The sequence below is a fragment of the Ictalurus furcatus genome, chromosome 1, assembly GCF_023375685.1.
Source record: "Ictalurus furcatus strain D&B chromosome 1, Billie_1.0, whole genome shotgun sequence".
Taxonomy (NCBI): domain Eukaryota; kingdom Metazoa; phylum Chordata; class Actinopteri; order Siluriformes; family Ictaluridae; genus Ictalurus; species Ictalurus furcatus.
Genome location: NC_071255.1, coordinates 19,729,847 through 19,800,914, shown reverse-complemented (window position 1 = coordinate 19,800,914; position 71,068 = coordinate 19,729,847). Strand labels below are relative to the sequence as shown.

At 38.8% G+C, this 71,068-nt stretch overlaps 6 protein-coding genes across 11 annotated transcripts in view; 3 read left to right on the top strand and 3 right to left on the bottom strand.

Moving 5' to 3' along the window:
- The window catches only part of bcl3 (BCL3 transcription coactivator), a 22,974-nt gene extending 19,890 nt beyond the window's left edge, over positions 1-3,084 (bottom strand). The window contains exons 1-2 of the mRNA XM_053631604.1: positions 1,676-3,084; positions 509-632 (exon numbers count right to left, since the gene is read on the bottom strand). Coding sequence (XP_053487579.1) covers positions 509-632; positions 1,676-2,204 — 653 coding nt within the window. The 5' untranslated portion in view covers positions 2,205-3,084. The remainder of the gene's footprint in view (positions 1-508; positions 633-1,675) is intronic.
- Positions 3,085-15,457: 12,373 nt separating this feature from the next.
- On the top strand, positions 15,458-30,326 carry cblc (Cbl proto-oncogene C, E3 ubiquitin protein ligase). Of its 2 annotated transcripts, none has more exons than XM_053631573.1 (12): positions 15,458-17,022; positions 22,208-22,354; positions 22,519-22,675; positions 23,717-23,838; positions 24,078-24,215; positions 24,297-24,384; positions 25,318-25,449; positions 25,984-26,184; positions 26,868-27,008; positions 28,363-28,427; positions 28,527-28,585; positions 29,836-30,326. In XM_053631573.1, exons 1-12 carry the CDS (start codon positions 16,643-16,645, stop codon positions 30,030-30,032), a joined length of 1,827 nt encoding a protein of 608 aa, XP_053487548.1. In that variant the 5' UTR covers positions 15,458-16,642; the 3' UTR covers positions 30,033-30,326. The 2 variants fall into 2 exon arrangements, with proteins under 2 accessions (XP_053487548.1, XP_053487555.1); XM_053631580.1 differs by having other exon boundaries at positions 28,531-28,585; positions 29,836-29,958.
- Positions 30,327-31,748: 1,422 nt separating this feature from the next.
- Positions 31,749-36,258, bottom strand: LOC128611796 (trypsin). Its single transcript, XM_053631591.1, has 6 exons — positions 36,187-36,258; positions 35,658-35,814; positions 34,597-34,695; positions 34,276-34,436; positions 32,319-32,455; positions 31,749-32,107 (listed from the first exon to the last, which is right to left on the bottom strand). The coding sequence occupies exons 1-6, from the start codon at positions 36,224-36,226 to the stop codon at positions 31,955-31,957; spliced, it is 747 nt and encodes a 248-aa protein (XP_053487566.1). The 5' UTR covers positions 36,227-36,258; the 3' UTR covers positions 31,749-31,954.
- A 935-nt stretch (positions 36,259-37,193) lies between these two features.
- Positions 37,194-39,262, top strand: LOC128611768 (trypsin-2). The gene is made up of 5 exons (XM_053631549.1): positions 37,194-37,318; positions 37,563-37,716; positions 37,851-38,110; positions 38,446-38,582; positions 38,987-39,262. Exons 1-5 carry the CDS (start codon positions 37,282-37,284, stop codon positions 39,134-39,136), a joined length of 738 nt encoding a protein of 245 aa, XP_053487524.1. The 5' UTR covers positions 37,194-37,281; the 3' UTR covers positions 39,137-39,262.
- A 3,263-nt stretch (positions 39,263-42,525) lies between these two features.
- LOC128611703 (uncharacterized) lies at positions 42,526-55,985 on the bottom strand. 3 transcript variants are annotated; one of them, XM_053631433.1, is made up of 16 exons: positions 55,928-55,985; positions 55,218-55,317; positions 54,090-54,156; positions 53,815-53,953; positions 53,595-53,666; positions 53,380-53,494; positions 53,156-53,252; positions 49,266-49,371; positions 49,033-49,173; positions 48,711-48,936; positions 48,323-48,417; positions 47,829-47,876; positions 47,230-47,608; positions 46,952-47,128; positions 46,744-46,856; positions 42,526-46,529 (listed from the first exon to the last, which is right to left on the bottom strand). In XM_053631433.1, exons 2-16 carry the CDS (start codon positions 55,294-55,296, stop codon positions 46,497-46,499), a joined length of 1,887 nt encoding a protein of 628 aa, XP_053487408.1. In that variant the 5' UTR covers positions 55,297-55,317; positions 55,928-55,985; the 3' UTR covers positions 42,526-46,496. The 3 variants fall into 3 exon arrangements, with proteins under 3 accessions (XP_053487408.1, XP_053487426.1, XP_053487417.1); XM_053631451.1 differs by having other exon boundaries at positions 49,266-49,368; XM_053631442.1 differs by having other exon boundaries at positions 55,902-55,934.
- A 6,512-nt stretch (positions 55,986-62,497) lies between these two features.
- irgq1 (immunity-related GTPase family, q1) lies at positions 62,498-68,413 on the top strand. 3 transcript variants are annotated; one of them, XM_053631462.1, is made up of 4 exons: positions 62,505-62,844; positions 62,964-62,998; positions 64,927-65,661; positions 65,817-68,413. In XM_053631462.1, the coding sequence occupies exons 2-4, from the start codon at positions 62,985-62,987 to the stop codon at positions 66,556-66,558; spliced, it is 1,491 nt and encodes a 496-aa protein (XP_053487437.1). In that variant the 5' UTR covers positions 62,505-62,844; positions 62,964-62,984; the 3' UTR covers positions 66,559-68,413. The 3 variants fall into 3 exon arrangements, 2 of the variants coding, with proteins under 2 accessions (XP_053487448.1, XP_053487437.1); XR_008386615.1 differs by having other exon boundaries at positions 62,506-62,998; positions 65,817-67,154; positions 68,010-68,413; XM_053631473.1 differs by lacking the exon at positions 65,817-68,413 and having other exon boundaries at positions 62,498-62,998; positions 64,927-65,683.
- The last annotated feature ends 2,655 nt before the right edge of the window (positions 68,414-71,068 follow it).

Below are 71,068 nucleotides of genomic sequence, written 5' to 3'. Positions count from 1 at the left end.
CTCTCTTGTCACTCAGAGTGACACTAACCAGTCAAGGGTGTATGTGAGCTCATGTATGCGGAAGAGGGCAGACAGCACTTTCCTCTGAGTTTGTTACACTGCCTTGTGATGCAACATGAGTAGCAGTTCAAAAAAAGATGCTGCATCTGTCTTCACCTGTCTCAGAGGATACATGTGAAAGCTCTTACCCTCCCCACCTGGTAGCCATCATATGACAGAGAAGAGCAGGCTAGTGGGTGGGAAGTGGCAGATGACCAAATTGGGGAGAAAATGTTTAATTCCTTACAGAGCTACCTGTGCTAGCTCACAGTGGCAGCAAGGTAAATGCAGTCAGCCACTAAATTAAACTAAATTAATGCAGTCAGCCACTAAATTTTATTGTAAAAGCGCCTGTCAGCCAGGTGCTATCTTGTTGACACGTTCATGAAATATATTATTATATTTTATCCCTGAACTTCAAGAAGGCAAAAATCATTAAAGGTATTGTCCTGAAGAATAAAACACTTACGTGTCCCCATCTTCATCCTGGTGTGTTGCCAAATCTACCTCATGCCGCAGGCGATCAGTATCCTCCAATACGTGAAGCGGAGTAAGTGTACTCGCATACAGGTGAGATGGATAGAATGTATAATCTATAATAATGAGTAAGCAAAAGAACCATTAAAATCCACAAATATGCCCTAAAGACTGCATAAGTTAACTAACATGACATCATCTAACTCACATTACAATAGAGAAACTGAGTTTTATAGCAACAGGACCTTCATAATAACAGCTTTCGAGTTGAACTCAGAAGAATAGCTGAATCAGTGCATTTATGGCATTTGGCAGACGCCCTTATCCAGAGCAACTTACATTTATCACATTTATACAACTGAGCAGTTGAGGGTTAAGGGTTCTGCTCAAGGGCACTACAGTGGCAGCTTGGCAGTGCTGGGATTTGAACTCACAACCTTCCAATCAGAAGACCAACGTCTTAACCAATGAGCATCCACTGTCCACATTGCATTGGGACTATAACAAGAATGTTCTGGATAGCAATCGGAAGTTGTTAAATGTAGCTCAAGGCAACATTTCCTGTGATTTTTCTGCTTAGACATAGGCTACAGCAGCACTGTAGACTAATCTGAAATGCTGACAGGGCTGTTTTCCCCCAGAGACATTTATGATCCCACTCACAATCAGCTGCTGACCCACTGACATGTTCTGCAAGGGGCTACTAAGCAAACCGAAACTCCCTGTTGATTTACAGAAAAGTTTCACAATGACAACATATACTTGTTGGACTGACCATGACTGCGCAATCTTCTTTTTGCGAAACACTCATACACTCACTCACTTACTCACCCACACACACACACACAAGCGTGGCATAGGCTAACTTTGAGTGTGGAACTTCAGAGTTCATAAGAATTATGAAAAATAATAGCATTACATGCTTTTATGTATGCTGTAGCATGTATCATAATGTATACTGTGTGCATAGACTATAAGACTTTTCCTGTATGCCTGTATGTGAACGGTGGGGAATAAACATCATTTGTGTCCAGATCTCTAATAGACTAGGTCGGGTGTCTGTCTTTCAAGAAAAACATCAATTTAATCAGTTTCTCAAGATTTTGTCTACAAATGCGTGAAACAGATAAAGATCCTATACATAAAAGTTCAGACTCACACGGAGTGGTTGGCACTAGCTGTAGATCGCTATGCGCTCCTCCGGGAACCGGGCTGGGAACAAACTGCTGCGTCTCCGCGTTCAGTCCACTGCGCACACTGCTGCACTTGGGCACTTTGGCAGGACTAGGACTTGAGTCTGTCTTCAAAACCTTGCCTGGTGGCTCTCCCACAGTGCTTTCTGATCGGTCCAGAGGTTTGTGGTCCGTACGGACAGGACGTTTTCTGATCGGAAGTTTTGAGGTAGAGGTCTCCGGCGACTTGCCATCGCTGTCGTTCAGCCTCTCACACTTCACTTCCGATGCTACAGTAGCTTGTCCATGACTATCCTTGCATTCTTTGCTGCCCGGTTTTATCGCAGGGGAAAGGGTAGGAGATCCTCTCGAAGAGCACTCCACCTCCTCGATCTTGGGTGTCCGATCTACTATTTTGGTTTGTCTTGTAGTCCGATCTGTGATGTCTCTTGTTGTGGTCCTCAGGTCGAGCGGCGCAGATGCTTCAGTGTGAACACCGCTCATGGTCATGGTCATGAATCGTAAATGAGCTCCCTTAAAGACGACCTTTCCTTTTTTTTGTCAGCCCGGTGGCATCTTAAATCATGCTACAGGTGCATAAAGCAAAGCCCCACAAAAAAACAAAATACAAAAACAAACGCTGGTCAAAATCATTCAATCTGGAGCTTCTGATTGGTAAATTAAAGACGCGCACTAATATCCACAGACAAGCCTATCTATACTAGCTTGTTAAAAACAAAACAAAACATAAAAAGCCTAACATTACAATCACGAGCGACTCATGTAACTATTGTTACTAAAACGTTGCTTCATTCTCATTAAATACCACCTGGAACTGGATTACTACAGGATGGCAGTTGTGCGTAATAACGCGCAACACGCAGCCTGCTATCCTCAAGGGTTAAAAACACTGCGCACTGTCGCGGAATGGATTCATCTCAAACTTAGTTTCTCTCTCTCTGTCTCTCTCTCTCTCACACACACACAAGCACGCGCGCGCGCGCACGCACGTAGAATGGGGCTTTTCCCTTTCACACGATTCTTCCTTTGGTCAAAAGCTTAAACCGAAAGCACCGCATTTTATTAGTCTAGCTGTACGATACAACAGGACACATATCCGCTCTAGACATGTCAAGACGCAGAAAGTCACTATGGTCACTTTACATGCCACTGTAGGCTAATTGTCTCTTACAGAGAAGTCAGATTGTATTGTAGATCATTGAATCTAGTCTACTGAGTCTGAAACGAACCTCTTTCTCGGCTTCGCTGCCAGTGAAACATCGCGTTTGTGTGGTGTATTTTAACTGTTAGGAGCGTTGTTTATGTCTGTAAAGTTCATTCTCACTAACTGTGAAACGCAAAGCATGACTGAATCGACGTATTTAGGCAGGACTGCTGTTCTGTTTCGTTAGCGGTAATCTTATCGCATGGATTCACCATTCGCCACAGAAGGAAGTGGGCAGCCCATGGGGATCTCCCTCCTCCGCCTCTTATCGGGAAGCCTTCTCCTCGCAACTTCCTTCTGTACAGTCCTCAGTGGGTCAGAGCGCTCTTATTAGGGTGACAATGACAGTTCAGTCTTGCAGAATGTCATGTTCTCAGTATTAATACTTGATGATGACGAAAGACGCATTTCCAATTCTCATTCAGCCTGTAGGTGAACACATCTGCCAGGGTTTTTGTCTTTCTAATAAGGATTCTTTCTTCGCATTCCAGTTTTTGTCAAGAAATTTAACCAGAAGGGTTGATGCAGAGGTGATATTTCGCTAAGACAGTGGTTTGTCCAGGCTAATTGAACACCTCCCTGGTCTCTCACCCCCCCCCCCCCAACCCCCCAATTTCCCTCTTAATGTCTTCACTAGCTGTGAGATTTCATTTACCTGGGCCCATTTGGGACTTTCCTGAACACTATGGGTGAGTAGACTGTCAAACGGAAAGGCTTAATGAGCCCTAAAGTCCCTAAAACACCATAAAGAAGTGCTGGTGTTTATCTTGGCCGTTTGTGACCTGTAATATCATCTTTGTGCCATGATAGCATACTGCTGAGAAACCCACACTCATGGGAATCCAGGCTGCAAACAGAAGTGAAAAGCTTCTCAGACCTTAGCAAGAATAATTTGCATAACTGCACAGAGAGAAGTAGGTAGTTTCCTAAAGGACCGGAGAAGTATGAGAGCAGGCAAAGGCCAGCAACAGCCCAAAGCAATACCCCTTAATGGAGAGTGTCCAGAGGTTTGAGCTTTACTCATGTTCTTTTAAAGGTCAGATTTAAATTCTGTATTAGACAGTAGAGGAACCATAACAACACACATACAATACAATACACAAAATCTACAACAATAAATAAAATCTAATATAGTAAATAAAATCTAATACATTGCGCTTTGGATTTGTAATAACAGATACACATACCAAAAGCACAAATTGCACACTTTAAATATCAATATCAAATATAATAGAGATTAAACTAAAGTTAATGGGACAATAAAGAGGGCCCTCTGCTGACCAGAGTCAGCAAAATATAAATATTGTTTTAGATACTTCACTGCATGCTATATTCAATTAAGAAAGCATGCTGCAAATGTTACTGTTGTTAAATCAGTGTTTCAGTGATATATTAAGATGTATATTTTGTAACCAGTTTTCAAAATCAACTTGAAAAGTATCAGTCAGGGTTTAGACCTCATCATAGCACAGAGACAGCATTAGTTAAAGTAGTAAATGACCTTCTACTGACCTACAATCAGGGTTGTGTCTCTCTGCTTGTGTTACTCGACCTTAGTGCAGCTTTTGATACTATAGATCACACTATTCTCCTTGATAGATTAGAAAATGTTGTTGGTATTAAGGGAACAGTCCTCTCCTGGCTCAGGTCTTATCTGACCGATCGTTATCAGTTCGTAGATGTAAATGGTGAATTCTCCATGCGTACTGAGGTTACTTTTGGAGTTCCACAGGGTTCTGTTTTAGGCCCACTGCTCTTTACTTTATATATGCTACCCCTAGGTCAAATTATTCGTAAACATGGAATTAGCTTCCACTGTTATGCTGATGATACACAGTTGTATGTTTCAGCGAAGCCAGAGCACAGACAGAAGCTTAGTAAAGCTGAGGATTGTGTAAAGGACATTAGACATTGGATGTTAACTAACTTCCTTCTACTTAATTCTGATAAAACAGAAATACTTTTATTAGGCCCACGTGTAGCTAGAAGTAATCTTTCTGATCACATGGTTACTCTGGATGGTCTTTCTGTTTCATCATGTGCAGCAGTTAAAGACCTTGGAGTGATTATTGACTCCAGCCTATCATTTGATGCTCATGTAGATAATATTACTAGGATAGCCTTCTTTCATCTCAGAAATATTTCTAAAATAAGAAACATATTGTCACTACATGATGCGGAAATACTAGTTCATGCATTCGTCACCTCTAGATTAGATTACTGTAATGCCTTACTGTCTGGATGTTCCAGTAGGAATATAAATAAGCTCCAGTTAGTCCAGAATGCAGCTGCTAGAGTCCTAACTAGAACTAGAAGGTACGACCATATCACACCGATATTATCAATACTGCATTGGCTCCCAGTAAAATCTCGCATTAAATATAAAATACTTTTATTAACCTATAAAGCACTAAATGGTCTCGCGCCACAATATCTAAGCGACCTTTTGGTTTTATATAATCCACCACGCCTACTTAGATCAAAAGATGCAGGCTATTTGACAGTACCTCGAATAGTGAAGGCTACAGCAGGGGGAAGAGCTTTCTCTTATAGAGCCCCACAGTTATGGAACAGTCTTCCTATTAGTGTTCGGGACTCAGACACAGTCTCAGTGTTTAAGTCTAGGCTTAAAACGTATTTGTTTACTCAAGCCTACCCTGACTAGATTCTGTTCTACTACTTCGCAGTCATAATAATCTTTTTTCTCCCTCTCTCCTTTCGCCGAGCCCCACATGAATTTATGGAGATACTAGAGATCCAGATCCTTTCTGCCTCTGGATGGAGCTCAAATCTTCTTTAATTCCAGACTGCTGGGACTACGGCTGCTCCTAAGGCCATACAGACTTCATATAAATCCATAATGAACTTTTTCACACTATCTGTTGTTACCCAGATGAGGATGGGTTCCCTTCTGAGTCGGGTTCCTCTCAAGGTTTCTTCCTCTTAAAACATCTTAGGGAGTTTTTCCTTGCCACCGTCGCCACTCAGTGGCTTGCTCAGTTGGGATAAATTCGCACCTTTAATATCTGTATACCATGTTGATATTTCTGTAAAGCTGCTTTGAGACAATGTCTATTGTAAAAAGCGCTATACAAATAAAATTGAATTGAATTGAATTGAAAAGTGTTCAGATTCGAACATTTGCTGCCTCTGTGATAGCTGCTACTGCAAAATGCATTTCATGAATTAGCTGCTGAAATGCACACTGGTGGCAAGTTGGTTAGTTTTAAACTATACTTTTGAACGACTCTTAATATAGGGAAAAAGGACTGTAGGAATCTCCACAAAATATAAAAATACATTGGAATATGATTGAGGGGCATGTGTATAATAAGACATACTAATAGCCTGCTATACTCATGGGTTTAAAACACTGTGCACTGTCATGGCTTGGTTTAATCTGATGATCTGAAGATATTTTCTCAGCTTGTGACCAGATATAAATGGTATAAGCAATAAATAAATAAATAAATAATAAAGCTCAGTTGACTATCATTATCATTTGTCAGACCTGTTTATGTATCAGGCAGGCATGGGTGCCTCTTGTGGTGTGAAAATAATCAAAATTGTATTTAACCTACTGTGACTAACATGGTAACTATTCTAGCTCTCTATCTGGAGCGGAAAACACAAAAACAAAAAAGCTGAACAGGAGAAGCAGATCAGACCCAAAACACATGTAAGAAAATTAATGCTAATTAATTGCATTTAGTCAACTTGTCTGCTTTCTTGCTTCCTCTTGTTGACGTAATTGAAATGGAAACGGTAATGTGGCTAGCTAGTAAGTAAAACCTGTTGAGTTGCTAGCTTGTTGCTCCTGGCCTGTTGATTAACCACTAACCTGCTGGAAAACAACAACAATACGAACCATCATAGAAATTCGAAGGGTTTCCACTACAAATACCATTAAAAATCATCATCAGCTAACCATTACTACCATTAGCATTATTGGTCCTTAATGGTATCCACTAGAGTGGATACCATTAAGGACCAATAATGGTAATTATTAATTTGTTGCCTATTGGTGGCATGTTACTGTATGTCTAGTGACTAGACATACAGTAACATGCCACCAATAGGCAACAAATTACCAGTAGAGGCCCACAGAGACCATTACAGTTTCCATTCAAACCAAATACATTTCCCATTATATCCATTAAAAAACGATTACACATTCTATGAGGGTTTTTACTAATTTCTTTTCAGCAGGGTGCTTTGGTGGTCGAAACATCAATCACTTACAGTTCTCTCTCTTCAGAACTTTAACAACTCACATGATCACATCCAGGGAAGATGTGATTTTCCTGAGTTCACCATGCTAAGTAGCCCAGTGGTCATTTTTTAGATGCTATAAGGACCCAGCCAACGATTCCATGCCAAAGTCATTTTAGGAGTTGCAGGACTCAGCTCAGAGTCATTGTCGCAGTCAAACACAGCTTTCTTTTGAAGCTAGCAATCAGCTTGAGAATGAATTTAGTCTGTGGTCCTGTGAAAACAATCCTAACATAATCATGGCCTACGTATGTTGAACTTTATCACCATGGCCTATAGGTAGTCGATGCCCAGCCCTACGATGACGTGCCACTCTACGTGAAAGGTCTCTTCCTCATGGGCATTAGTTAAATGGCATATGCCACTCCAGGAAGTTTGTGTTGCTGAGACATGGGAATGGCTGTGCACTTCCTCTAGGTTCAACAAGGTTAACAGCACCTGTTTCCAGTGGTGAATGCAGCAGTCAATACCTTTCCAGATGATGTGTCAAATCCTCATGAGAATGTGGCTTACATTATGAAGTGAAATAGAATCCTAATTACACATGTAACTGTGGTTATAAAACGGATAGTTCCGGTGTCCTGTCGATTTGTCCTACTTTGTCAGATTTTCCTATCGTAGCGCAAAATTATAGCTATATCTATCGATCCATCCGACCACATTGAAAAATCCTACTGCGAGTTTCTGCTTTGCGTCTGTGACTGCGTAAAATAATCGGTGTAACTTTGCAGAAGATTCTTATTAGGCAGTGGTAGGATGATTTTACAGTATAAAATACACTCTCAGATTGTCCTACCAATATAAAATAAACAGGTAGGATGATCCTACAGTGCAAAATACCTCATCAGATTCCAAGTCCATACGCTAATAATAAAAAAATTATGGGCGTTTTGCTCAGCGTGACAAAAATGACGCAATATTGATGTGCGCATGCGCAGTAAGACCTGGTTGGACAATCTGACAGGTAGGATGAAATGTCAGGACACCGGTCCTTGATTCTGATTGGCTGAGCCGCGTTCGAAGCCGTTGTAAATTACTCAATAAACACACACCTGCGACTTCATTACATCAGTGTTACTGCGCCAAATAAATTGTTTCAAATTGTCAGATTTTGTTAGTATTTGTTATGCTAATAATACCAGTTTCGGGGGGGGGGGGGTCAACTAAAAAACGTCTACTATTCAACAGCCGTGTTTCATTTTACATATATTACAGTTTGACAGCGCGGTAACATACAATAATAAACCAGACTACGGTGCTAATTGTTTTCTTTTCGCTAGCTCACTTTACCCATTCATATGATAAAGCTCTTCCTCTTTCAATAAAGGCGGTTGATATCAAGCTGAAAGGTGCATTATCGCCACCTACTGGACTGTAGTAAGAGTTTAAAGCAGAGGTGTCCAAACTGCGGCCCGCGGACCAACTGCGGCCCGTGGTCCATTTTTAATTGGCCCGCAGCAAATTCAAAAAATATAATGGCATACGGACCACTCATGAAATTTGCGCTTGACTGTATTGTACTTCTCAGTTTTAACACTAGGTGGAGCTACTGTCTGGCACAAGGCAGTTTATCCACAATACAAGGATAATAAAATAAAATTATGCCGGGATTGACCAAAAATGGTAGAACCAAAGAAAGATAGCAAGTGAGTGCAGAAAATGGGAAAATTAATATTTCTTCATAAAAGTCAAGGGGAAGTGTGTCTGTTTGATTTGCAATGAAACTGTTGAAGTGATGAAAGAGTATAATGTACGCCGACACTATGAAATCAAACATCAGACCTACTCATCCTACACTGGTGCCGAGCAACAAGAGCTTCAAACCCCTGGTTTAAAGCGTTTATAATTACAGTGTGTTGCTGCGTCTGTTCTGCTTGGCAACCATTCTGCTAAATGTTGCTTTAGAACTATATTGCTTGGAGGAAGAATGATTATTTGTTATCATTAAATTATTGATTTTTTTTGTTGCTGTGGGTTTATTTTATGAAACCTTGCCAGGTATATGTAGTAACCATTTTATAAATGCAATAAGCCCTGTGAAACCGTAGTTTACAGTGTTTTTAGAACAGCTAAGGGATGTTGTTAAGTGAGGTGTCGTGCCTAACAGTACCCCTTAACTGTTCTAAAAACACTGTTAACCACAGCCTCTTGGGGCTTATTGCTTTATTCTAGGAATGTAACCGGGTTCCAGTGCTGACGCAACAAGAACTCAGCAAGAAGGTTCCATGAAAGGGTACCTGTATGACAGTGGTATTTGAAAGAAATACTGCATCATTCGTTATATCATGTGCTCTTGGCATGTGTGTGCATATGCATAAGAAGGTATCCATGTAATTTTCACTGCTCTTCATGGATATCCAAGGTTCAGAGAACTATAGTTACATACGTAACTTGCTTCTAAATTATTATCCTTTTTTTATTCCAGCATTGTTGTTTTTTGAATAACTGTGTATTGGGGAGCACAGTGGCTCGGGGGATAGTCTTGCCACCTCACAGCTCCAGAGTCCCCAGTTTTATATTGAGCCTAGTTTATTGTCTATGCAGAGTTTTGTTTGCTCTCTCCATGTCCTCTAGGTTCTCTGGTTTCCTCCCACTTCCCAAAAACATGCTTTTAGGTGGATTGGCTAAATTGCCCCTAGATGTGAATGAATGTGTGAGCTAGTGTTGGGTCCGAGTCCGCCTTTGTCGAGTTTGAGTTGAGACCAAGTCCTTAACCAATTGAGTCCGAGTCCAAAAGGGGCAGAGTTGGACTCAAGTCCGAGTCCTTAATGACCGAGTCCGAGTCGAGTCGGGCGAAGTCCAGAAAGTAATTCAATTGAAAACTCAACACTGAGCTGTTAAATTAGTATTTTAACCTTCACAAACCAATAGAAACATAAATGTAAGAAAAAATACCACTATTATATCTTGCCATTGCTTTTTAATATTTTCATTTCATGTCATCAGCACCTCAACTAGTTTCTTATCAAAAATGGTTTAAAAGAAAAAAGGGGTTATAGAGGTATATGTAGAACTTTTATTATATTAGAAGTTTACGAAAATACAAATGAACCTGTTTTGTTATTGTATCACACTATATTGTGTCCTCCAGTTTGAGCTGACTTTTCAATTATTTGATGCCTCTCCCTCACAGTTGTATACGCTGAGAGAGAGAGTACGGAGTAGAGTTACATTTAGCAGTAGGATATAACAACAAGCTTCAGCATGCTTTATTACTGCTTTTAATCTGTCAATGAATGACAACAAACTAATTTCTTAATACAGCTCTGTTCTTGTAACTTTTTTCATTTTAATTCCTAAAATTAAAAAAATTCCTATCAGCAGGGTTTATGATATTTACTACATTAAGAAATACATTTAACATTTTACATGAAATTCAAGACTGGAATCACCAAATGCTAATGTTTATGGCTGGGCTATATGACTACGATTTCACGATAACGATACGAATCGAACCCTTAACCCTGTATGCATCATATCCATGTGAATTAAAAAAATAACACCAGCAAAATTATTGGGGAAAAATCAGCCGAAATACATAATGTCATGGCAAAATTACTGCACCAAAATAATTTTTACCTTCAGCCACACTTTGGTCCTGTCACAAAATAAACTTAATGGAAGTTAGGACGGATGCAAGTGCAGTAAAAGACATTTATTAGAGAGAGAGGCAGGCAGACAAATCCAAAACGGTAATCCAAAGCGTGGTCTAATAACAGGAAAAAGGTCAGGTGATATACAAACAGACATAAACTGGGCGAGGCTAGAATCGAAAACGAGAAACGAGAAACAAGGTCAATAAACATAAATCAAGACAAGAAGCAATGAGAAACTGCTTGGTAATGAGCTAAACTCAATACTACGCAATGTGCACAGAGACACGATGGGTTTATATAACAAACGTTATCATGGGTTAAACACGGGACAGCTGAAAACAATGATAACACACATTTGGAAAACAACCAATGACAAAACAGGGGTGGAGACAGAACAAAACCCTAACAAAATCACGTGTCCAACGTAAACAAAGTCAATGTCATGAAGACCGAAAAGCGTGCGTTCGCTAAGGGCTCACTCACTGGGCTCGTGCACGAGCTTGCGCTTTGGTTTCGCGAGCACGCTGCAATTCTGCAGCGCTGACTCAAGGGGAAATTGTGACAGGTCCCATGCCTATTTTTGAACTGCAAATTTCTAGTGTGTCTGAGTTTTTAAGATGGCAACTTTCAGACTTTGGTAATGATAATCTTTTGAAAACATGTTAGCTCTCAGATATTACGAGGCCTTGGGCGTATTAACATAAATACAAATTTCGATTAATTAGATTGTCTACCACTCATAGGTTTTTGCAAATGATCATTTCATTTGTAAATAAATTTAAAATAAATCCAACAATGAATGATCATCAGCTCAACTAATGTGATATGTGATTCACATGATTTGTGAATGCATGCGAATATCCAAATTGGTTCATTTTAAAACACATCTTAAATTGTTCTTACATTTGATGGGCATATGATATATTTGAATATATATATATATATACACACACACACACACACACACACACACACACACACACAAACGTATATATATATATATATATATATATATATATATATATATATATATATATATATATATATATATATATATAGTATCTCACAAAAGTGAGTGCACCCCTCACATTTTTGTAAATATTTGATTATATCTTTTCATGTGACAACACTGAAGAAATGACACTTTGGTACAATGTAAAGTAGTGAGTGTACAGCTTGTATAACAGTGTAAATTTGCTGTTCCCTCAAAATAACTCAACACACAGCCGTTAATGTCTAAACCGCTGGCAACAAAAGTGAGTACACCCTTAAGTGAAAATGTCCAAATTGGGCCCAAAGTGTCAATATTTTGTGTGGCCACCATTATTTTCCAGCACTACCTTAACCCTCTTGGGCATGGAGTTCACCAGAGCTTCACAGGTTGCCACTGGAGTCCTCTTCCACTCCTCCATGATGACATCATGGAGCTGATGGATGGCCTTTGTCAGGGTAGTTACCAAGAACCCAATGGCCACTCTAACAGAGCTTCATAAGTACTTCAGAAGAAGGACATACATGTCAGAAATACTTAATCAATCAGGCATTTATAGTAGAGAAAACCAGATCGATGGAAGCCACTCCTGAATAAAAGACATATGGCAGGAATTTCAAGGACTTAGAGACCAGGAAGAAAAATATTCTCTGATCTGATTTACACTTTGGGCTAAACACCAAAACCAGATACTGCTCATCGACTGGCTAATACCATCCCTATGCTGAAGCATGGTCGTGGCAGCCCGTCATTAGTGTTATGACAAGAAGGCCCCTCACTAATGTCATGAAAGGAAGAAGTGGCCTTTTTGTTTCACAGCCAACCACTAGCCCATTACATGATCTTAGACCTACAGTGGATATAAAAAGTCCAGACACTCCTGTTCAAATTGCAAGTTTTTTTAGATCTAAAAAATGACAAGGATTTCTACCTTTAATGTGATATAGCAATCAACAAAATTTATGTGGAAAAACAAATTGAAAAGTTTTAGGGACAGAAAAAGAAACTTACAATAACCTGGTTGCAAAATGTGCACAAGCTTTTAAAATGGGTAAAGTGACTGCTCAGAATTAAGCAATCACATTCAAATTCATGTTTAAAAGTAATTATCATACGCTTGTCATCAATGAAGTGATTTTGATTAACTTCAAATTTTTTTTGTCTTCTTGTTTTCATCTAACTGTTGAAGCCTTGATCCACAAAGAACTTATAAAGCATATACAGGATCTCACTGTTGAAACATATCAAATTCAAATTCAAATTTCATTGGTCACATAGACAACCAAACACAGTACCACGTGTAGTGAAATGCTTTTTATGACTGTCCATGACATAAAATAGAATTAGCATAGATAAGAATTAAATTATATACAGTTAGAAAAAGTATTTAAAGAAGTATGAAAATATAACATAGGATATTACAATGGGTGGCAGCAACAGTCTGATGATAGCTGGCATAAAGTGCAGATATGTGCAGTTATTTGTGCAATGTAATGCTGTGCAACATTAAGCTGATGTAGTTGTCTTGAAATTCTACATATATGTCCACATATATGATACACATATTTATAAATAAGAGATATATATATACAGGATAAAGTGGTTACTGAATATGATTGAATAGAAGATGTATTGAAGGAATATAGGTGGTGTGGGTGTTGTGTAGCAAATCCAAGCTCTAGTCCTTGGATTTGTCCTGGTTGAGGGCCCAAATGGCCTGTGGAAAGAAGCTCCTCCTCATTCTCTCTGTGTTGGCCAAGGTACCAAAAACTGTCTCTCCACGGGGGTCCCATTGATCTTAACAGGTCCCTTTGATCCTGCTTTATGCTGAAGTCCACTGTCAACTGCTTTGTCTTGCTGACTTTCAGGAGGAGGTTGTTCTCCTGGCACCAGTTCTTTTAATCTCCTTTCAGCAGAGTTGGAAGAGTTGGAAGTGGCCACACAGTCATAAGTGTACAGCAGGGGGCTCAGGACACAACCCTGGGGGTCTCCAGTGCTGAGGGTGAGGGAGGGCGAGACATATCTGCTCACCCATACTGCTTGTGGTCTGTCTGTCAGGAAGTAGGAGATCCACTGACACAGGGACAGGCTAAGGCCCGGGTCCTCCAACTTTGTGGTGAGTTTGGAGGGAATTATAGTGTTGAAAACTGAACTGTAGTCAACAAATAGCATTTTAACATAATTTCCCTTCCTGGTGTCCAGATGGCTCAGGGCTGTGTGTAGGAGGTGTGTGATGGTGTCCTCGGTAGAGCGATTGGGATAATTTGGACCAAACTGTAATTGGTCCAGTGTGTCAGGTAGTGAAGAGGTGATAATGTCTCTGACCAGCCTTTCAAAGCAATCGATATATCAATCAGGAGAGGGGTTACCAAAATTTTCCACATCATTAGATCAGGGGTGTCCAATCTTATACAGAAAGGGCAGGTGTGGGTGCAGGTTTTCATTCCAACTAAGCAGAAGCCACACCGGAGTCTATTGTTAAAACAGGTGGAATTAGGTGTGTCTCCTGCTTGATTGGAATGAAAACCTGCACCCACACTGGCCCTTTGCAGATAAGATTGGATACCCCTGCATTGTATGTATCATGAAACACCATAAAGACACCAAGTGGACATCCTTCCAAAATTGACAAAAGTACAAAAAAAAAGCCTTATCAGGAAGGCTACCAAGAGACTGACAGCAACATTTAAGGAGCTGCAGGAATATCTGGCAAGTACTGGTTACTCCATGCATGTGACACCAATCTCTCATGTTCTATACATTTCTGCGCTATGGAGTAGGGTGGCTAGACTAGTCTGTTCTCACAAAAAAAAAAACACCTAAAAAACCCTAAAGTCCCAAACCATGTGCCAGAATGTGTTAGAGTCTAATGAGACAAAGGTAGATCTTTAGAAGACCATAGTGAAACACGGTGTTGGTGGCATCATCCTATGAGGCTGCTTCTCTTCATCTGGGACTGACATTCTAGTCAAGATAGAGAGAATCATGGGTAGCTCCAAATACCAGTCTATTCTTGCACAAAACCTGCAGGCTTCTGTTAGACAGCTGCAGATGAAGAAAAAAATCACAAAGTTAGGTAGCTAGTTGTAACCTAGCTTTAGCCCCCAATGAGCTCTATAAACTGACTCATCTGACCCCTCAACCTTAACATTTATAAGAAAGGAATTCTTTGAGAAAGTTAACTTTAAGGAAATGTCTGTGCCCAACCCAAATATCACTGGACAAAAACTCCACTAGTGTACTGTTACCTTTTTTTTGGTGAAAAACCTCTGACTACCCATCTTTCCAGTCTGAATGTCCAGCACTCTCCACTTCTGTCACTCACACGCTGTTCTTTGAAAGTGAAGAAAGTTATAGCTCAAACGTCAGCTCTGGTGCCGAGTAGGAAGGCCCATAGGCGATTTTGTGTGAAAGTGGGGGAGCAAAGATGGGGTGGTGAGGAGAAGGGAATTTTTCATTTTACTCTTATTTTTCCATTTCAACTAAAAATACTTATTTTCCATTGAAGCAGAGTAATTAATTTGTAATTAAACTATATATATATATATATATATATATATATATATATATATATATATATATATATATATATATATATATATAATTGAAATGTAATTGAACATTTATATTTACATATTTAATTACATTTATCAAATAATGTGGGGGTTGGAATTTTAGGGGTTAATCAAGTTATTTAAAAATATCCATTCCAGTTTGCCTTTATTTCGAAGATCTACACATATTTAGTAGCCACAGCTTTTAATGCGAAATGGTTTATCACACACACACACACACACACACACACACACACACACACACACCCCTTTTGCCTGTTGATGCATATTCCTATTATGATACTACACTCCCTCTGTCTGCCCGCTTGAGGCTTTAAGTAAACCAACCTGTTTGTCAGGCTGTTTCCTACCCGGAAACTGATCAAAGAGAGAGAGAGTGTGTGCGTGCGTGCGTGTGTGTGTGTGTGTGTGCGTGAGAGGGAGTGAGAGAGCGAGAGAGAGAGAGAGGTCTAGATCTGAATGAGCTACTGTCCTGTGCAGCCATACACGGAACTTTTTTGCAACACTTTGTGAGATTTAAGACAGAATCAGAGAATGAGACCACCACATGGATGCCAAATATAAAGAGCACAACTGTGAGTAAATAATGGGGTAACAGTAAAGCAGGTGATTGGCACTCTCAGTACTTCTATGTAGGAATGTACTGTATGTTGTCTTCATAGTAGTTACAAGAAGAAGAAAACTTGACTTGATGTAGACATGCGTAGTTTTTCAGATAGTTGCTTTGGATCAAAATACTTTGAGAACTTTCAAGGATCTTTTAGCATTACTTTGCTTGTCAGCTTTCCTCCACACCAAGAATGTTTTTTGCACAGACTTGCCAGGTTATGACATGTGTGGAGTTAAGTTATGCAACATTGGCAAAAACACTGTGAAATGTATAATTGAAAAAAGAATTAGCGTGGTAAGACAACTATTCACTTATTGTGTATTGTGTAATGTACTGCATTTGTATGGTCACCAGTGGTTGAGACAGAAACATAAAAGGTGACTTAAAAGGAAGTGGCTAAAGGCAGTGCAAGAGACTTTTGGGGGGCTACTTGATGGTAGGATGAGTAGTAGATGGCTTCATCTCATTACTTTTATGGTAGGCACTGAATGACAGGGAACAGTCTTAAAGCTAGTGTGTAACGGAAGTAACTGATATCTAGAAGCATAGAGATCATTGCAGTTCTAGACACATTCTGAATCTTGACCAGATGGGGGCTGGCTTTTGCTCCATGTGCATCTTCATTTGTAAATCAAATTGGCCAACAAGCTCATAGAGCAAGACACCACGTCTATTCCTTTTGGCAATGGCTGGAAGTTTGATGGGATTCGTCCGAAGCCTCGAGACTGATTCATCTAGCTCTGAATCTCAGCCACCAACATGCGCAGACTATAAACTCCTTGACAAGGTTCTAAAAAGACTGCAGAAACTGCATAGGCTGTGCACTGATCCACGGTTATGTCTAAAGAATAGCCCACCTTACCTCCCTGAGCTAGTGAGGGAGACTGTAAACCTCATGAGGGATATATGGGCTCCTTATAGAGGCTCAGTCTCAGCCGTGCCACGAGGGGACGAGGGAGAGTACCTGAGGATCCATGTCCAACACTTGCTGGATAAGACAGACAGGGCCATCCTGCTGTTCAAGGAGGGCAAAGAGAAGATGTTTGAGGAAAAGTCGAACTACAGGTGAGGTCTTTATTTGTAAAGATAATTTTTTATAAAAACAATTATTTTATTATTATTTTATTTTTTTTATTTTTTTTTTTACAATTTTTTTTTCCTGTGAATATAAATTCAGATTCAGAAATGTACATACAAGACAAATATGAAGAACGTAAAGTAGTAATAATCATAAATGTTTACATAATGTATAACCACATTTATTTTAAAGATTAACACTAAAACATATTTCTAGTGACAGATAGGTGAACTACAAGATATTACACATTTGAAAGTGTTATGTATCCTGTGTAAGTGAGATATAGCGATTATTATTATTTCCCCACATTTATCCATATCGCATTACTTTCAAAGTGGCTGTAACAGTCTAGTTTCTATTTATTTTTAGGAATTAAATTTTAGTTTCAATTTAGCGATTGCCTACTTGAAAAATAACATGGATATTTTTGCCTTCAGCACTAAGAGGGGGCCAAGATGCTGATCTGTTCTGAATACTAATGGTCTGTGTGAATGAGTACTGCAAGTTAGAGGCCTTTATTATGCTAACAGGGAAACTTACATTTGCAGTTAAATACATGAATTTAGCTTAGAAATGTCAAATTTGCTGTGAACACTATAAGCTTGCTCAGAAAAAAATTAATAAATCAGGAAATAGCAAAAATTACAAACTTAATACAGCAAATGTTTATATATGTAATGCACATTTAGCATTCAAGAGGAAAAATCAACTAAAACACTAATAAATAAATAAATGTATAAATTGAATAGATATGCGATTAATGTTGTACAATAGACCATATGTAAAAAATTGCATAATTATAATTAAACAGGAACGTTATTAATATTACATAAAATATTAGAAATAAAGGGATAGAAGTATAATCTAAAGAATTAAACTGAAACAATAACTGTGATTTGAATCATAATAAAATATATTCATCCATTGCCTATGCATTTGTCAACTACCGAAAAGAAGTTTGTTCCTATTCTGTCTGTATTAAAATAACCAAATGTTTCCAGACACACAGTACACATAGGAGGAGAAAAGATGTAATTGTCCAGCAAAATTCAAACCTTAAAACTGCTTAGATGTAATACTGTTTAGCAGGGCTAGCAAGGCAGGTAAAAAATTGAACTCACTGGTTACGTCTACACTTCCACAAGCCCACACTTGTTGTTGTGGTGATATTATCAAGGGTACATCTTTTGTAACTTAAATTTTGTATCTTTCACCTGGAAACGTGAATTATTCTATACCTTTAAAAATTATTTAAGGTGTATAAATGGACCATAATATGTTTTTAGGCTAAAGTTTTAAACATACACTACATGCACCGATCTAGGTAAAAAATATATACTAAAGGTACGAAAGGTGTTTGCTTGAGTTTGGCATTTAGAAGTGAAGCATTATCTGTATGGACAAGTTTGAACTGTATCCGTCAGTGTCTCTGGGGTGGTACCTTCCAGCATAAGCCTTTTGTGCCCTTAGTAACCTGAGAAGGAGAAACACATAAGATAATAATTAAGGATATCTGTTGTACTTTTGAAGGTCATTTTACATTATTTGTACTTTGGGAACCAGAAATATGCCTGTACAACACCTTTGTTCTGATAGTTTAGCGTTTAGTAGTTTAGTATGGCGTCTGTATAAAAGGGACATCTTTCTTTACATTAACTGTGTAGCCGCATTCAATAGCAACAAAATTCATAGTCATTTCCACATATTACACCTCACCATAAAATCTCCCAGAAATGTTTATACTGTTCAGAAAAAATAATAGGCAAAAATATAATTGCTGAGCAAATATGTAAATAATCAATTGACTTATTTTTAGGATAGCAGTAAATTGCAAAATGTATTTATTAGTATTCTTATTTTAATGCTAACTTTTAGCTTGTATCACCACCAACAAAAAGACCCAAACTGCCTGAAAAATCTCACTTATTGGCACAGAAGTGGTTTTGACACACCAAAGTGTTTTGGCATTTATATATACTATGACTCCGACTTATACAGGAGTCGCACAAGAGTTATTTAATGGACAGTAAAAGTCCTGAGCTTTGACTTTTGACATGATCTGTACCTGAGTTGGGACATATAGCTAACGTTATATGAAGTAAGTAATTATTATTAGCTATCTATCTATATTATCAAGATTAAGAATAAGTGTTGTGACAACACACAGGAAAGTTGTCGCTTTTCAGTCTAGTCAGATAATGAATGTTGAGGAAACAAATATAGCATTTAAACACACTAAATGAAACTAAGGTGTTCAGTATAAAGTAAACTAGTAAATTAGTAAAGTAAATAAAGTAAAATTAGAGTTTCATAGAAAGTATTTCTTAAAATCAGTAAAGAACCCTTACTTTTTGAGAAATGCAAGGACTATAATTTAATAGTAATACACGATACATTGCAGAATGGAAATTCATCTTATACTTCAAAGTTGGAAGATTGCATGTCTTTTATGTATGTATATGTATATATATATATATATATATATATATATATATATATATATATATATATATATATATATTATAGGCACACACTGAGGTAACAATGACAATGGGATTTTATTTAGTTGTATTAAACATTAAATCTATGACTACAATGTTTGTTAACATAATCACATAACCAAAGCATTAACCACATTTCTTGTATGGACCACAACTTGTGTAAAGAGATGGAGTGGAAAGAAAAGATTAAAAGAGCAAACTGATAACAGTGACTAATGGAAAATTAAGCTTTTGAAAAAGTAGCCCAGAGATAGAGGTAAACATGTGCTCATCCTGTCAGAGTGGAAAAAAAAATCCTCAGGCCTCAGCAGTGCTGGTTTACTGTCTGACGTTTTTTAAGATCATCAAAACTTCTCTTGAAAAAAAAAACCCAACAATCTCTTTCCTGAAGCTTTACTGACCCATGAATGACTGTGAAAGGTCCATTTAATCCAACCAGCATAGAGCAAGAACCATGTGCATCACATATAAGTGGTTTCCATTAAATGAGTGGAAAAGATAATAAGGTTTAATTAAATAAGCTTTGGATAAAGTATTATTTCATTTTGGTGACAAAAATTACAGTTGTCAAATTAAATGTACATCTAATGTTCTTTTGCTGCTTCTGAAGTTTTAATAAATGCACAAACACAGACCTAAAGTCTGTTAATAACTGAATTGCACTGTTCTTGAGTTTACAGCAAAGTGAATAGGGTTGAGGGATTGTAACATATAGCAGATCGGTTTGTACGAGCAGTACAAACAGGTGCTGATATTGCCATTATAATTGTCTATGTATGGTCAGTTGCCACTGGAAAATTCCGTCAGTACACTACAAAGACTTAGGACAGGAAATGTGAAACTGTGACTTCCTGTTGGTAGTAGCTTGCATGCAGACATTTTTACAGTATGTGTCTACAAAGTGTCTGTCTGTCAAGGTGTTTGTCTAAATTGTAATTAAAGGTGTGTATGCAGTGCAATAACTTTTTAATGCTTTGCCTGAGAATTTATATTCATAAATACAGTGGCAAGAGAAGTATGTGAACCTCTTGGAATTTCATGGTTTTCTGTATAAATTTGTCATATAATGTGATCTGATCTTCATCTAAGTCAAGGGTATTGACAAATATGACGTGCCTAAAATAAAAACACAAAATAAATTCTGATCCCTCATGTCTTTATTGAACACACTCATTCAACATTCAAAATGGCAGTGGAAAAAGTAAGTGAACCCTTAGAATTAATAAATGGTTGACCCGAAACCCTCCCCACAGCCCGTTCTTCCTGGCAGAACTGCTTTAGCTCTGTCATTTTCTTTGGACGTCTCATGTGTATGGCTCTCTTCAAGTCAATCCATAGCATCTCTATTGGGTTGAGGTCTGGGCTCTGACTCTGGCCACTCCAAACAGCGGATTTTGTTTTTCTGAAACCATTCTATTGTGACTTGCTCCGGTGTTTTGGGTCGTTGTCCTGTTGCATCACCCAACTTCTACACAGTTTCAGCTGACGTACAGACATTCTCACATTATCCTGAAGAATTGTCTGATATACTTGGGAATTCATCTTCAGCTCAATGATTGCAAGCTGGCCAGGCCCTGTTGCAGCAAAGCAGGCCCAAATTATGATGTTTCCTCAACCATACTTGACGGTTGGGATGATGTTTTCATGATGATATGATATGCCCTTTCTACGCCAGATGTAGTGCTGTGTGGTTTTTCCAAACAGTTCAATCTTAGTTTCATAAGTCCACAAAACATTCTGCCAATACCGCTGTGGAGTGTCAGTGTGCTCTTTTGCAAACTTCAGGCATGCAGCAATGTTCTTTTTAGTAAGCAGTGGCTTCCTTTGGGGTGTCCTGCCGTAGATACCCTGCTTGTTCAATGTTTTACATATTGTACACTCATGAACAGAGATGTTATCCAGTTCCAATGATGCTTTCAAATCTTTGGCTGTCATTCGGGGTTGTTTCTTTACCTAATTGATGAGTCTTCGTTGTGCTCTTGGTGTCATTTTGACTGGGCACCCACTTCTTGGTAGAGTAGCAACAGTCCCAAAGTGTCTCCATTTGTAAAATGTTTGCCTAATTGTTTCTAAAGTCTTTGAAATCACTTTGTAACCCTTTCCAGCTTTATGTAAATCAACAATCCTTGATCGTAGATCTTCTGAAAGCTCTTTTTGGCGAGGCATGGCTCACATAAGCGTGTGCTTCTTGTGCAGAGCAAACTCCAAAAGTTTGATGGGTTTTTATCAGTCAAAGTAGTTGTAGTCCACACCTCCAAACTCATTTTCTTAACGAGACTCCAGGTGTGCTAAAACCTGACTCCAATTAGCTTTTTTCAGGTCATTAACTCAAGGATTCACATACTTTTTCCACAAGCACTATGAGGCTTTTTTGGTTGTTCTCAATAAAGACATGAAAGAATTTTTTTTGTGTTATTATTTTAGACACATTATATTTGTCAATACCCTTGACTTAGATGAAGATCAGATCACATTTTACGACACATTTATGCAGAAAACCGTGAAATTCCAAAAGGTTCACATACTTTTTCTTGCCACTGTATGTGGATAACAATTCTTTTCACTAGAGAACTTTCACATTTGCTTTATTTTATTTTGAATGAATAAAAAAGTAAAGTCAAATAATTAGTCGGTCCAACTAAGTTCATTATGTCATGTGCTGCTCTTTCAGGAGAAACTTGACAAAGCTGTCTTTGCTGTTCAGTCATATGCTGTGGGAACTACGGGCTATATTTCCAGGTGGCCAATTTCAGGGAGATACCTATAACCTGACCAAGACAGAGGCAAAAGAGTTCTGGAGGAAGATATTTGGACACAAGTGGGTGAATGTAGCCATAAATACTGTACAGATTTCATATATTCATAGACTGCTTTCAAAAGTATGGTTATTCAATAATTTTGTGTCTTTCATGCAGTTCATATGTTTGTGTGTTTTCCATATGCAAAAGATTAGATTTTCTCCTTGATCTGTTTCACATTCAGGTGCATAGTTAAGTGGAGTTTGTTTAAGCAGCATTTGAAAAATGCTCACAATTTTGAAGAGGGAATGGAGGCCATGGCTCTGAAATCAACAGTTGACCTCACTTGTAATGATCACGTTTCTATCTTTGAGTTTGACATCTTCACCAGACTGTTTCAGGTACTTGCACTGGATGAAACCATTTGAAAATGGAATTTCACTGTTGGATTTTCTCTGGGAAATACAGACAAAATACCTGGGAAGAGCCTTCATTATGAAAACCCTTCATAGGGTCAAATTGTAAATGTAAAAAATGTAAGATTATGACATTTTAAAGCCTGGCTACCACCAATTGCAAAAAATGTTGTATTCCATTTTCAGTGAAAGATGCCCTACCTACATTTACATTTATTACCTAATCTATTTATAGAAAAACATTACTGGCAAATCTTAAAGAGTGATAAATTTAGAATTGGAAATGTGTTATCACTTTGATTATCAACCACATCAGTCTCTGTTACATCAACTGAGATCACTCGTGGCTTTTAACCTCCTTGTTGTCATCTCTTCACTCGATGGAAAACTGTTCATGCTAACATTGGTGAGGAAATAATCGCTCGCTTAGTCAATCAATTCAGGCTTTTGCTGTGTGGCGCAGGTGTATCGTGGACATTTTGACTGCCGGTATCTGATCACAAACTAATTATTAAGCTTATGTTTGTTTCACTATGACATATACAGTACACAAGTATACAGTATACAAACATAATCAAATCATCACGCTTAGTTAACAAGGCTTTAGACATCTGTAGCCAGACTGTCTGCATTTACCAGTCAAAAAAAGCAAGTCTAGAGCCAAAGCATAGTTAAAAAGTAGCCTAGATTTCCATACTGATTTGGTAAAATATAGTATATTTATATTTTCTTAAAGTAGACATGTCATTGTATATTACTGGCAAAGAAACCCCTGAGTTTTGGTTAAATCCGATTTTTCGGCATATTAATTGGATTTTCGTGACCACTACACAAACATCACATTAAACTGCAATATTAGAATAGCATATATACTATACATTTAAGGAAATAATAGTGTTGATACTGTAGGATGTTTTCAGATCACATTCAGTTTAGTTGGATCTACTTTTATATCTTTCCTTTCAGTTTCACTGAAACATTTGTTAGCAAGATCATAAGCATGTTAAATGTCTTGTTTTGTCTCAGCCATGGTCAACACTGCTGAGGAACTGGAATCATTTAGCAGTGACTCACCCAGGTTACATGGCCTTTCTCACTTATGACCAAGTACAAGCCAGACTGGAACACCACAGACATCGTCCTGGCAGGTTCGATGATACTAGCACAAAGAAAATCCTTTGTAATTATATGGATATCTGCATGAATGCTTCAAAAATATTATCTAATCTACATCTAAGCCATAATAACAAATAAACATGTCTTATTTAGCAAACACCACACAACTTTTCAAATGGCCTTCTTACCATATCTCATTCTTTGTGTAATATGAAGCAGTAAATATTTTTTCACTAACTAGGCTCTGACTTGACTTTTTCTGTGTTTTTAGCTACATCTTTCGTCTCAGCTGCACCAGAATGGGCCAGTGGGCGATTGGTTATGTGACCCACGATTGCAGTGTTATACAAACCATTCCAGAGAATACACCTCTGTACCAGGCTCTAATACAAGGCTTCAGACAGGGAGTGTGGGTGCATATTACAGAATTCATAAAGCAGAAATTCAAATATCAGAATAATATGATAATTTTGAATGTGTGTGGTTGCAGCTACTTGTACCCAAATGGACGTGATGTGAACCCTGATCTCACTGCTCTGTGTATGCCATCTCAGAAGGGTCGCATTAAAGTCACAGAGGTAATAATTACAAGTTCAAATTGTGGAGAGTGACAATGACAATTGAATTGAATGTTATTAGTTCTGTTGTTGTCATCACATGAAGCCAAAATCAAAAAACCCAGAGTTCAGGCTTAAATTGACATGTTCAGGTATGTAAACGTATTCATTTGAACAGCCGATATAATTTGCTACATTATAAGTAAGATAAAAGCAAGTTACTTCCCCTATACAATCTGTAGATTTTGTGGTAGTATAAATACTGTTAATTCCTCTTTTTACTTTGTAAGTTCTCAGAAGTTGAGGTCAGTAATAGGTCATTTGCCTATGTGTTAAAATTAATCCTGTAATTACACATCCTTCTCCACAAGGAGGTTTTTGTTAAAAGATTGTTGTTCTGTTTAAAGCTTGATTTATCAGGCATATCAAACCGCACCCCCCACCAGCACCAACACCCCCCCCAACTTGTTTTTCAATTCCACCTATGTGGTTGAAAATAAATGACCCATATCCGTGTAGAAGTAAGGTGGATCCCCTTGGTTTAATGTGTTTCAAAATGCTGTTGTTGTTGAATGGTATGTTACATGAGCATAATTATAAGAGCTACAGAAACAATTTCCTTGTTAACAGTATTTGAAACAGTGTAAAAAAAAAAAAGAAATCAAACCAGTTTGAACTCTTGTGAGTGATGATGCCACATTACCTAGCAGAACTGAGAGGCACTGTGGGATAGAAAATGCCACCGATTTATATGTTCAATTACTATATTTCATGTCTTTGATCAGCGTCAGAATGAATCCATGGATGTGAACTTGAGTGAAGAGATCATGAGATTCGTTTTTTTTTTTTCATCTTAAAGTACTTGCTTGCCATTTCAATAGTAATAATGTAATCCCCCCCCCCCCCCCCCCTCTCTCTCTCTGTTTGACTCTCTCTTGTTCTTTGTCTGAGCAGGAACAATATGAGTTATACTGTGAAATGGGCAGCACATTTCAGCTGTGTAAGATTTGTACAGAGAGAGAAAAGGACACACGCATTCAGCCCTGTGGACATCTGCTTTGCCAGCCCTGTCTCCTCGGCTGGCAGGTATTCAATCTCATTCTGACCTAGCCAGTTATTCATGAAAACAGCATTTTTTTTTACACAATGGAGACTGTGTATATTGAAAAAGACAACATAGAACATAATTTAGATTAGAAGAAACATCTAATAATAAACATTTAAACATTTTATGTAGCTGTGTGTGTGTGTGTGTGTGTGTGTGTGTGTGTGTGTGTGTGTGTGTGTGTTTACATCCTTTGCCACACCCAACAAAGTGTCATTTTCATTTTCAAGCCTGAAAGCAAATTATGTGCATTCATGGTGTTTTTTTAGAACAGCATTTTCCCATGAACTTGTCATTCTGCATAGTAGCACATCTCCGAATTACATGGAAAATAGTTACCATGCCTCGAATGAAGTTTACGTAATGTCCTAATTAACTTCCCTTGCAAATATTGTGCAATAGACCAACATCTTTATAACAGGAAGAGGAAGTGCTTGTGTTTAATCTCATCTCTTCTGTCCAGTTGCTTGATGTATGTTGCTTGTATATGTGTTACATTATCACCCCACCCACAGAAGTCAGATGCACACACCTGCCCTTACTGCCGCTGTGACATTAAAGGGACAGAGTCCATCCTTGTGGAGCCATATCGGCCCACAAGAGACACCACAGTAGGAAGAAGAGAAGAAGACGAGGAAGATGATGATGACGACGATGATGATGACGACCATGAAGATGTGGAACTAGTCATGAAAAAACTGGCTGCCATGAAAAGGGTGAGAGTTGCATAAATTTAAATATTCTGTATATCACCTGCATAGTTTATAGACAAGTCTTTGAAAATCGATCATTAAACACATTTAACAAATGTTTGTGGCAAAACCTATATCAGATTGCTCAGACATGTTTTCAACATAACTTGGTTTATGTTCTTGAGGTACCGAGACACTGCTTACACATGCTTCTTTCATGCATGTTACATATGAATCATGTCCTGATTAAGAGTTTGACCACATGAATTAACTCTTGTAGTCAAATCTGTCTGTAGTTAGCAGATGTACCACAGGAAATATGCAAAATAGCTTATAATACTTGGCAACCAACTTCCTGTACACTTATTTTTCAGTTTCCAGTTATTCTATGCAAAGGTTATGTGGTCTATCTACTTCCCATAAAGGTGCTATATTTGTTATGTATATTTGTATATTTGTGCGATATTAGTTGATTTATTGTGGTATATTTGGAGAACTTTGATTGTCAAATATGTCTAGATTAACCATTTATATTTACACTTGTATAACATCTGGCTTAAATGTGCCTCCCCCTAAAGTGGTTTGAGTGATCAAATTGCAGTTGTTCTAAAGCCAAAACAACTGTGTTTTATGTAATAATTCAGAGATTTGAGTTGAATTCTGATAATCCCAAGTTTTTTAATTACACTTCCCACCTGCCATAACAGGCATCACAAGAGGAGTATCAGGTTCCTAGTTCCAGTTTAGCACCTCCTCCACTTCCACCAAAGCAGAACATGTCCTCCCCATGCCCATCTCCCAAACCATACATCGGTCCTTCCAGGCTGGTTAAAGGTCACAGAAACTCAGTGAGTGTCTTTTTTGCTGTCAGTCAACTATATTATTGTTGTAACAGTTGCCACATACTAATTTAACTTAGAATTGAATGTCATAGTTATATGGCTACAGTAGTATGGTTACAGTAGTATTATCAATAGTAATTATTTTATAACAACAATTACCAAGTATCAATACGTATTTCAATTGCCTTAAATAAAATTACAGATCTTCTTTATGTAGTCTAGCATATTTATAAAATAATGTCTGTTAAAGCATATAGCATAGGCCAGTAGTTCTCAACCAGGGGGGCGCAAAACACAGACAGGGCATAATTTGGATACTCTGTGTATTTTATTGCTTTTCAAATAGAATGTGCATAAATGAAAAACCCCGCGTTCCTCTCCCTTTTATCTAGCTGTCAGTGCAGACCAGTGTTGCCAACTTAGCGACTTCTCAGACCCCTTTAGCGACTTTTTTTTTTTTTGGGAAGAAAAAAAAAAGAAAAGCGCCTAGCGACAAATCTAGCGACTTTTTAGACAAACCTTAGCAACTTTCCAAATGTCGGCAGTACTGTCCTGCAAGTGCGAGGTCTTGCTTTCCCGCTGCACTCTCACCTCTCTCTGCGTCTGCTCTGTTCAGTGAGTGGCTGAGAGCTGGAGCAGCATATCCTGGTGATCACACGGCAACTGACACGGACGTGTATGTAAAAAGAAACAAGTGCAGGTGTCCCACTGATTGATTTAACAATGTCATGGCTAACGAGACGCGCCCTTCCTCCCAATTTACATCATTCTTATTTGAATGTTTTAGAATGCAAGACGAATGCAATGCCACATGAAAATAGTAATAATAATAATTTAAAAAATAGTCCACGTTATTACAGCCTATTTCCCTTGTTCATAGTAGTTATAGTGTTAAGAAACATTTTTGATAAATCATGTTCCATGCCTGTCTCTTACATAGTTTTATAAAAGTTATTTTAAAAAATCACAAAAGTTATGAAAAGTAATTAAAAAAGTACAAAAGCAAAAAAAAAAAAAAAAAAAAAAAAAAAAAAAAAAAAAAATCTATCTATCTATCTATCTATCTATCACAGATTATAGATTAGGTTATATATAGATAGATTTTTATATAGAATAGATAATCATTATACCTGGTCTCCTGCAATATGGGGGGAGGGGCATGCCACATTATAGGGGAGTCTTGGGGTGGCTTTAGTTACAAAAGGTTGGGAAACGCTGGCATAAACCAATACCAATGAATGTTAAAAAGCCTTATACCTGGAACAGTAAATGTGACCTAACTGAATATCAGTGTGTGAAACAGCCTGCATGCAATTTTTGTAGGTACTTCATTCATATAAATACTATTTGTTCTCTGTAGAGTACCTGTAGCAATGTGCCACATACAGAAAACCATCTAAATCAGACTGAGGAAACCTCAGACAGGTAAAAAGAAAAAAACATTTTGCTTAAATCTGAGACTACAGAGTATTAAGTACTAAGTATTACAATATTTTCTCACTATTTTGTTCTCTTTCTCTGAAGACAGCTGCAGCGTGATGCTGAGCAGAGCCATACATCACTCTCCCAGTCAGGTAGAAAAGGTATCTACCTCTCTGTCTCTACAATTGAATGCAATCTTTCACACCTCTCTATAGTTTCTGAGTGACTGAGTAGGCAGAAATTATCAAAGGACATGAAAGAAGGTAAGGTAAAGGGTGGTATAAATGTTTTAGACAGTCATGTTCAGAACGGAGGCTACCCTTTTGAACAAAAATATTTTCATAATTAATATCGTATCATGCAGTATTCAGTTCATACTGGATTTTGTGGAGTTTCTTTTGTGATTGTTGCGGCCACAAATGATTGCTTTTGCTGCGGGTTTTTCACTTTTTTCTGCAAAACTACTTGAACTGGCGAGATTGCAATCCCATGAAATTGTTTTGCACTGTCTTTTGCAGTGATGTTTGTTGATAAATGATACCATTTAGCTGTACGTACGTTCAATGCATGTGAATTGAAGGGGGCTTTGGCTGAATGTGCATTATGATGACGTCACATAGCATGTTGTGATGACGTCACATGACGTGACTTGGCCAAAATCTGCGGTGATTTTGAAAACTCCTGTGAATATTGCGCAATTTGCTTGATTTTGTTCATTTCTGTCATCGCAAAATCTCGGCGGGACTGAATATTTGACCATTTTTGTTACTTTGGTAAAAAAGGAATATTTCTGATACCCACTAAATGTCTTGTCAGTATTTTTCATCACCAATACATTAAGAAAGTACAAATAATATAATAGATTTTTGTCCATATTAAAAGTCTGCAATTGCTATAGTGGAACTTTAATCAGGCTTGTGTAAAACAACATAATGAAATTTTTCTGTATGCCTTAATATTTCAATCAAACATTTTCTGTCTTTGGTTAATGTGTCTTTCCTCTATAAACGCATTATACACCACATAATTCATGCTTTACTGTATAATTCTGCACATTAAGTAGTATGCACATTATGCAAACTTTTCCTCCAGGCCTTTATACTAACTGAACATTCAGACGCAGATTATTTAGGGCAGACTTTTGACAATGAGCGTGAATTCTGTTTGATGAAATGCTAGATGCTTATTGATAAAATAATGACTGGAAAAGTAAGCCATTATAATGTATATTCTACATCATATACCATAATATGCTTCTAATAAGTATTTCTAATGGCCTTGGATTACATTTGTCAACTCATCAATAGCATACACGAATCCTACCAGAACCGATTCATTGTGTGAAACATTTTAAGTTGTTTTTTATAAAAAACGTATGACTACATAACCCTTTCACTTTTTCCTTTTTCAGGTTTAGCCCCATGGTCAGGGCCTGCACATTCAGGAAAAAAGAAGAAAGAGAAAAGAAGGGAGGAGGTGGAGGACAGGAGCAATTTGGAAACAGATTTGCTAGCACAAAGTCAAAAAAGCTCTCAGAGACAAAGACAGCTCTCATCTTTGACATTCCTGGAGGATTTCAACATAGACATGAGTATAACGAAAAACTGAAATATGATCTCTACACTGTAAAAAAAAAAAAGTTTATGTAACACAAACCAACCCTGTTATTTTTAACGCAACAATTTATATGCCCAGACTGTTACATAAGCAGACTGTACTTGTATCAGTGTAAGTTTCATGAATAAATACCATAATTGTTACATTATGCTACATTACAATAGAATGTTGTTGAATGACCCTTCATTTTTTTCTTGTCAACATTAAAATGGATTTTATTTCTATGAATCTTATTTGAAAATGAAGTTATTTGATTATTTTTAAACGTTAGTGCAAAGTTGCAACAGGGCTCTCTCTCTCTCTCTCTCTCTCTCTCTCTCTCTCTCTCTCTCTCTGTATGTGTGTGGTTTTACAAATGTCAGTGTTTCAGGGAAAATGGCTGTAGCTATAGAACATTGCTGATATGTGGGGTATGGCAACCACAGCTAATAGCATTTAACCATAAAATACATGTAAAATACAACCTACATTAAAATTATGTTTAATGCACAGTAATACAGCATATTTAATGGTAATACTATGAAAGCAACACAAGGGTTGGCTGTTAATTTTACAGCAAAAATCTGACCTTCAATTTACAGTAATGCCATTTTAAAATCATACGTTACTGCTAATATCCAATGGTTATTTATCGTTAAATATACAGACAAGGTCTATTTCACTTCATCGCGATAAACTGCACTACCACATATTTTTCTCGCAACCATAGTTGTCAGTTATTTTACAGTAAATTTAACTGATTTTACAGTGTACATAGAGCAAACACTCTAACTTTCATTAGACCAGATTTAAGAAAATATACCTCAAAATATTTCATAAAAAAAAGAAGAAACAAAAAAGAGACATTCTGCCTCATTCCATCTGAAATAGAAGCATGTACATACTGACATGTGTTAGACAATATGCAATTTGAAATATTGAAGTGTGTAGATTTTGCAGTGTAATAAGTAAACTTAAACAGAAAGGAAACTAAAAAATATTGTCATATCACACCAAAAAAGTGACTACAATTCCCATCCTGCACTGCGGCCTACAAACATGACCGTCATGGACCGCAATTCCCAGAACACACCTTCATTCTAATCTCGCACTCCTGCATCCAATTTACACTCACAATCACACAACACATATAAGAGACTGTTCAAACACTTAGTCTTTGTGAAGTATATGATCAGTTGCCTTATCTCTGTCGTTACCAAGCCTTATATCGTGTCTGTTTATTCTGGTGTTTTGACCCTGCTTATGTTTACGACTTTGTCTCTTTGCCCTCCCCTGTTTGTGCTGTTTGCCTGATCACCTGACCTCTGCATGTTCATGATTATTGTATTCTGCCTTATCCTTTGGACTTGATGTTTGATTAAACTGCCATACCTGCACTTACTTCTGTCCCAGCCTCCATTACATGACTTATTGTGTATGAGAGTAAATCTAAATTTATATTGAGAGAATCCAAAATGGAAAATAAAGGCTTTTTGTGCAAGACAACTGTCGCCAACGTCCATCTACATTGCCTCAAATAATGTACCTATAAAAATATCAGCTACATCAAATTTTAAAAAAGGGTTAATAAGAGACAGGCAAAGTATTCTACTTTCTAGAATCTAGTATCTAGAAATACTGTATAGTATACTAGACCATGCATTTTTCTATATCCGGTTTCATAGCAATAGCTTACTGTACAAGTCAGTTAGGAGTTAAAAACTCAAGTCACTGTAACAGCAGGGGTGTTTTTATTCATGTATCCCAATTCTATCTCATCATTTTTTTCTGATGAGTGAGTGGGAACAGAAAAAACAGCACAGAGAATTCCCACAATCATACAGGATGACACATTGGTGGAAACGAGTGAGAGGCAGACAATGAAATAAAGAGTGTGATGGGGACCAAAAGCAGTTGGAATACAAAAAGAAACTCTAAGGGTTTGCGGCCATGACGTCTTTGATCCAATAGAGGAACTCACACACTTTGACATAGACACCGGGGAAGCCTGGTTGGCCACAGCCTTGGCCCCAAGACACCAGCCCATGCACCACTCCATAGCATACCAGCGGACTGCCTGCATCTCTCTGACAAAGACATCCAAGATCACATTCAATTTTATTCTCATTCAATCATTAGTAGATGTGAACAAATGTGACTTCAGTATTCTGACTCTAACATGACATAGATCCATAAATTAAAATGATCGAGTTTAAAAAACACTATTTGTCTTGTGAAGTCTGCCATCAGCTTTATGCAGGTGCATTTTTATACTGAAGAAAGACTGTATGTACGTACAGAGCAGGCATCCTTGCCACCTTCCTTATGGCCAGCACACACCATTCTACGAGTCAGCATACCAGGATAAGACCTCTCACACTCCTGCTCACCCACAATTGGGACATCAGCACATTGAAGACGAAATGGCATGAATACTGTTTATAGATAAAGGGGAAAAATGCAGACTGCTTGATCATATGTGCAGACTATATGAAAAAACCTCTTCCTGAAGATGTGCACATATTGTAGACTCATCATCCCACACTGAATAAATGTTAATTGCTAATTAATTAAAAACATATATTTGAAGTAATAAAAATATGCAACGCAACCCTATTACATGGAATATATCAATATCAGTGGTATATGCTTTCAAACCAGCTTATAGTCATGTGAAAAAATAAGTACATCCTATGGAAATTGTTAGTTTTTTTTTTTTTTGTTTTTTTTTTTTACATATTTGAACAAGCAAACATTTGATCCTCTTTGACACAGTGCCTATTAATAAAGTTGATGTACTTGAACAAAAAAAAGGAAAATGAGCTTTTCATTTATCCAACAGAAATATCAACAGATATTTTCTGTGGAAAAAGTAAGTACACCCTTGGTCTCAGAAGCTAGTATTGCCCCCTTTAGCAGAAATAACTTCTTGTAGGCGTTTTGCATAATTGTCCACCAGTCTCTGACATCAGATTGCTGGAATTTTTGTCTTCCATGCAATATTCTTTCAGTTGCAAGATGTATGAGGGTTTTCTTGCATGTTCCACCTATTTCAAATCCCCACACATCATTTGAATGGGATTCAAATCCGGGCTTTGACTAGGCCCTTCCATAACCCTCCATTTCTTCTTTTTGCTTCATTCCTTGGTGGATTTGCTAGTGTGTTTAGGATCATTATCCTGTTGAAAGGTCCACTTTCAGTTCAACTTCAACTTTCGGACAGATGGCCTCACAATATCTTCAAGCACTCTTTGATATGATGCAGAATTCATAGTTGAATCAATGAATGCAATCTGTCCTTCCCTGAGGCAGCGAAACGACCCCAAACCCTAACATTTCCACCCTAACATTTCCACAGTTGGTATGAGGAGCTTCTCCTGAAAAGCTGTGTTTGGTCAGCGCCAAACATATCTGCTGTCACTGTGGCCAAACAACTCTATCTTTGATTTGTCTGTCCAGAGCACATTATTCAAAAAGGCCTGGTCTTTGCCTATATGCTCATTAGCAAACTGTAGTCTTGCTCTGATGTTCTTTTTAGACAGCAAAGGCTTTTTCTTGGCATGTCTCCCATGCAGGTCAAATTTGTGCAATCTGTTTCTGATTGTAGAAGCATGCACTTTGACACCAACAGGTGCAAGACTTACTAGCACACCCTGTGATGAAATTTTGGGGTCTTTGGACACTTCTTTTTGCATCAGATGGTCTGCCCTTGGGTTGATGATTGGATCACTGTATTTGGGACGGCCAGTCCTGGACAAACTGGCAGTCATTTGAAATCTGCGCCATTTGTAGATGATTTTCCTTACAGTGGAATGATGTATTTTGAATAATTTGGAGATCTTTTTAAATCCCTTGCCAGACTCATAGGCATCCACAACCTTTTTTCTGAAGGCCTTACAGAACTCTTTAGATCTTGTCATGATGACACCACACACCTCAATAACAAAGGGAACACCAGACATTGGATATGAGAGGGGTATAAATAAGACAGGTTCCACCTGCACTCCCTAAGCAGCTTCTAATCACTGGCACCCAGGTGTCACCCACTGACACCTGATTCTAATTTTATGGATTTTGGGACCCATGTGACTGATCTGTTTTTTATATGTTAATATAAATTACTACAACAAGTCATTTTTATGTGTCATTTGATTGTGTGTCACATGACTGTATAATAGGATATATTATTTTAATATTATTTGTCAACTACTTCTAGTACAGTTTAGAATTAATGAATGAATGTGGATGATCTTACAGGTATCAGCATAAAGAGACCCCCAACCAGAGACAGTACAGGGCATTCCCTCATAGGGACAGCCAGATGGCAGAGATATTGGCTGCACCGCATTAGTCACTTTCACTGGGTGGAACAGCTTAATTAGCATAATATCATAGTCCAGAGTCTTGTAGTCATAGCTAGTGACAAGACAGGATAGGGGACAATTTTAGACATGTACTGCATTCATAGTCTTCTTATGATTTCATTGTGATAGAAGACATATGTTATATAATATAGTAATAACAAGTAGCAGATATGTCCAAGAATATGTTGCTGTAGAAAAAAAAAAGTACTTGCTTGGGGTGCCAGATAATATTTTCTATCTTCAGAAGTTGCTCAGTTCCCTCAAACACACGCACATCATGATCTCCCAAAATGAGCTGCATGCTGTAAGGACTTAAAAAAAGAGAATAAAGATAAAGATAAACCATGTCAAATTAAGATCCTGGAGCCTTCATGTACATGCAAATTAATTTAACACATACAAATGACTAATACAAAAGTTTAACCAAATAACAAACAAAAAAACCCAACAACAACATACACCTGATAAAAGATGTAAGAATAGCACAACTATACCTATAAAACCATTTAAGCAGTATGTGCCAGCTATCAAAACAAAGTATGTTTTAAGAGCAACATAAGGCTCTGGTATTCTAAATATATCAGATGGTCCATATCATTTACAAAAACTGCCAATAAGTCATGATAAGCCTGACATTGATTCTATCAAAGACCTCAAAACAACTGCCAATTGTGGAGTTGACAGTGGTATGGGAAGAACAGAGCCTCTAGATGGATTTAGATCAGGATGACTAATCCGACGTTGAATGCTGCTGGGATACAAACTGGCATCTGTTCAACTCCAGGTGAGTCACATGAGTGAGGGTTTCTGCTGTTGGAAGATCTGAAACACCTGATTACCTGTGAGAACATCACTGATGATGCATCCCCGTGCAACATACAATGTATTTTCTCATCAAAAACATAAAATTTATGGATGGCCAAGACTGCATTAACAAAAAGGACTACAGTTGCAAGTACACAATTATTCATAATTAACTCACTATACAGTCCTATTCAAGGAGGGTAATTCCCCTATTTACAGTGCTAAGTAATTCATTTAACTTTTGCAGGATGTCCTGAAGCCCAAAATATGATGAACTAAACGGAAGTTCTGATGGCCATTATTTTCTTCAGGCCATTTCACACAGTTTGGGATTGTTATGTCAGAAAATTAGATGTACTGAAGTTATTTTGAACAGAACAGAAATATACAGTTATCCTTGAATGTTTAAAAGGTGATTCAGTGGTAAATAAATGGTTCTATACATTTGTGTAATTTGTGTAGTACTTACTTGTACCAGCACTGGGCAGTAGAGAGCACCCACTGTTCATTGATGAGCACTCCTCCACAGAAGTGGTAGCCATAGTGCAGAGACACCATCCATGGCTGTGAGTGAGCAGTGCACTCAGAACCTCCGATGATTCTTTCTTCACCACTTGGTGCTGCCACTGCGAACACATCAATCACACACATAATGAAGTTACACAGTAGCTGAAACTCCTCATTCCAAGCCCAGTTCTAACCATGCATATTGTCAAATCATTGGTATTGTTTCTATGATGGGTTTTCACAGCTCATTATTCTATCCCAAGTTCTCTTTCTGACTTTCTAGTGTCTCAAAAGACACTATTCTTAACGGTCAAAACGGAAATGTACAGTTTAGTGCAATATACATAATAATGAAACGTATAACAATGAAAGAAAAAAGGGGAAAATCATTTTCAAGTCACACACAATGGCACTAATGATGTTAAGCATGTCTGTACTTCTAAATGTCTGTTAATAACACAATGTAAAAGTTAAAATGTTAATTTCTTTACCAGCAGCTCCTACTAGTGCCAGTAGAATGATCAAGCTCATGTTGATTGCTTCAGCAGCCAAACAGAGTGTCATGTAACTTCATATATATACCAGTTTTAGCCCAGTTACACACACACCTGGCTCAAAGCCACTGAAATTGATCAATGGTTAACTTTTTGAAGGTTTGACATGACAATGGCTTACTATAAATAGCTGTATGTAATTAAAATATATATGACTATTAATGGCCAAAGATCTTATCTGATTCATAGCCTCAACTCGTACAGGATCACAGGAACACTTATGACAACATTAAGCATCTTAAGTTTATTTCACTGATCCCTACTACATATTAGAAACTGCCCTAGTTTTAATGGCAGGTGCTGTGTGAAAACAGCCATATGCTGTAATGACCATGACACTTCAAAAGATTAATACATGATTAAACCAGAACAGCAAACAAGATTCAAGCACCTTGGGGTACTTTTCTTGCATAAATAATGATAACATTTCTACGAAAATGCTAAAATGAGAATGTAAACGGACATGTTGATCTAAGCTGCTATACCTGGCTAGATATTTCTTGAGCAAAGATATCCAAATCTGTTAAGCTGAATGGAGCAGAACTCAAAACTGCCAAACTGCAGAAAACATTTGGTAGATAACACTCAATCACTCAATCACACACATAAACCCCACTAGATAATTGCCTTATGTTTGAAACATAAAGACATCATTTTTTTGAATTTATTTTTGTAGTTTTTTTGTTTTTGAAAAAAAAAAAAAAATTGGTCAAGCATGTTTTATGTATTTGTCATTCAGCATAGTATTCGAACAAAGGTTAAGTTCACCTTTGTTAGAGTGTGTTAGAGTATGTTAGAATATATCTCCATGTGTTAGAGTATGTCTCCATAACATTAGCTGTGTGTGAAAATTCAATGTGTACATAAGTGAGAGGGAGGGAATGAGAGAAAAGGAGGGAATGAGAGAAATGGAAAGAGAACGAGAGATAATCTATGTTCTTCTGCACATGTGCTACAACGAGATAAACACACTGCTATAAAAGCAGCACAACTGACCATATTGTGTCCGGACAGGTGAACACAGTGGGCAGTATGATGATCTTATTGTTAGCTCTTCTGGGTGCTGCAGGTAAGGAAGAGTATAATCTAGTTTCCTATATACATTTTAACATATGCATGGATTATTTTTGGATCACATATTTTATGCTACCTTGATTTAAAAGGTAAAAACCATTCCCTGCTTTACTCAGGCTAATATATTGTAGATTTATTCCACCTTTCTGTGCCTTTTAGTACAAGGAGTTAAATGTCTCCACCTCATTATGATTATTATTATTATTATTTTTTTTTTTTTTTACATATGTGTGTCTCAGTGGCAGCACCGCTGGATGATAAGATAGTTGGTGGTTATGAATGTAAGGCTCACTCTCAGCCTTGGCAGGTCTCTTTGAACATTGGATATCATTTCTGTGGTGGTTCCCTCATCAATGACCAGTGGGTCATCTCTGCTGCTCACTGCTGGATTAAGTTAGTATTAACAATCCATTCGATTCACAAACACTTTCTGTACACATTTGCTGCTAGAACATTCTGAACTCTTCAGATTTGTCCTTTGTCTTCTGTTCTATATGTAAATATAAGCTTTATTTCTGTCACCTCAGTCCCTATAGTCAGATAGTTATCCTGGGTGAGCACCACATCTGGGAGTATGAAGGCACGGAGCAGTACATGGCTGTGGATGCCATCTACTGGCACCAGAGCTATGACTACCAGACGATGGACTATGACATCATGCTGTTGAAGTTAGCCCACCCTGTAACGATAAATGAGTTTGTGAAGCCTGTTGCTCTGCCCACGACATGCCCCACTCCTGGGGAGATGTGTACGGTGTCTGGCTGGGGTAACATCTACTCAGACTCAGGTCAGTCCAAGTGAGGCAATAAAAAGCCATGCAACCAATATTGCTTTTTTCATTTAATTTATTTAAAATCCATCTTTGCCTAAATTAGGCCAAACACAATAATACTATAACAATGACTCACAAATACCCTACCAATTTTTTCCATGCTATTGTCTTTTTAACTTAAAGTGTAATACTTAAAGTATAATACCCTTACATACACTCACAGACAAAAGCATCAGTGGTTATAAACCACAGATATTATGTTGATTTGCTGCCAAGTTCTACATTTTTTAAAGGTTTGCCTTGTCACATTCCTAAGAGACTCTAACATTTTCTATTTTCCTGTTTTTAAGTGTTCAACCCGTTTCACCTCCAGTGTGTCGAGGTTCCCATTCTCTCTCAAGAAGTGTGTGAGAACTCATATCCAGGAATGATCACAAAGAACATGGTCTGTGCTGGATATCTGGAGGGAGGCAAGGATGCCTGCCAGGTGTGCCACATATTCTTATACTTTATATAATTTATATAACTATAATATATAAAATTATGAATATATTATTATTATTATTATTATTATTATTATTATTATTATATCATGTATTATATATAAGGTTTTATTTTGTAGATTTATTTACACATCTACAACCACACTGTTACTCATTATTACTTAGCTTTCAACATAGGATATTTGCAGTAGTCCTTATATCTTTAGCCCTTAACCCTAAAATCATTATATAGATCATTATGGCATTATATAGATCACTTGTGAATGGTTTAAAAATTCACATGCTTCAAAGATATTGTATAAAAATTCATTCTACTGGTAACAATCCAACAATGCAGAAAATCTGTTTTTTATGTTGTTCACTCACTCTGAATCTACGTTTCTCTCAGGGTGACTCTGGAGGTCCTTTGGTGTGTAACCGTGTGCTGCATGGTATTGTATCCTGGGGTTATGGCTGTGCTCAACCTGATCATCCTGGTGTCTACACTAAAGTGTGCGCGCTGCTGCCATGGATCAATGACATTCTTAACAGCTATTAGTTCTGCAGACAACCAAACTGGTCATCTCCATTAAGACTGCACAGAAATAATACATCTCTTAGACTCCTGTACTAAATAAACAGTAAAAAAAAAACTGAATAAGAACAAATAAAAATGCATATAGAAGTATGGAGTGGAAAATATACAATACATTTTTGAAATTCATGTGCATGCCCATAAAACTGTAAATGCATTTTCATGAAAAAAACATTATATGTATTTTTTCCCCGCATCTAATACATGAGTGTTAAGCATGTAAAATGTGCTACTAGGGTTTCTTATTATTTATTTGTTCAGTTGGTTTATTTCATATGCAGTTTTTATATTCTTTATGGCCATTGCAAGTTCATTGTCAAATGAATAATGTTCATCAATGGCATTTGACTATATCTACTACACTGGTTGCTTCTATGAATATAGTTAACAAATAATAGTTCTTATGTGGTTCAGACATTCAAATATAGTCCATAACCATTGCATATTCAATATTACAATTGGAAAAATTTTAACCGTCTATGGGACATCGTCATTTATAAATGACACAAAGAAAATTTCATTTAAAAAACACTAATAATATTCAACCAAAAAAATTTTATTTTAATATCACATGACATCCTCTTCAGCCAATGAAATTAAAAGTTATTTGCCATGTGCTTCACATGTTTGGCAAAAAGGAAGTGAAGGGGACATTACCAGTGTTAGGATACATGCTCTCAAGGCACCATGGTGAGTTCATTTTATACTAGAAAATACATATAAATCCCATCTAAAAAAAATGTATTGTACATCCAAATGTGTTTTCTAAAGATTTTTGTCATTTTTATCCACATTTTAGAAAAAGAATAACTCAAGAACACAAAAAATCTGTGTGTCATGTATAAATGAGCTGCCAATGTTGTTCAGTACTATCAGGCAGTATAAGAGTCTTCATGACTGTGTCCTAGGTTGATGTTAGTAAGTTTTATGGAAGACAGTTTTATGGAAGCTGTACCAATTCCAGAAGGTAGTAATGATAGTGACAGCAGTGCATCAGATAATGAGGTTATGTAAGAAATTATCAAGTTGAGGATCAGGTGGATAGCAGCAGTAAGAGTGAGGACAGTGAGGAAGAACATAATCAGGAGCAGCCAGCAACAAGTGGTAGGTTGTTCTGGAAGTCAGGCATTCGGATTCATTATCCGATGCCAGTTTGGAAGATGCATCTTGCCTCAGCAGAGAAGGTGCATTCTCCAAGTTACTACTTCAAGCAAATGTTTTCCTCTGAGTGTCGCAAACATATTGTCCAGAAAACAAACCTTTACTCCATGCAAAAACAGGTTAACTCACCCCTGAACTGCACAGAGAAAGAAATCAAACAATTCATTGGGACTGCTTTCCAAATGTCCATCTGTGGAGTTGCAACATGTATGTGCTTGCATATCAACACACGCATTGACAAGATAGTTGATGTAATGCTAATGAAAAGATAGGAACAAATCAAGAGCAACTTTCACTTCAGTGACAACACTTTAGCTCAGGTGGTATAGCGGGTTGTCCATTAATTGTAGGGTTGGCGGTTCGATTCCTGGCCCACATGACTCCACATACCGAAGTGTCCTTGGGCAAGACACTGAACCCCAAGTTGCTACCAATGGCAAGTTAGTGCCTTGCATGGTATCTCTGCAACCATTGGTGTGTGAGTGTGTGTGAATGGGTGAATGAGACACAGTGTAAAGTGCTTTGGATAAAAGCGCTATATAAGTGTAGATCATTTTGCAGACCATAGACCTTGGCAGTGATGACTCATATCCAGATCCTCACTTCAAAGTAAGACCTTTCCTCAACTTTGCTGTAGAACGAATGAGAAGCATTCCAATGGATGAACACCTAAGTGTGGATGAACAAATAATTCCATACAAAGGAAAAAGTCGACTGAAGCAGTACATCCCCAGCAAGCCCCATAAATGGGGGTACAAGGTGTACATGCTTTGTGACTCAAAAGGCATTGGATACAACTTTGAGTTCCACACAAGCAGGATACTACCAGTCAGTGGAATGCCTGACCTGGGAGCCAGCAGCAACATAGTTCTACGACTAATATCCATCATACCCCCACATCAGAATTTCAAGCTGGACCATGACAATTGGTTCACAAGCATAGGCCTTGAAGTTCAAAAGGCAAAGAGAGGGATCTATTGTCTTGGCACAGGGAGAACCAACAGGTTGAAAGGGTGCATGTTGAAAACTAACAAGGAAATGAAAAGGGCTGGATGGGGCACTTTTGATGAGAAGGTAGCCATGTGTAAGGATGTGCAAATAATCGCAAGCAAATGGCAAGACAACCACACTGTCACTCTTCTGAGCACATTCACTGGGACCTACCCAGCTTCCACTGTGCAACACTTCGACAGGAGGACAAATCAGATCATCAATGTGAAATGACCATCCTCTGTGATGATGTATAATAAAAAAATGGGAGGTGTTGATCTGATGGACTCCTTGCTTGCATTGTACCGAACAAAGATTCGGTCACGAAAATGGTACAGTCGTATTTTTTTTTTCATATCCTGGATGTACTGTGTGTAAATGCATGGCTGCTGTACCTAAGGGACAATGATCCCTCTCCTAACCAAAGCTAAGAACTCAGCCTAAGAGCGTTCAAAACAGCAGTTGCAGATGTCCTCTGTAGGCAAGGCACAGGCCAAGTGAAACGTGGTCGACCCAGCTCTGGAGAGTCAGTGTCAAAGAAGAAGCAAAGGAGAGAATCCATAACACAACCAGAGGTCAGGAAAGATGGAATTTGCCCATTGGCCTCACTACGCTGACAAGCAGGGACGCTGCAAAAATGGTGACTGCACAGGTCAAACTCGAATTATGTGTGGAAAGTGTGGGGTACACCTGTTTCACACCCAAAAACAATTGTCTTGTTGATTTTCACATGTGAGTGAAAATGAAATCACATGAAATCAATTACTGTAGCACAACATAAAACAGAACTAGAATAGAGAATTTGTCTCAAGTTTCAGACAATTTTACATGAATTACAAAACAAAAGTATTAGCATAAGATGAAATGAAATGTGAATAAAGTTTTTATTTATTTATTTATTTATTTTTAATGTTTCTGAAACACCAAGACACTGGCTAACTTCTTTCTAGACAGTGAAAATGCATTTGAATGTGTGTGACATTTCAGACAATTTAACAAAAATCATTTACCCAAATGGGACAGTCAGTTATAAATGACGGTACCCTAAAAAAAGGTCAAAGGTCAAATGTAGAAAACAAGTTTTGGAAAATGATTTTAGCCTTAAATACACAAAAAATATAAGGTAATTTTTTTTAGCTGTGATTTCATGATTAGTTCCATAGAGGATGTCGGGGAAATTAGACAACACTCGCAGACTCGTCCTCTGAAGGTAAAAAGGTTTATTACAGAAAGATGGTTAATACAGGATAGAATAAAGCGTACTAGAATAATGAGAGCGCTCGGAAGCCCTTGTACTAAACCACTACTATATATATGAAACGCAGAGCATGACATAATTCTGTGTACCGATAAGAAGCAGTTTCAGGCAGTTCAAACAGGCTTTGTTTTAGGATCTTGGAAGATGTTTAGACAAACCTTGACATGGCCTTCCATGACATAGCCTTCTTTGGCGTTATCCTCACATGAGAATGAAACAGAACAAGAACAAACTTATTACAAAGTAAACATGAGTAATTTCCCTCACAAGGATTAAACTCGCACCCTTGTAAACTATTCCAACTCAAACTTTACAACTTGAAGATTTTTCCACATTTTTCCAGTTTGTTGGCTTCCGGTTCCGGTTGCCAGGGTACGCTGGCGTGTTTTGCTGCCACTCCTGTCACCGTTTTGTTTGTTTTTGTTTGTTTATTTAATTAAGTTATATTGTTTTCAGTGCCCCTACGGTTGCGATGTGGTGATGTCATTTTATGTACTTTGGATTGTTGTTTTTATTTCTGTGTTCCACCTGGAATAACTTGCAGCGTGCAACGGGGAATCAAAGCCTCGGTCCGACTGCGTGTGAGGATTGTACGTCTTTGTGCTCGCAGGGCGCTTCGGAGTATCAACGCCTTGGCCTTGTGGGTGTGCACTCAATGACCATGGCCTTAAGGTACACTACACGCCAGCTTCTGAATTTAAAGCAGAGCTCTTATTGTCTAGCCAAAGACTCTTACAAACTCTGTTGAGACGCTGGATTGCTATGTCCTAAACCATATATCCATCGGGGTTTGAGGCCCAGTTTTGCTGTCTCATCCTCTCCTAACATCTTTGTCCCTACCTGTCGACGTAAGACCAACAAACTGCTCCATACTAGTGTTGATCACAGTAATTTAATATAGGTTCCCCGTGTGGAGATTAAACCACTGTCGTCTCCGCTTGAGCGCCTGGCCTATGCCGCATTATTCAATACACGGCCCGTGAATAACAAGGCGCTGCTTTTATCAGATTTCCTTATAGATAAAAAGCTGGACTTGTTGTTTTTAACCGAAACCTGGTATAAAGAAAATGGACTCCTGTTTATCCAGATCACTCCAGCGGGCTTTGGAGTATTTGACCTCCCGAGGCTATTTGGCAGAGGCATTATTGTAGTTTACAACCTGAAGTTCAACATAAGCTCTGTGTCCGTTCCCCAGTTTTCATCATTTGAATGCCTGGTCTTGAGTATTTCTGCTCCTATATCTACCATCATTGCTACAGTCTATAAACCACCTAAGGCTAAGATGCAGGCTGCTTCTATGTCAGAGTTTGCTGACTTCCTGTCAACATTGAGAATGAAGTTTGACAGAATTCTAATTGTGGGAGACTTGAATGACCGGAGTGACTCTGTGGCGGCTAAGGAATTTCTGTCTTTACTTGATTGTTTTACCTTCACACAGTTTGTAAGTGACCCGACTCATAACAAGGGCCATACCCTGGATCTTGTGATTGCAAACGGCTCGTTTGTATCGCAGTTTTCATCTGTTGACGTTGGACTGTCAGACCATTCAGCTGTCTTTTTTAACCTGGAACTGTATCATCCAAGTGAGCCTACTATCCAAACAGTAACCTTCCGGAAGTGGAAATCTATTGATCAGACAGTTTTCTCCAATTCTGTTGTTTCCACCTTAAACGATCTGCATCCCTCATCGCTGGAGGAGAAAGTTCTGCACTTAAATTTTGTTCTTGCTACTAACCTAGACTCTTTTGCTCCCCAAAGGTCACATTCGCCTGCACTGCTCCCTGGTATAATGACATTTTGCGCTCTAGAAAGGCTGCTTGTCGGAAAATGGAGCGCAAATGGCGCCTTACCAGCTTGAATATCTACTATCAAGCGTGGATGGATCTTCTGGGTGATTACAGCGCATTAATGGAGACTGAAAGATCATCTTACTTCTCTCAGGCTATTGTAAACAATCAAAATGTAGCAAATGGCTCGTTTCATTCCGTTTTGGCAAAAAATGCTTGAGCGTGTTGTTGCCTCTCAATTGTGTAATCATATGACAATTAATAACCTCTTTGAATCCCTTCAGTCAGGTTTTCGTAAAATTTCACAGTACTGAAACGGCGTTGGTCAAAGTTACCAATGACTTGTTGATGGCCTCTGATTCTGGAGCTACTTCCATTCTTATTCTTCTTGATCTTAGAGCTGCTTTTGAAGCTGTGGATCATGGTCTTTTACTTAACCTTGAAAGTGTTTTTGGTGTGTCTGGAACAGTTTTAAACTGGTTTAAATCCTATTTTACTGACTGTTCCCTGTTTATTTCTATGAGTGGTTACAAGTCTGACACTAGCTCTGTGCTCACTGGTGTTCCTCAAAGTTCAGTTTTAGGCCCTCTACTCTTCAATATTTATCTGTCTCCCCTTGGGCATCTGCTGCGATCGCTCGGCCTCCATTATCACTTTTATGCTGACGATACCCAAATCTTCATTCACTCAAAATCTGGTGAAAACCTTTGTTTGTTTTCTTTCTGACTGTATTTCTGAGATAAAAGCATGGATGAATAATAACTTTCTGTGCCTAAATAGAGGGAAAACTGAAATTATGCTTATCGGTTCCCAATATCAAATTCTCAATGCTGGTCCACTGTCTCTGTTTGTTGATGGCTCTGTTCTAGAGACTCAAAATGATGAACCTTGGAGTAATTTTCAATACCAGCCTTACATTTGATTTTTTTTGTCCAGAGCACTGTTAAAGCATCCTTTTTTCACCTCAGAAATATAGCTAGACTGCGCCCTATGCTAAACTTCTATGTGGCTGAAAAGCTGATAAACTCTTTTGTTGTCACTCGGTTGGATTACTGTAATGCCGTTTTAGCCGGAGTTTCTAAATCCACAATCAACAAAATACAATATGTACAAAACTCTGCCGCCAGTATCCTGACTAGGACCAGGAAATATGAACATATTACTCCTATTTTGGAGTCCTTGCACTGGCTCCCGGTCAGGTTCCATGTCGATTTTAAGATCAGGTAAGATGTTGACATATAAGGCATTACATGGCTGGGCTCCTCATTACTTATCTGGTTTATTAATCCCTTACACCCCAAATCGTAGACTGCGCTCCTCACAGTGTAATCTGTTAACTATTCCACAAACAGGCTTAAAATCTATGGGTGACAGGGCTTTTTCTGTCTATGCTCCTTCACTTTGGAACTCTCTTCTTCCTGAATTCAGGGAAGCTCAGACCTTTGGCATTTTTAAAGCTCAACTTAAGACACACTTTTTAAAACTTGTATTTGACTGCCGATGGCTACTTTTATTATTATTAAAGTTGTTATTCTTATTAACGTTTATAAGTTTTATTTTTCTGTGTACTGCTTATTTTGTGTACAGCACTTTGAGAAGCAGCTTTTAAATGCCCTTTATAAAATAAAGTTTATTATTATTATTATTCTAATCGCTATGATGACACTAGCACTTTCCTCCGAGTGTGTTATGCTGCCCTTAAAACGATACGAGTGGTATCTGTTGTGTGAAGCTTAACCAGTGCTGTGTATTTGTATACGCTGTATATTTGTTGTATATGGTTTGTGTCTATTCTGTATATTTGTTGTATATATTTTTTGTCAATTATGTATATTTGTTGTATATATTTTTTGTCTATTCCGTATATTTGTTGCATATATAGTTTGTCTATTCTATATATTTGTTGTGTATATTTTTTGTTTATTCTGCATATTTGTTGTATAAATTTTTTCTATATTTGTATATGGAAAAGCTTTGTATATGCTGTTGAGATTTGCAGCAGACGTCGCTAATAAATAATTTGTTAATATGAACTATCAGTTATAACCATTTCTTAAGGTTTAAATACTGAATAATTTTTTTACATATATAATTGTGGGTGCATGTGTGTGTGTGTGTCAGGCAGCAGTTACTGTACACGATCTTTGGTTTCAGGAGGAATCTGTAAAACAAAACAAAACAGATATTAAAATAGAACAGGATAGAAAACATTAAGCATCTTCTTATTTTACACTTTTTTTTTTACTCTCATTACATAAGCACATCAATCTTTGTTACAGAACTCAATACTGATCCAGTACAATTCACACAGTCTACACTATCACAGCATGCCTTAGCTCATATTAATTAGGTCTACTGTATCCTCGCTGTCTAACCTGGATTTTGTCCTGAACTGCCTCCGTAAACCACTCGTGCCTGACCAAGTCGTCGAAAGACGGCCGCATTTCAGGGTTGAACTCCAGGCACCACATTATCAGATCAAAGCACTCTGTTGAGAAAAGACTCAAGAGTACATTTTAAAGTCATTTTGCTAGGTGAGTTTTACAGCTTTGTTATACACGTGATGTTTCTGCATCGACTCACCTGGAGACATGTCAGGACATAATTCCAGCTGTGCATCAAAAATGTCCTCATCTAAGTCAAAGGGGCAGTCTCCACAGAGCAAGATGAACAAGAATATGCCCAGACCCCAGATAGTAGCAGGAATGCCCATGTACTCTGCATCCATCACCCACTCAGGAGGTACAAGGAACAGAGTGCCTGAGTGTAAAGGAGAGAAAGAGCACCGTCAGCAAGGTCACAAAAACATTTAAAAACCTATTTTCCACTGTATTCCCTATGATTCTAGCCACTGAAATTACCTGCATATTCTCCGTAGGGGGTGTCCTTCAGCAGATCTCCACAGCCAAAATCGATCAGTTTGACTTCCAAGGTATCGGTGTTGATGAGAAGATTCTGTTCCTTGATGTCACGGTGTAACACTCCACGGTCACAGCAGTGACGAGCCGCACGAATCACCTGCAGAATGACATCTCGAGCCTGTGCTTCAGACAGGCGGCCGTCCTGAAGTTTAGTGAAATTAAAGAGGTCCATACAGGGGCTGGGCCATTCCAGGACCATGATGCACTCATTGGCTAGGTCAAACCACTCCAAAAGCTCCACCACATTGCTACAGCGAGGTGGCCTGGACACCATCTTCATTAGCGCCACCTCTACAGGCAGCTCCTGTGTCTCTCCAGGCTAAAATAAGAACAGACATGGGTTTGGTGTGAATACACCAATCTAAACTACGCTAAGCAGAAAAGTTACGATGGAAAAGGTTTGGATTGGTTCTGATGCTAGATCAGTCTTCCTGTAATATCTATTATGAACGACAGGTAATGAAATGATTGAGGGTGAATTGTTTTAATTGTTAGCATGAACAAGTTTACTTACAATGAATAAGAATAAGTTTACTTACAATGGCTATGGTTTCGTTCTTGTCCTTCTGAATAAATTTAATGGCAACCTGTTCACACATACAAGACATAATTAGTATCTTCTAAAAGCCATTTTTTTTCTAATTAGCTTAATTAGTACAAACCCACAGCCATTATATTATGTGTCAGCAAAAAATTAACCTTGCATTAACTTAGTCACGCATTAAAAATTCAGACTTTTCCTTCATTATTTTGCTTCAGGTTCTGAAATTTTATTATACTGGATTTATTACCCATAAACTCTTGCATGAAACTTATAACTGCCTCCATAAAACAAAATGTAACCTGCTCCAGTGTAACCTCATTTCTTAGAGGCCCCAGCTAAAATGTTCAGACAGCAGAAATACAGGAGGACATTCAGGAACCTGTACTGAATTCAGAATCCAGAGTAGGTTAAAATACACAGCCTTTATGTGACAGATGTTCTAGACAGTGGTGGCACCATGGTGCCCTGATAGTGGGGGAGAACATTTACCTCTTTCCCATCTTCAGTCCGGACTCCTTCATAGACAAAGCCGAAGCCTCCCTGCCCCAGCAGCTTTCCCAAGGTGTACCGCGATTGAAACAGAGCTGTTGGACAGACAATAATTTCATTTATTTCAAATGAATAAGAAATAAAAGAACTTCATGCTCAAGGTCCTCTCTTGCATTAAAGAATGAAGCCTGTGTTATCAATAGCTGTTATATTACAGCATCCTGATAACGGTACAGTTTCTTTGAGTATGGTAAAGTACCTTGAATATGAGTACCTAGTAAACAGAGTACAGTCTTGCCCTTAAGAGTACTTACAGCTTACACAATACACTTCAAATTGTGCAAAATGTTCAGGTTAATTTTTGTCCACATGGTGGATTCTAACATACCCTCTTGGTCAGTGTGCTGCTCCAGATCAGGGGACTGGAAAGCGGGGATCTCGCCTGTCCTCAGGGAACATTCTGAGTCCTGAATCTCAGAAACCACGTCATGGCTGGTAGATGCCATGTGCTGCTCTGGGTCACCATAAGCATTTTCTAATTTAGTTCTGTGCAGCTGCCGGAGCTCTACCAGCCACTCAGGTTCTTCTGTCTTCTCATCTAGTTTGCAAGACAGCTACAAAACAGACAAGGAAAGTAAATTGGTGATGAAGACGATACTTTGCATTTGAAACCTAGAAACTATTTTACAATTATTAATAATCTTATTTACCAAAATAAGCCGTTCAACAAAGCTCCTTTTGATTCTGTCGGGGAAAGTGAAGGTTGCCCTAGCGATGGTCTCACAGTATTTAAAGGCTTGATCAGTAAAATCATCAATGGCCAGCCTGCTGGCCTGACACAACTTCCAGCTCTAAGAGAGACAAGAGAGCCATTCATTCTCAGTACATTGGTTAAATATGACTGATCAGTGCCCATGAAAAAGAAAAGAAGATAAATTCCAACCTGGAAGCTTGGCTGGGCCAGCCCTGAGGTCAGCGACAGCACGTATTCATATGTCTCGGTTCTCACAGTGGCTTTAAACAGGACTTTCAGGCCAAATGGCATGCTGCTGCAAATAGAATTATGTGTCAGTAGAAATTCTGGAAAAATATCACACACACGTACACACACACACACACACACACACACACACACAGGAGTTCGTTCGTCGATTTTGACGAAGATGGAAGTTTCCATTTATGTCTCCATTATGGAGAAGTTTGAAGTGGATTGGCATTTCTATGTACGCGCAAACGTCCAACAAGCCCTATGCGGGCACGAAATGTGCGACCACAATGTGGGCAGACTGGTTGATTCCTGTGTTGGGGTATGGGCCTTTGGCTTCCGGCTTGTTTGCTGGCTTGGCGCTTCCTTCTTGCTTCGTCGATTCTTTTTCTTCATAGGCTACGGTTCCTTGTTTCACTTCTCTATGCCAGGCGTTCTGATCTCGTGCAATAATTTCCCAGTTGTTCTGATCGATATTGAGGTCCTTCATGTTCATTTTCATAGTATCCTTGAAACGTTTCTTCTGTCCACAGCTAGATCGTAATCCAGCTACAAGTTCGCCGTATAGGATACGTTTAGGAAGACGCGCATCCGATATCCTGCTGACGTGACCGGCCCAGCGCAGTTGAATTTGTTTCAGCATTGCGAAGATGCTGGGTAGTTTTCTTCGCTCCAGAACTTCAGTGTCTGGGATTCTGTCCTGCCATTTGATGCCGAGTATACGTCGAAGGCAACTGAGGTGGAAGTGGTTCAATTTCCTGGCGTGCCTTTGGTAAACGGTCCAGGTTTCCGAGCCATAGAGCATGGAGGACGGGACGACGGCCTTGTACTTACAGAGCTTCACCGAGAGGTTAACTCCATGTCGATTCCAAACTGATGACCTTAGACGTCCAAAAGTACAGCTGGCTTTTGAAATCCGGGAGATCACTTCATCATCAATTAGCACATGCCGAGAAACGGTGATTCTGAGATAGGTGAACTTGTCAACGACAGATAGAAGTTGGTTGTTGACCTGCAACACAGGTTCTTCGTAGGGCATGCCCGGAGCAGGTTGATGCATCACGACTGTTTTGTGACGCCATTGTCGATGACGCGGGCAATCATGCCATCGTGGAATCCTCGGACGATGCGAATAAATTTGTCCAGACAGCCATATTTTCGCATAATTGTCCACAGACCTTCTCTGTTCACAGGGTCGAATGCCTTCGTGAGATCGATAAATGCAGTATATAAACTGACATTCTGCTCCTGAGATTTTTCTTGCAATTGACGAACAGCGAAGATCATGTCCATGGTGCTCCGCTCTTTGCGAAAACCGCATTGTGTTTCTGGCAGAAGACCTGCTTCCAGATGGGTGGTAAGACGGTTAAGAAGAATCCTTGCTAGAATTTTACCAGTGTTATTCAGAAGTAAGATTCCTCTGTGATTGTCAGAAATTTGCCGATTTCCTTTCTTCTTGTATAAGTGGATGATGGTTGTGTCTTTAAAATCCTGAGGAATCCGACCTTGGATCCAGATTTCTTGAAACAAGAGAGTCAATTGCTGCAGAAGTTGAGTGCCGCCACTTTTGTACATCTCCGCAGGAATCGCATCGGAGCGTGGCGCCTTTCCGTTTGATAGATGGTTGACTGCTTTTTGAGTTTCTTCCATGGAAGGGAGGAGATCCAGGGAATTGTTGATGTTCACCTGTGGCAGCCTGTCCAATGCATCCATATTGATAACCGATGGTCGTTTGAGCACATGTTGGAAGTGTTCGACCCACCGATGTAGTATTTGTGACTTTTCTGTGAGGAGAGTTGACCGGTCGGTGCCAAGAAGGGGTGACGTGCCTATAGGTTGAGGTCCATAGAAGGTTTTGATGGCATCAAAGAATTTTTTTTGTTTCTCCACGATGGGTGAAGCCTTGGATTTCTTCTGCTTTCTTCAGTAGCCAGGAATTCTCCATCTGTTGCAATTTACACTGCACTTCACGGCGAATATCATTGAAAGCATTCTTCCGTGCAGTTGATTTCTCTAATTGATAGGCTTTGTAGAGCTCGTGTTTCCTGTTGAGTAGTTTGGCAATATCCTCATTGTTTTCGTCAAACCAATCCTGGTGCACATGTATCTTGGGTCCGAGAGCATTGAGAGCAGTTGAATAGAGAGTGTCACGAAGAGACAACCACTGTTCATTAATGTTGCCATTTTGGGCTGGCATAGCATTTAAGTTAGTGTTCAATTTGTTCTCAAAAAATGAGTGAGAGTTGTCATCTTTCAATTTGTTGACGTTCAAGCGCTTGGACACCTTTTTCCCTTGTGGCCGTTTTGGAAGATTTATTATTTTCGAGATCAGAAGTTGATGGTCTGTCCAGCATTCAGCTCCGCACATTGCCTTTGTTATGCGAACATCCCGTCTGTTGCTGCGTCTGATGATAATGTAATCCAGGAGGTGTCAGTGGTGGGATCTTGGATGCATCCAAGTGGTTTTATTTAGATTCTTTAGTCGAAACAACGTGTTCATGATAAGGAGCCGGTGTTCGCTGCAGGTTCTAAGAAGAAGGAGGCCATTGCTGCTGCAGTTGCCAATGCCATGCTTCCCTATGATTCCATTCCGTGTCTGGCTGTCTGATCCAACACGTGCGTTGAAATCTCCAAGAATGATCAGTTTGTCCGTCTTTGGCACATTCAAGAGGATAGAATTAAGGTCTTCATAGAACTTGTCCTTTGTGTCTTCCGGGTTTGACATCATCGGCGCGTAAGCACTGATCACTGTCCCGTAAGACTTTCCTGAAAGAGGAAAACGAAGAGTCATCAGACGGTCATTGACGCCCTTAGGAAGGTTGCTGAGTTTCTTGGCAATTTTGTTCCGGATGGCGAATGGAACTGCTTTTTTGTATGTATGCTATTGTATTGTTTTTCGACTGCAGGACTGCATCCCCAACAACCACGGTGAGCTGAAGGGTGGTGAAGCAGACAATGTTTAGGGCACCTTTTCTAGCCCCTTCCTCAGGCATGAAGGTGAGCAATGCGATCCTAAAGAGGGCTGCTCAGACGTTCAGGATGCTACCAAACTCCGCTGCTGCTTCGGGTCCAGTGAAGAACGACCAATGTCCCGAGCCGCCTACGTGGAGATCCGCGTCTACGGCTGCCAGTGTGTCCACGCCACTGCTTTGCCGCTCGCCAATCACCGCAGGACTTTAATCAAGACACAAAAATGGAACTCAACTTGCGCGTGAATTGGATTAAAGTGAGGAAGACTTGCACATCATCGGCCTCACTCTCACTTCCCGGTGACCACCATAATCCAGTGGCAAGACAGAGTCAAGACGACTGAAGATGGCCCCGGGCGCAGTGGTTGGCCAGGATTTCCTTTGTACCTCATCCTGCTCTACGCGTACTACGGACACGCCTCTGTACCGCCTGAAGGATCGTTGGGTCAATAGTGACCTCATCCGCTCCTCCAGCTAAAACAGACTGTACATGCTGGGACAGGTATATCCAAAGGAAGAATCACCGTGAGCCAAGACCCGCCGGCTACCCTCACCTGGTTTAGCCCACCTGTCAAGCGGTTTACTGGGGTGTGGCCTCTGCGCATGTCACAGCATCTAGGAGCCACAGGTGAGAGCTGAGTGCATGTGTAGAGGCCAGTAATAACAAGAGAACTTGCACTGAATCCGACAGTCCCGTAAAGACTGGTGAGTCCCCACACATGCACCCCAACCCCCCCCCCCCCCCCCCCCCACACACACCCCATACCCCCCCCCCACACACACACACGCACCTCATACCCCCCCCCACACACACACGCACCCCATACCCCCACACACACACGCACCCCATACCCCCCCCCCCACACACACACACAATACCTGTCACATCCGATCAGTTCAAACTGACTACGTGACCCCAGCTCCACTTTTGCCACAACGTAGCAGAGATGTGCTGCGTAGGTCCATCTTCTGGAGGCTGCAGATGAAAAACCAAACATGCATGTGAGGATCAGGAATCATGACACAGTGCAGAGTTACATGATATGATTACAACATGCTAATGCTAGAAAACAATATGCTGTTCCTGTGGAATGTATCCATACCAAGATCATCTCCCATCTTAATCAGAGCCTCTCTGTGCTCATCATCTGGTGCAGAGGAGGACAAAAGTTCTGCCAGAGGAAGACACCATTCCTTCCATCTGTTACCACCTTTGCACTGAAATTGTCATATTAGTTAGCACGGTGCTGGCAAAAACAATGTAAAGTTACACAGTCATATACAGACAGATGCTGATACTGATGTGTGATATACTAACTTTTGGTCGTTTCTTCCTAAGCCAGCTGTAGACCTGGAAGATGATTGTAGCGACTTCACACATCATCACGTTCTGTAAAAGAAATACCATTAGGTAACACATCTATTGTTAGTATTGGAGATGTAACTGAATATGAGTACATTATTCAGAACAAATAGAGAATGTGATCTAAATGAGTTTAACTATTTTAACTTTGCTTAAACAATCAATTAACACTTACTCCGTTTTCACAGCAGAACAATTCCATTATCTGCCAGAAGAAATAGGCCTCCACTTGGTCGCGTTCATCAATTTTTTCATAACAGTAGTGTGCTTGGGCCTGGATAAACCCTATCAGGTCCTCCTTCGGCATCTCATTGCTGCAACAGATGTTGGAAAAGCTGATTTATATGGAGTACTCTACAGATGTAGTATTAAACTCCTAACAATATAGTTGAGAGCTTAAAATGGATGTTTAACTTGTGTACTATACTGAGAGGAGAAAGCGGGTCTCACCTCATAAGAGGGCCAGGAAAAACAGGCCCCTCTTCAGACAGTACAGAATAATCCCCACTGTCTGTCCCTGGAGTCAAAACCTCAGTTAGCTCCGTGATTTAAGAAAGACTCAAGAATCTCAAGTTCTCCACAGGATGCATGTTCACTCAATATTATTTTACTTCTAAAATGCACTCTGTGTGTGTGTGTTGTAGTGGAAAACAATCTTTCCAGCCTAAGCCAAAAACTTCTGACACAGAGGGTTTGTAGATGTCAAAAAGTAAATGAACTTTATTGAAAACAATAAAGTGAGACAGTCTGCAGAGGGTCCGAATTATACATACACAAACATGTCTTTATACACCGCTCTGAAGCAGTAAAATTATCGATAGGCGGGGCTTTTACCTTTTCTTTCTGGAAACAAACCAATGTCCATCACCTTAACTAATTATTCACATCCATTTGATACCTTATATTTGTGGTGCATGCGTAGTAAAGTATGTTCTTTAAAAGTTTTACCAGACCTGGGTTTTTTACTGTGTCACATAATTCACCCTATAGCCTCATCTTGGTATTTTTCCTCCTGGAATTCTTATCTCTTCTTTTGACACTGATTTGCAAGCTTAGAGGATTTTGTTTAGAAACCCAGTTCTGGAATGTGTCTAATTGTTTTTCAATTGCCACAAAGTGAAGCTGCTTTAGACAAACACAAGGTTCTTAATTTACTGCCATAGAGTGAAGCTGATTTAGACAAACACAAAGCACTTAATGTGCACACTTAGAATACCACTTGTTAGAAAGTGTTTTATAGATTTAGATTATGCTTGCTGTGCAGAGGTACGGATTGACACAGAAAACAATTAGGCCTACTGTTTAGTAAGACACAGAATTCTTCTAACTCAATACACACTTATAACTTGATCAACAAGTGTACTATGAATTTAGATAATGCTTCCCACAAGTAAGTCTTAACTGTTGGGTATACATTGGGTATACATACCAGATTATACCTGATTAACATATCCAAACATTAGTAAACTTTGTAGTTACACACAGTGATTACACTTTATATCCTATAGGGTGAGTGTGTGTGTGTGTGTGTGTGTGTGTGTGTGTGTGTATGTGTATGTGTATGTGTGTGTGTCCTACCTGAACTGTCTGAACCTGAAACTTCAGGTTCTGCTTCAGGAAACACTATACATTCGACGGTAGTCTTTACAGTAGTCATTTTCAGTCACTTTCTGAAAATCTGTGGAAGATTATCTATATATATATATATAATTTTCTAAAATGATAAAAAAAGTTTATCTAAAACAGAAACATAAAGGATCAACAGGAGAGATAAAGACATGCCACTTTTTACCACCAGAGTTCACTTTCACCAGAATGTAAGTATGTTTGTTTACAAAGTCTGTTATGATGAATACTCTTGTGTATGGTGGTATAATCTTCCTCCATTTTTGCTGAATTTTACATAAGGATTTATATTGAATTTTATAAAAATGACACAGTTAAAATCACAGTTATGCTTTAAACAAAATGGTGAGAGGTTTTGCTCTCTCCTGATTGTGCTTCTTAACCAGTGTTTATCTAGTCTTTTAAATTTTTTTCCTTCTTTTCTATAACGTTTGCCCGTTCCTCGTTTAAATGATAATGAGAGTACAGCCTGGACGCTCTAAAAGCCCATCTTAATTAGCAGCAGCTCACTGGATAAACGGATAAACACAACGCGCTCGACACTGACACCCAGCGGAGGCTCCGTGAGACATCAGCTGTCCGTTTGACATTTAAAAAAAATTATGTATTCAGTTATAAACATAGTACTAGACTTACATATCGTTTATAATCAAACAACTTACTCTGCTCGGCACAAGGATAGTCGACATACCGACATACCGATATTAGAAAATGAGCAGAAATTACAGAATAGAATACAGAATATAACACCATAGTGATAGTGACGTCATAGCCGCGGTTTAAATTCAAAACGCACCCTAAATATCTATTGTAAAGCCATGTGGTGTAATGTAAATCCACTAACACAAATACATGTATTTTGACCTGTTTTTTGGTTTTGTTGTTTGTACAAACTGGGATTTATTTATTTATTTTAAATATTAGTGCTATAATACACCGCTACCTCTTCCCCCTTATATCCATTAAACCTAAATAAAAAATATTTTCAGTTGGTCTATTTAAACAAATATGGAAAACAACCACTAAATGCATATACAATGAATAATTTAATTTATTAATGTATTAGTATTGAAAGTATTTTTCTATTATTACTGCAATAAATAAATGACAGTCAGAACTTTTTATATTCCCAATAAATACCTATATATTATACGTATATTAATATAGGCCCACAGGCACCATTACAGTTTCTATTAAAACCAGTACAATTTCCATTATAACCATTTTAAACCATTACAAATTCTGTGAGGTTTCTATTGGTTTTTTTTTTGCTTACAAGAATTTTTTTTATTCATTAAGTACCGACACGTCATACTTTTCTCCACTCACATTATAGTAGCTGTAAACAGTAGTTCGCTTAGCACCTTCTCGTTGTCCTCTGTCTTGAAACCCATTCACTCACTTTCAGTAACCGTTTTATCCTGATCTGGGTCACGGTGGATTCACGTCCTATCCTAGGAACACTGGGGGGGTTCGAGCTGGGAATACAATCTACACCAGTGGTACTCCAGTCCATCGCAGGGCATCACACCTACACACATTCACACCTAGGGGCAATTTATTGTAGCCCAATCACCTGTTGGCATGTTTTCTTGGGAGGTGGAATAATATAAACATTAATATGATTTGCTACTAGCACGTTCGCTTCACACCGCCAGGGTTGGGGGTTCAATTCCTGCCACAGCCCTATGTGTGTGGAGTTTGCATGTTCTCCCCATGCTGTTGGGGTTTCCTCTGGGTACTCCGGTTTCCTCCCCCAGTCCAAAGACATACATGGTAGGCTGATTGGCATGTCCTAAGTGTCCGTAGTGTATGAATGGGTGTGTGAATGTGTATGTGATTGTGCCCTGCACCCCATCCAGGGTGTACCCCCCCTGTGCCTGATGCTCACTGGAATAGGCTCCAGGTTCCCCGCGACCCTGAAGGATAAGCGGTGTAGAAAATGGATGGATGGATGGATGGATGATTTGGATGGATGATACTGATTTTTTTTTTAAATTATTATTATACAGGCAGAGCTGCTATCATAGAAAATGAACACCTTTTGACCAGTACTGTAGCTCCAAATAGACTTCTATATGATTTGGAAATTAGAAAAAAAAATATATGTTGCACAGCTAAACACAGTAGCTAGTACAAGTTATGTATGAAAAAGATTCCGTATGGCAAGAAGGTTAAGCTTTTACTGTAGAAATATAACAACTCATAATTTATTTCTAACTCGTAAGAATTGGAATTCAAGATATCTGTAATTTCATTTTCAGTATAAGGAACACAAACACCTGCTAGGCATGCCATTAATTTAGGAACATGACAGGGAATGAGAATCCTGTTAACATGTTATTTATTCTAAAAATATCCTAAAATATATTTCTCCAACAATTACCCTTTGTATTTCTAACCTGACATGTGTAAAATCTCATCAAGTATGAGACAAGGCAAAGTTATACAAAATACAGGACATGTTATAGGCAGGAAATCCAAAGTGCTTGGTACAGGTGGGAATAAATGAATACGAAGACAAAGACAGCATGATGGTTAAACAGAAAGTGCAATGTGACATTAACTTTGTTTAATTCAACTATTTAGTGTATCTAATACACTTACTGGCATGTTTAAGAAGTGGGAAACCCACACGGACAACATGCGTAACTCAGGATTGAACTGAGGAGCCTGAAGCTGTGAGGCTGCATGTCACCCCTAATAATAATAATACTGTATATAATTAAAAATGACAAATTACTACAACTGCATTATCACAATGGATTGCAGAGAAAAAAAAGCAAAACAAAAACAAAACAACACACAATGGGCAGCATTATAGACTATAAAACATGTGCCATGTTTGAGAAAAAAAAACCCACAGAAATGTGTTGCCCAGACTTTCTGCTCCATGTTGTCTTTCTTCTAGAACAGGCTGGAGGTTGAGAACCTTCTGGAAAACACATACAAGTGTGTAGAGTTTATAATGATACACAATCTTTTATCATAACATGTATCACTCTGCGATTTCTACAAGTAAGCTAAGAAAGTACTTTCAACCCAAATGAATGTTTCATGTTCAATGCAGCACCACCCCTCGTCTTCAAATGGCCCAAAAGAACCCATGTCTCACCCCTCTTTATCTCCCTCCATTGGCTTCCTGTAGCCGCCCGTATCAAATTCAAGGCCTTGATGTTCACGTACAAGACCTTGTCTGGAACAGCACTCCACTACCTCAGCACTCTCTTGAAGGCTTATGTTCCCTCACACAATCTGCGATCGATTAATGACAGACACTCAGTAATGCCTACTCAGCGTGTCTCAAGGTCCCTTTCCAGAACCTTCAAACTCACTGTCCCTTAGTGGTGGAATGAACTTCCAACCTTAATCCGGACCGCAGAATCTGTCACTATCTTCAAAAAAGACCCACCTCTTCTGTGAACACCTAACTTACTCTTAAAATTCCAACCCCACATTAAAAAACAAAACAAAACAAAACCTACTGGTGCTTATACCTCTACTTTGCGTCCTTTGCTTCTCTAGAACTCAATTATAAATCTTGCATGGTAGCACTACTTGTATTGTTCTCTGCTTGATATATAACTTTGCTTGTATTTCCTCATTTTTTAATTGGATAAAAGCATCTGCTAAATTAATAAATGTAAATGTTAATGTATACACTTCATTCTTTCATGATAAGTAAGATGACTCAAAAGTAGATTAAACCAGGATAGTTTCTGGTTCATGCATGCAGCTTTATCCATATCAAAGTTTCTACTATCGCATTTGTTAAAGCAACTGTTTCTGTTAAGATTTTCGGCTCCGTTAAGACTAGAGAAGCGTTCCCGTTGGCTGCTTCCCGCCGATCACGAAAGTCAACATGCGCAACCACATGCAGAATATCCCAGTTATGCTTATGTGGGGAACTCGCTTTCTTATGCTTTTGAGAAGATAAAAGAAAATAGAAACTCTTTTCACCCCCGGAAATTCACTCCCTGGACTCAGTCCCCCAAAAGCACCAAACACCCCAACATCCCCTTTTGAATAACACCAAATATGTATTGTCACCTTCTAATTCACATTAAACATACCATATATTGCATACAGATCTTGGATGAGTTTAATATACAACCCCAATTCCAAAAAAGTTGGGACACTGTGTAAAATGTAAATAACCTTCCAGCAACTGAAAACATTTGGTGCACCATGAAAGGAAAAAATAGGACAAAGAAGACCCAGGACTTATCTAGCTGCTGTTGGGCAGCTAAAACCCTACATCAGACATGAATGGGACAACCTTCCTCTCCCAAAACTCCAGCAACAGGTCTCCTCAGTTCCCAGTCATATAAGGACCGGTGTTAAAAGAAGAGGGGATGCCCCACAGTGGTAAACATGGCCTCGTCCCAACTTTTTTGACATGTATTGTGGCCATCAAATTCAAAATGACCTTACATTTCCTCTGTTTAAATATTTGATATGTTTTATATGTTCTATTGGAAATAACGTATGGGTTTATGAGATTTGCAAATCATTGCATTCTGTTTTTATTTACATTTTACACAGTGTCCCAACTTTTTTGGAATTGGGGTTGTATTTTAATAAATATATCAATAAATATTAAGTAATATGTTTGATAAATACTTTCACAGTTTATTCTATGACATACAATACATCAGTAATACCCCACTCGTGATTTTTTAATTTTTTTTTTTTTAAAGGTTTTTACATGTCTTGAAAAAGATGGTTGTTAACAAGTGGCTAAATGGGACTATAGAGGTTGTCGGGGACATTAACCGTCATCACGCCGAACAGGAAAACTCATCCACTACAGCCTTGTTGTGTTTAATACCGGTTTGGTGCAAACATCATTTATAAAATGAATTCTCAAAGTTTGGCTATACATAATGCAAAAAAAACCACACATTATAAATAATGTGAATGCATCCATACATCCATTTTCTGTACCACTTAACACAGGGTCATGGGGGAGCCTGGTGCCGATCCAGGGAACTCGGGGCACAAGGCGGGGGACACCCTGGACATGGTGCCAACCCATCACAGCACACAATTGTACACCCATTCACACACTACACACAATTTGGAAATGTCAATCAGCCTACAATGAATGTCTTTGAACTGGGGGAGGAAACCGGAGTACCCGGAGGAAACCCTCAATCCTCCTGCAAGGCAAATGTGCTAACTAAGCCACCATGCCCCCAATATAAATTCATGTAAATATTAAATACAAAGCAAAATGTTAAAATCATTCATTCATCTTCACTAAGCACTTTATCCTGGTCAGTGAAGCCAATCGTGGAACCACTGGACACAAGGTGAGAGAATTCACCCATGATGAGATGCACACATTTTCACTCACTCACATCTAGGGGCAATAGCTTCCAATCCACGAATCCACCAATATGCATGTTTTTTGAACAGTTGGACAAAACCAGAGAACTCTGAAAGAAACCCATGCCAAGACAGGAAGAACGTATAAAACACAGACAGTAACCCCAGCTCAGGATTAAACTGGGATCCATGGAGTTGTGAGCTGGCAAAGCTACCCACCATACCACCCCTAAATGTTAAATATAAATATAATTTAGGGTTACACTTCTTATGCCAAATAGTGCTAATTTTGGAACAAGGATGCAGGTTGCCTTTTTTGGAGGACATAATCTATGTATGTCTGTAATTTCATAGCAGAGACTAATTTCAGAATTTACTAGTTGTAATGATGACATCGTGGGCCCAAAAGAGCATCCTTAAAACAGAAATGGTTCTGTACAACATAGATAGACATTGTGTTCTCTTACAATTTCCCTTTGTTTGCAGAAATTAATTGGATTGAATTGCATTTATTTGCTTTAAAACAAGATCTTGTTGGCTTTAGACTATTTTTGAACCAGCCAATAAATGCCAAATATTGCATTTTCCACCTGAACCTTGTTCCAAAACTAACCCAATTTGTAAAAACTGCACCCCTGGCAACCCCGTGAGTCTTTGTCTTATCCAAATGATACAAAACTCTGAGAAGGTGGGCATTTAGTATGGAATGATATAATTCACTTCTATATTTAACACTTACGATTACATTTGATATTTTCATTTAACATTTAATTTTATATTTAACATTTATCTTTACATTTGGCACCCTATAGGCTACTACTAGACATAAGCTGCGTTTACATGGACAACAATAATCCACTCTTAATCCGATTAAGACCATACTCTAATTAAGAAACTACCATGTAAACAGCCATTTTTACTTACCTTAATCTAATTAAGGTCATAACCGAAGTAAGCAATAATCTAACTAAGACAGGTGGAATACTTCTGTTTTAGTCGCATTATAGACGTGTAGTAGTGACATGTAAACACCTTAATCACATTATGAACGTCGTGTGGGAGTTTTCACCGCATTTTGTGACAGGACACGATCACACACGGCAGTTTTACGTTTTACGGCGAACAAGAGAGTTCAGCTCTGTCCCAAATCGCATACTTTCCTAGTATAGGCCTGTAGTGGGGAAAAATACATATATCTCGGCTACTATATAGACAGTAACTACGCGATTTGGGACACACCCACCGCTTCAAGCAGTTGTCTATTAGCACGTATAGCATGACAAATGATTAACTGCACTTAAAGCGTTCGTAAAAATAAATAAATAAAAACACCCAAAACTGTATACGGTACCATAACAAAGACGAACTGTATGTTGATACGTGAAATTCTGGAGGGACGTCGGACGGCGTGGCGCGGTGACGTAATGACGCGGGCTGTTAATCTAATTATGTTCTAAAACATGTAAAACGGGAACATGAAAGGAGTATTCTAAAAGCGACTCATGTAAACACCTTAATCACATTATTATCTTACTCAGATTAAGGATTACTGCTGTCCATGTAAACGTAGTCATACAGTATACAGTATATAGCCAGAAGTTTAGCTTAACCCAAAGTTCAGCCCAAGCAGTTGCCACAAAGTTGGAAGCACACAGTTGTATAGAATGTCTTTATATGCTGTAGCCTTACAATTTCCCTTCACTAGAACTAAGGGACCTAAACATGTTCCGATTGTGTACAAAGACATGGTTTGCCAAGGCTAGTGTGCACAGACACCTGACCCTGATGTTAAACACCTTTTTGATTAATTGGAACACTGACTGCATCTCCTCGCTTGACATCAGTGCCTATGCGCATGTGGCTGAATGGACAGAAATCCCCACAGCCATGCTTCAGAATCTAGTAGAAAGCCTTCCCAGAAGAGTAGGTTATTGTAACAGCATATAGAAGAATCTGGAACGGGAAGTTCGAAAAGAACATATGGTCAGGTGTCCACAAACATTTGGATATATTGTACATATCTTCGCATTATTTTCACATTCCAGTGAACAATAGTGAATACCTGAAGGATTATGTACTATTAGGGAGGTTACTGACGTGACGTCAGAGCGAGTCTACAAGGGGAGGAGCAAAAGGGTGTTTTCTCTTCTATCGTCATGAGTCACAGTAACATAACTCCGGCAAACTCAGACGTGATCCAGAAGGCTTACGGTCATCTGGAAAATGCTCATAGGCTGATATTGAAAAAGTAATAATTCCTAAATAAAATAATGGTGGTAATAGTATATTATAATGTTTTTTCCCCTCAATGCTTAACTTTTAATGCATCTGCGTCTAGCCTACTTTCACTTTCAGTCTCTGTCGTAGGGGACTTGCTAAACCGGGAAAATGGAAACTATCGGGTGAGTATCACTTTTTGTGTTGCCTTATCTGTCATCACTTATGTGCGTTGTGTTCGTATGTAGACTCCCTTTCATATAGGCTACTTTTTACTTTGTTCTATTAGAAAAAAGAGTGGAAATCTGTGATTAATTATTCATTCATATTACAACTATACTGCTGCTGCTACTAGGCCTACTACTACTAGCGCTTACTACTACTGCTACTACTAATACTACTACTTCTACTACTGCTACTTCTACTAACACTTCTACTACTGCTACTTCTACTAACACTTCTACTACTGCTGCTGCTACTACTACTACTACTGCTACTACTACTACTACTACTACTGCTGCTGCTACTACTACTGCTACTACTACTACTACTACTACTGCTGCTACTACTACTACTACTGCTGCTACTACTACTACTACTACTGCTGCTACTACTACTACTACTACTGCTGCTACTACTACTACTACTACTGCTGCTACTACTACTTCTACTACTACTGCTGCTACTACTTCTACTACTACTACTACTTCTACTTCTACTACTACTACTTCTACTACGACTACTACTACTACCTCTGCTACTACTACTTTTACTACTACTACTACTACTACCACCACAGCTTACTACTACTACTACTACTTGCATACTTACTTACTTCTTAATTGCATACTTGGATACATAACTCAGATTTAAAGAGGAAACACTGAGGAAAAGAAAGAAGGAGAGCTCATAATTAAAACGGAAACATTGAGGAAAAGAAAGAAGGAGAGCTCACAATTAAATGGAAGGCAGCTTTTTGAAGGGAACCCAGAATTATAGAGAATTAAAATTAAGGAAAATAATGAAAAGGAATATAAGACTAAAGAGGAGGCTAGAGAGAGAAAACCTGATTTCAGGATAAATATTTGAGTCATTTAAGTTAAGAACGATTTGATTTGTTCCATTACTATTTGGTACCTTTAATTTCAGCTAAAGAGAGGACATATTTTGGGAGAGTTGTCTTTTCCTGCCTCACTGTGGTACACTATGTGTTGAGCCTAATGTTCTGAAGCTCCCACATTGCTGACCCCACATCGTATCACATAAGCACCGCTACCCTCACATGCACTGCTCCTGTAATCAGTTTGGTGGCTAGTGATACTGAGCAGCATTCCAAAATTAATTTGTTCACACCTCAGCTAAGGTGCTTGGTATTGGTATTGGTTGGACTGTTTTTCGGTCAGCATGCACTTCTTCATCTGTGCCGCTCTTGCACTTGGTTCCCTTAATGGTATATCATCCTTTTGGAGACAAACAGACCCTGTACTGCACCTCTGCCCACACCATGCACTAAGCACCATAACAAATTTCATTATTTTGAAGGCACCTTTGCTTTACATCAGACTTTTGCACAGTACTGTACATTGTTAGTGTATTTTTCACATTGTTTGTATATTGTTGACTACAACACCACTGCTGGTTAGATATCTTTGGCTGGTGGACTAGTTACAACTGTAAAAAAAACCCCAACAAAACAATACAACACTGCTGAATCTGATACACTCATACTAGTGCCACACACGCTACCATGCCAGTGTCACTGCTGTGCTGAGAATTGTCCACAACCCAAATAATATCTAGTCAGAAATGGTGCAATGGTTCTCTTTCCAATGATGGCTTGAATATGAGCAGAGCTGAAAAAATGTGCAGAGAAAAGAAATGGGTTAAAGTAAGTAATTATATACTGTACATCCAAAGTGCCACTTGTGTGGTATTTTTACCTCATAAAAGGACCAGTCAATGTACATACAAGCTATGTGTATTTAATATGCTGGCAAACAAGTGTATATCAGCCATAATCCAATTGGTTATCAGTTATGGGTATAACTAACATTCATGATAGTTAATGGAAATCAGATTGTAATGGAACTGTCCTCATTTTGTTCCCAAAAAGATTTAGTGTGCCACAAAAGATCCCAGAGGAGTATGTCAACAAAATCACAGAGGCAGTCCAGTCTACAAACCCTGAGAAAATCCCTCAACAGTTTATGACTTTACTGAAACTTTATGATCGATTCAAGATGGATGTAGCTGTGACAGGAGATTCTGGCTCAGGAAAATCTACACTCATTAATGCTCTCATTGGGCTGGATCATGATGCTAGAGGAGCTGCACCAACAGGAGTTGTGGAGACCACAATGGAACCTGCACTGTATCAGTATCCAAACTGCCCCCAAGTGAGACTGTGGGACCTTCCAGGGATGGGCACACCCTCTTTTACATCAAAGAGTTATGTGGAGACAATAAACTTTAGTCTCTATGACATGTTTTTTGTAGTGATATCTGAACGATTTAGAGAAAACAACATGCTTCTGATTGATGAAATACGTAAACAAAAGAAGCCTTTTTATGTTATTAGAACAAAAGTAGACAACGACTTGCGTGCACAGAGTAGGAAACAAAACTTCACTGAAACTGGTGCTTTAACTGTCATGAGAGATGAATGTTTAAAATATGTAGAAGAGAAAAACCTGCACCCCCATATCTTCTTAGTGTCAGCCCATGATACACAGAACTATGAAATGCAGAACCTTAAAGACACTTTTGAGAAAGAGGCTTCAGAGCTCAAAAGAGAAGTTTTTTCCTGTTTCCTGGTGAGTTTGTTCAGTGGAGGCATGAGGAAACAAAGGTGAGTATTTTGTGATTGTATATTTTTGCCATTGTACTTAAGAAATAATACTACTGCATTGATAAGGGTTTTAAAACTGATGATATGACACATTTAAGATCAAGATAACATTTTTGTTTTTCTCTCTCTTTCTCATTCACACACACACACATCAGGACTATCATGCACCGTGCTTTGCAGAGTGGGAAAATCAGTGAAAAGGAAGTATTGGACTTAAGAACTTTCTGGAAATGTTTTGACACTGCAAATGGAACTGAAACACTTATGACAATATTGGAGGCTATTGACCACTTTCAGCTTGATGTGGCTATTTTAGGGGAGACAGGATCTGGGGTAACTACTCTTCTGAATGGCCTTATGAGACAGCGGAATGGTGCCTTTAGCTCAGTACTTGCTGAAATGCCAGCAACAAGTCCTCAGTACCCAAATGTCAGATTTTGGGCTGTGTCAGGAATAGAGAACATTATGGTCAACTCATTGGAAGGGATGGAAGAAATGTTAGATAATTTTGATTTCTATGTGCTTACTGTGACTGAGTGGAAGAAGGCACACCACATAGACCTTGCAAGAGTTGTTCAAAAGTTACGGAAGAAGTACCACTTTGTCCAGACAAAGATTGACTGCTATTTGCAGGCCCAAGAAGATTTGTGTTGTTCTGCGACTGAGATTCAGGATGGGTTTCGAGCCCAGTGTGCTGAGGAGCTTCAGATGGCAAAAGTTGAAAATTCGCAACTGTTTCTCATAAACAGCTTAGACAGAAATGCCTTTGACTTTGTCAGTCTGGAGAGTGTACTGGGCAGTGACCTGGACACTATAAGGACAAGTGCTTTTGCATATTATGTTGATAGAATTGTGAGAAACAAAAAGCAAGCACAGAGCACTTGTCAGATACTATAGCTGCTTGACTGTCTCTGAGCTGTTTTTTATCAGTAACTGCATACTATTTTTGAAAAAAAAAAAAGTGAAATGGCAATATGTGAGAAATGACAACTTTTACATAGGTACTTGAAATCTAGTACCTATCTTGCTAACATTCATTTGTGGTATTCAGAGTGAAGAAATTCATAGGTGCTTTTCCCCCACACAGGGGACCAGACATGTATTGAAATATACAGTACCTGTACTTAAATATGAAGCATAACTTAAAAGCATATGCCAAAATGCAGAATAGCAATAGAATGTATCTTCAATTACACTACAAGTATCAGTGTTATTACCTATTTGATCATACATTGGTCTTAAGGTGCATTCACACATACAGCGACTCTCAGCGACAAAGCAACCGGAGACCATTTATTTTCAATGAGAGCTGGTGATTTCTGGCGACATGAGCAATGGCGACCATTGTCCGGCTTGTCGCTGATTTGGTGCCCGGGAACGAGCAGCACCAAGCCAGATACTTCGAAACACAGAGGTCATGGCCAAAGAGCTGCGGTCTGCCTCTCGGAACATACAGTGAATGACACCGGGATTTTTCTCAACTGCAACAAAGAGTGAGTGTTTCATTATTATTATTTTCTTTTAAAAGCGCTCAGAATATAAGCTAAGCTAAGCTAATTGGCGCTTGCGCTTTTGCCGCAAATAGATGGCCGCAATGGCAAAGAGCACATACTTCTTCTCCTGTTTGTTGTAGGATATGGTGCATACATACACTGTTGAATTTTATCTAAGATCGCTTTCCCTCCAGAATGTTTAATTTTAGTAGCAAGAAAACTGGTTTGTTGTCAAAAGTGGAATGTTAGTTGCCCCACCCATGTTACTATGGCAACCAGTAGTAGGAACACCTACTGGGGACTTCATACTGGAGGCTACAGCCTAGAGATTGTTGAGGATGGTACCGCTTGAAGTATCATGAAATAGTTTTGGACCTCAATTCCACATGGACATTCTCGCTGTGGTTGCTCAGACTATGGTTTCTGCTATGGCCTTGAGACTGCAATTACCACATGCAGTTTTACTCTCAGGTTTCCTTTAGTGAACAGTGGACTAGTTCAACAAAGACTTCATGTAAAAACCATAATGAACTTTCTTTTACTTTCACACTATCCGTTCTTGCCCAGATGAGGATGGGTTCCCTTCTGAGTCTGGTTCCTCTCAAGGTTTCTTCATCATATCATCTTAGGGAGTTTTTCCTTGCCACTGTTGCCACCGGCTTGCTCAATAGGGATAAATTCTGTAAAGCTGCTTTGAGACAATGTCCACTGTAAAAAGCGCTATACAAATAAAATAGAAAAATTTTAATTCATAGTACAGTGACTGGCGACGCAGCGATAAAATCACTGTATGTGTGAACGTACCTTTACACTTAATGAAACTTATCCTGTTGTCTTGTACTTCTTACAACCTAGGACTGTGTCAATACAGACTACCTCATACCACAGTAACTGGATTTACAAGTTGCATTTACAATCAGGGAAAGTCATCACAGGGAGTGAAACTTGTCACCTCCATGTTGTTCTGCTTTTGATGCAGGTCCAGAATCACAAATTATTGTGTTTGTTTTCCTTAAGCATCTTGTATTGCTCTCTTTTTTAAACTCTGATTGTTTGATATGTGTATGTTAAGGGTTTGTATTTTGTATACCCAAAAGTGTATATTTTGTTACGCTGCAGTTACCATGCAATACAAGCTATGTTTGTCTACTGTTGTTACTTTTGTTGCTGTTGATGATGATTATTATAAGTGCTATTAGATACTTATTTTATTAAATAAATTAATCAGGGGGCATAACCCCAGGGTCCCCCCAGTTCAATCCTGGGCTTGGTTTACTGTTCTTCTTGTGTTTGTGAGGGCTTCCTCCAGGTTCTCTGGTTTCCGCCCACCTTGCAACAACATGCCAGTAGGATTAGCTACACTAAATTGCCCTATATGGAAACGTGTGTATGATGCCCTGTGATGAACTGTGATGCCCAGTCTTCCTGGGATGGAGTCCGGATCCACTGCAACCTGACCAGGATAAATTCGTTGGTGAAGAACTAATAAATGAATAAATATTATTCATAAGGAAAAGAATATGTTTAATTATCCACTTCTTTGCTTAATCAGCATTTTTTATTTGGGATGACAAACTCTAGCACTGGAAGGTCAGAGCTCTACAGATATGGGCGAGCACACTTCTTAAATGACACTAACATATTAATTGTCACACAGCCTTATTGATTACATAGAACAGCACTATATTGTAAAATGAATAAGGAATACTATTAGTAATATATTATTATCTCCACACACTAATACTGTAGAAAGATTTTATGTTATATATTATTATATTATCATCAATGGTTAAGCCACTGAATGCACTTTGCATTTTTATAGCATTATTATGAAATATATTTCACCTCTAATATATATTCAGAAAATACGCTGAATATGCTAAAACTTGGCACAGGCGTGTGCCCTACGATGGACTGCCCATCATCCAGGGTGTTCCCCTGGGACAGCCTCCACGCGACCAGAACTGGATACAGAAATGCATGGACAATGCAAAGTATAATACATTAAACAATTATATAATGCAATTCAGTGAAAATTTAAGCAATGGATAGGCAAAGACCAACAACTTTGAACGGTTCTGCGGGGCGGGGCGGGGCGGGGCGGGGGCGGGGGGGGGTGTGTGAAGGAAGAGGAGGGCATGGAGATGAGCCGTCTAGTAAGTAAGTGTTCGTCATGTGTTGTTCATGACCGATTAGTTCATTTTGAACAAATCTTTACTATGACTCGGGAACGACGAGTTGTCTCAGAGTGATTTGTTCATCCCCATAGGTTCTGAACTGGAAACAGAAATTAGTTCAGGTCTTGAGTCTTCGTGTGCGAGTCATTCTTTCTTCCGGTGACCAGCCCATAGACAATGCACCATACAATACTGTAAACGGGATGAACGAATGACTCGAAGCCGAAGACTCGAGAGGTGAACTAATCACTTCTGTTTCCGGGAAACAGACGTGACAAATGTGACTTAACAAAATAACGACTCGGATCCGGAGGTAAGGTGAACTAAGAGACTGCATAGCCTGAAGACCCAGCAAAGCTATTAATTAATAATAATTCAGCTTGGGCTGCATTAACCTATAGTTTATTTGATATTTTATTAAGTACTAGATGTGTTGGAGGAATTTAGCCTGTAACATTTTAATTATATGCTGCTGAAATGAACGAAATGACTCGTAAAAAGATTCGTTCATTTTGCTGAACGAGATTCAAATATCCGAGTCAGTAAAATGACCCGAACTTCCCATTACTAGTAAGTAAGTAAGCGCTAGTAACGAAAACATCAAAAACTATACATGTATAAAAGTATACAACGCCATTTAGCGCAATTCACCAATGAGGTTCTCCCGTTCTGATCACGTGATACCTGAACCTTATCTGCGTGTGTAGCGCTTTCGGCTCTGCAGTCTGACACGTTGTTTTGTAGTGTAAACAACTGTGAGTTGTGCTTGTCTGTTTGTCTTTTTTCTCGTTCCAGGTATTGCTTTTGGTTAAGCTATTTAATAACCAAAACATTCCAGATAATCTAGACGGCAATAACGCTTATTAGTTTCACAGTCACAGCCATAAAACATCGCATGTCCAGAGCATCCAGTCTTTTGGTAAGTTTCATTGTACTCAATTTAGGCCTGTTGGATACCACTCAAAACATTTCTAATGGCAAACGATGTAGCTTAGCTAATGTGCTAACTAGCAGTGCTACTGGGCTAGGTAAAATCTATCACGCCACTGACTGCTTAGCTTGGTTATACTGCATATACTCCATCATAGTTATTTCACACACATCTGCAGGAGAGACGTCACTCGCTAGTTTAGCTGAGCATGCTGCGGGTCTGTTACTGATATAGAATACAACCGTGCACTTTTTAAGCGGTGACATTCCTTCGTTAATTACCAGTTGGTTGGTTAACTTGCTAATTAGCTGGCTGGTTATAAATGCATCATCGCTAGATTGTTGTTATACAAAGGCCGTTTAGAAAACTACAGAGCTGAGCTGCCATGATCCGGAAGTAAATATGACTTTCATTTTGGGTGTGTAATAAACTTGTTAAGATTCATTCGCCATGAGCTACGAGATCGTTATACGATGGTTTACGCTCCTAAGTCGTTGATCAGTTTGCATTCAGATTTAAATAAAATAATAATAATAAAAAATCGTATTTTATTGTCGAATGATTTACTACATTACCCACAATCCTTAAATCGCGCTCCACCAATGAGGGACATTTCCGTTGTAACCGCACGCTGATATGCTAGTTGTCTGTGGATGATGAACCGCGGTGCACTATACTGTATCTGAGGCAAAGTTTGTTTCTGATTAGGGATGTTAGGATTTTTAGCGGAGGCCAGTTGGCTAACTAGCAAGTGTTGATGTGAATTTACGTTAGCTAACCCACCTCTCCATCTCTCTCTCTCTCTC

Excerpts from the sequence above, each read along its gene's own strand:
- cblc (XM_053631573.1), top strand. The coding sequence starts at position 16,643 with ATGGCTGGAAGTTTGATGGGATTCGTCCGAAGCCTCGAGACTGATTCA. Across the intron at positions 17,023-22,207 it reads GAGGAAAAGTCGAACTACAG|GAGAAACTTGACAAAGCTGT; the intron begins GTGAGGTCTTTA and ends CTGCTCTTTCAG. Across the intron at positions 23,839-24,077 it reads CACAGACATCGTCCTGGCAG|CTACATCTTTCGTCTCAGCT; the intron begins GTTCGATGATAC and ends CTGTGTTTTTAG.
- LOC128611796 (XM_053631591.1), bottom strand. The coding sequence starts at position 36,226 with ATGAGCTTGATCATTCTACTGGCACTAGTAGGAGCTGCTG. Across the intron at positions 35,815-36,186 it reads GGCACTAGTAGGAGCTGCTG|TGGCAGCACCAAGTGGTGAA; the intron begins GTAAAGAAATTA and ends ATGTGTTCGCAG. Across the intron at positions 34,696-35,657 it reads ACTGCCCAGTGCTGGTACAA|TCCTTACAGCATGCAGCTCA; the intron begins GTAAGTACTACA and ends TCTTTTTTTAAG.
- LOC128611768 (XM_053631549.1), top strand. The coding sequence starts at position 37,282 with ATGATGATCTTATTGTTAGCTCTTCTGGGTGCTGCAG. Across the intron at positions 37,319-37,562 it reads AGCTCTTCTGGGTGCTGCAG|TGGCAGCACCGCTGGATGAT; the intron begins GTAAGGAAGAGT and ends TGTGTGTCTCAG. Across the intron at positions 38,111-38,445 it reads TAACATCTACTCAGACTCAG|TGTTCAACCCGTTTCACCTC; the intron begins GTCAGTCCAAGT and ends CCTGTTTTTAAG.
- LOC128611703 (XM_053631433.1), bottom strand. The coding sequence starts at position 55,296 with ATGACTACTGTAAAGACTACCGTCGAATGTATAGTGTTTCCTGAAGCA. Across the intron at positions 53,495-53,594 it reads TTAGGAAGAAACGACCAAAA|TGCAAAGGTGGTAACAGATG; the intron begins GTTAGTATATCA and ends TGACAATTTCAG. Across the intron at positions 46,530-46,743 it reads CAGTTCAGGACAAAATCCAG|ATTCCTCCTGAAACCAAAGA; the intron begins GTTAGACAGCGA and ends TTTGTTTTACAG.
- irgq1 (XM_053631462.1), top strand. Across the intron at positions 65,662-65,816 it reads GGAGGCATGAGGAAACAAAG|GACTATCATGCACCGTGCTT; the intron begins GTGAGTATTTTG and ends CACACACATCAG.